A 72,089-nucleotide genomic window follows, 5' to 3' on the forward strand; every position below is an offset into this window, starting at 1 on the left:
TTTCAGGTTTTGTTCTAGCACATAAAGTAGTAAAAGTGGAAATCAGTAAAAACCCCATGTTTGATTGAAAAGGTGTTTAAGTATCCTAAAAATAGGTGGTTGCTGACAAGTGGCTATATGAGACGACAGAACTTGTCTGGGACATCAGACATCATCTACTCACTATCCGTCTTTAAAGGGGGACTTCAGTTGCAAATAAATATTCTAAAGTGCCTTTCACACTGCACTTAGCCCCAGCCTCGGGGAGCTGTTAGCCCCAGGCTAAGACATTTTGAAGTTGGCTATCATCAACTTGTGTTTGCCACAGAGCTTATTTTTGGCAATAAAACAAAATTCACTTTAAAAAATACAATTAGCTCAAGGACATTCCATTAAAACCTGGACACAGCCTTGAAGACGGACCATGGTTCATTCATATGAAAGCTGCTCAGTGGCCCATGAAGCCAAAATGGTTCAGCTTCCAACTTCAGAGAGTCTTACGCCGACCGAGCCAGCTAACATCCAGTTGAGCGCCTGGCTAAATTGAATATAGATAAAATGATTTAATCCTGCAGCTCTTTTAGACTTTCCAGATGTTATTGGACCTGACAGCTCTTGGTGTATTTTGTAGTCCTAAATCCCAGAAAGTGTCTCCAATAGAAGTCTATGAGGCTTGTTTTGCTTTGGTGTTTGGTTAAATATCTGAAATAAGATCTGTGGTTACCACAGGCATAGATATTTACACGTTTTCCCCTTCCTCATAAAATACATAATAAAATGCCAATTTTAAAGTGCTTATTTGGCTAAAAAATGGTGGTTGCTAACAAGGGGCTAAATGAGACTACATTGATACAGACATTAAACATCATCACACCGAACACGGGGACTCACCTACTCACTAGTCCATCTTAACAGTCTTTACTCTATGAATCAATTCTCAGAAAGTATATAGTAACTGTGCAGTAAGATGCTAAGTTGTGGCGACATCTAAATCATGCGACTGTAATGTCGTCTGATCATTGCATAACAATAGCTTTTTACTGCTAGCAATTTAATATATGCTTCAAAACTCATACAAGTAGTGTAAAGTTCGTCTTGCTGAAAATAACGTGGAACTATCATAAACTGCCAAAGAGATTATTTTTTTATACAAAATCCACTTTAAAAATCTCAAAGGCCTTTTGTTGAGGTAACCTGTGCTGTGTTCCGATATCCATACTTCCATGAGTACACTTAAACGTAGTACACTATCCACACTTACTAAGTACGCAGATTTCAGCAGGTGAGTATTGTTCCAAATCTAATACTCCGTGGTGCACTTACCGGAAATTACGATCGCGACAGCCGCCGTGGCGGCAAAAACATCCCGCTTTGAACGGTGAACATAAGACATCTACGGCTTTACTTTTTAACAATTACAATCCTACAATCCTGCAATATGGCTCCGCTGCAGGCACTGTTATCTCAGAAGCTATTTAAAAAAAAAAAATCCGAGCGGAGCGCCTCTGCATGGCTCCGCTTCTTCCGCTACGTAGACAAGATGGCGGCCGTTGAGTGCGCAAAGTGTACATCGTTGCACACTCAACGATTTTGCCGTTATGAGTGCAACATCCGGGTCCTTTAAGTACACTTCTTTTCACCGCGATAGATATCGGAACACCCTACGTACTCAAACTAAGTATAGTAAGTACGAAAAGTATGGATATTGGAACACGGCACAGGGCGATGCTAACTTCCGGGTTAGCCTAGCAACAACACCGACTTCCGGTTAGAAACCTGTCGGTTAATTGACGTTAGTTTGGAGACCTAACCTCCCTATTCGGTCAAAGTGTCCTCATTAATGACATATACATGCATCTAACATGTATTTAACATGAATTAGATGTGTATAGTTTGAAATAACATTGTGGGAAATAAATAAAAACAATTTGCAGTAAGCTAATCTGCTCTTACCGGAAGTTAATGTAAACAAACGTCTTTAAACGTTCCCGCCAACTCATGCGGCAAAAACAATCCTGTTTATGATGAAATTATTTCATTGAAATGTTTTTTTAAGCAGCCAGAAAGATTACGTTGATGGGGCACCAGTTCCTCTCTCGCGTCGGAGAGGACAATCCTCCCTCCCCTGTACGCCTGCCCGTTTAAATCTCCCTCTCCTGGCGATGCAACTTCCGCTTTCAGCACCATGTACAGCGCCGTCACTCTCATTTTTTCATCGAGAGCTTATACGGCAGCTTGAGGCGGGGAGGTAAACTTTTGGCAATATCGGAGTGAAGGCTTATAGCCCGCGTTATAACGACGGTGTGTCTCCATCAGCCTCGATGTTCGGCTCAGTCCGTCGCAGCGAGAAATAAAAAAACAAAGTGCGGCCACGGAGGCAGACCGACGGGGAGAGGCACCGAAGATAAGGCTCCCCGATATGAACTGAATAATGCTCAGAGACGAGACCGTGGTGAAGCAGAGCTCGCTGCCGCTGGGTTACTGAGAGGGGATCACATCGTAGTAGTATTCTTTTTTTTTTTTTTTTTTTTCCCCTCTTATTTTTTAATTTTTTAAAACAAAAGCCAAGAGGTGAAATCGAGTTGCAACGCTGACAAAAAGAGAGAACCCGGGAGGAAAAAGGAAAAGGACTGCTGTGCGGGGGGAAACGCAACAAAAAAAAACAAAAAACACACCAGGGGGACTCGATCTGCATGTGAGACCGCTGGTCCACACACACCGGAGGCAAGAGATGCAGCCTGCGAGCAAGCTCCTCACTCTGATTCTCCTCATCTTCATGGGCACAGAACTCACCCAAGTAGGTCTCCTATTTTAAACGCCATTTTCCACCACCACCTCCTCCTCCTGTGTTATTATTAATACTACAACTATTATTATTATTAATAGGAATAATATAATTGGCTTGAGAGATGTCGCTGAGAGATTACCTCGGTTACCTCGCATTAAAGAGCCCCGGTGAATTAGCCCCCTCTACCCCTGCTTAAACAGATTACCGGGTGGGATTACATGATGTGAATACATTGTGCTGCTTTGGACGGGCGCGGATAGATCCAGCAGAGAGAACAGACCGGGCCAGATATATAGAGGTGGTGCTGGTGCTGGTGGTGATGGAGGTGATGGAGAGGAGGGAGGGAGGGGATGTATTGCATGATCTGTCAATTTCCTCATTAGCAAATGGTCAGATTAATCAGACGCGCTGCTGTGTGTGTGTGTGTGTGTGTGTTTCTTGTCTTAATGCACTGTGATGCCCTGCAGCTCTCTGTAGGGAGAAAAAAAAAAAAGGCCATTGATGAATTCTGCTTTTAAATCACGGCTCTCCCACCATCAAAACGCAGTGTGTCAAGGAAAAAAAAGAAAAAAAAAGGGGGGTTGTTTTGAGCATGCTCAATGACCACAGTGTGACTTGCTTGTTGCCTCCCGCGTGTGTGTGTGTGTGTGTGTGTGTGTGTGAGAGAGAGAGGAGAGGGTGGTGGTGGTGTTGTTGGGGGGGGGTAAAGAACATTCAGTCCAACAGTGCCAAAGCCATCCAGCCTCACGAGTGGTAAACAAAAAAAAAACAAAAAAACAAAAAAAATCCCCGGTCAATAAAATGCTTGTGTGTGATTCTTTTTTACTGGAACTAGTAATTACTTCCCTGCTCTCCGAGGGGGCCGTTTGCAGCAATACGTATAATAGTTACTGTTGCATTAAACTGTTGACATTATAAATTCCCACCAACACTGAAGAGAGACGGAGAGAAAGAGGGAGAGAGAGAGAGAGAGGAAGTGAAAGGAAGGGGAGAGTGTATTTATTTCCCAGGCCCTCCCTCCCTCCCTCTCCCTCCCCGCCGCCACCACTGGAATGAAGAATCTGGTGATTTAATTGGCCGTCCTTGAGTCATATTTCGTCGTGTGAATCCAATTGTGGTTGATAATTGGAGACTGAAAAGAGAAGGAGAAAAAAAAAATCAAACATGCCACCGAGGCACCATCAATAAATTAATCTCTGCTCACAGTGTATCTGCAATACACTCCACCACTCCGAGTGACAAACCCAATAAAACGTGCTGGAAGTAGGTTGCTGCTGCTGCTGCTGCTGCTGGCCCTGATAACCAACGTGTTAGAACAATATTGATGTAATATTGCTTTGGCAGAAATGTGCCGGCGATTGATTTCCGCAAAAATTTACGAGGAACGTCAGCGAGCGGGGAGGGGGAACGCTTTTTATTCATGGAGCAACAGCTCGGTTTGGACGTTCACGTCGGAATTTGATTATTTTTTTGGACGCAAAGTTATTACGATGCTGATCTAATGAATGAATGAGAGACGGAGAGAAATGCTGACGCTGTCGCTGTTTGCTGCTGATTGATGGAAGCCATCAGTCAGAGAGGAGGGGGGGGAAAAAAAAAAAGGGGAGCGTGTGTTTCGTTTTGGGTGCTCATGACAGCGGGTTCAGGTCCTGGCGTGGTGGCGGGGTCAGGGCCCGGTGTTACAGTGACAGTCTGTGTGTGTCTCTCTCTCTGATGCCCCGAGAGTGCGTGTGTCATCGGTTTGAAGGTAAGTCGATATTAGTCCACGCGCGGCGCTGCCTGTCTGCGCCCTTCCTGGAGAACAGAAGCAGAAGACTCACTGACAAGCCTCCGTTTTATTCGGCCCCTGCTAACAGAAACCTACATGCCGACGTAGGATGGTAGAAGGCCTCTGCGCAGCTCGTCTTGTTTGAAGCCAGGTATAAAAAAAATAAAAAAAAGTGAGAGGTGTATCTATCTAAAGGTGCTTCTTATTGCCAGATAACTCGCGAGAGAGTTGGGGAAAAAAAAAGGGAAAAAGCCATCCGCGCAGCGCGGCCGGCCTTGATCTCTGATGCTCCACAAAACGAGTTGCTCTCTTAATGACCGCATTAAGCACCTTGCTTCTGAAGTGTCGCGCGGCCCCCAGACGGCGCGGGGCAGCTTTTCTTAACATCTGGCCGAGGGAGCGGGGCGACACCTGATTAGTGGCGCGCTCTCCTCTTCAATTCCGCCCGCGTTCCTTCACCCCTGTCCCTCCTCCCCCACCACCACCACCACCACCACCACCTCCCTCTCCGCTGAAGGATTTGGCTCCTGCCTGGCGTTAACACGGAGAAGAATAGCAAAGCAGGCGGCTGAGGCAGCATCTGGTCCTCACCTAGCGGCTCCCCCATGGCTCCAGGCCCACATCCTCAAGCATCCCAGACACCTGACAGAGCAGATGGCGCCGCTATTCGCCTCCCCCCTTTGACACCAGGCAACCTACATACCAAAGCTCAATAATTACTGTAAAACACCTGCACGTGGGTCGGTGTTTTCAGTTCTAAGAACGTAGAGTTTTACATTTAAATCATCTAATTCACATGCAGCAACTACAATCTCCCTCCGCAGAGGCTTCAGCAGGGGAACATTGTGAAACACTTAGGTTTTTTTTTTCTTTTACCTAACTGTTTTTAGGTCTTTTGTCCCCGAAAAGAAGAGAAAAAAAAAAAAAATCAATTCGGTTTCATGTGAGAAACTGAGGACGGAGTGGAGCTGAATTGCAATATGCGTGGTGTGATTGGCAGCCGCGGGTTGAGGCTATTTATTATTCAGTATGGCTGGTTGAGTGACGAAGCAAGAGGAGAGAGAGAGAGAGAAAGTGAGCAGAAGAGGAGTAGGTGGAGATACGGAGCATTATGTAGTTCACCCGCATGTTGGAAATGTGATTTTCTTCTCTCTCTTTTTTTTTTTTTTTTTTTGCCACTTTATGAGCAGTTACTACACTGGATACTGAGGGTGTCAGCGTGGTTCTGCTACGCTATGAACACCTGTTTGCTTTAATGCAGTGTACAGCAACAGCCCAGTCAGAAATACGACTTTCACGGAGCGTAAAAATGCTACATTTTGTTGGTATTTCGGTCATTTTTCCGGCCATTTGTCACGCTGTCGTTACAGGAGAGGAAGTCCAAACTGAGAATTGTAATATTTACAATATAAATGAAGTCATGGTACAAACTCGGAGATATTTATCTTTTCCACAACTAATAAACAAGCTGCTCTCAGAGGAAAAAAAGGTCCCAGAACACTGTTTTGTAGCTAGAAAGGTGGCAGGGTCCGCCACATGTAAACAAAGTAAAACAGTACGAGGCTGTGCTTGTTTATTTAGTTTGTTTAGGCCTAAAAAATAAGCCAACGAAGGTCTACAAGACACAATTTCTTCCCCATAACTACACATCGCAGCTCTAAGGTGGCTCTTCTGTTATTATCATCGTTATTGTTATTGCCGTTACTCTGTTGTGTCCCCTGCAGGCAAATTTACACCTTTCAACTTCCCTAAATCATCATTTGTGTCCTATATAATAACTTCAATCACACCCCACAGTTTAAAACACATCACCGCAGGCAACCGCCACGTAATCTGATCAAAACCTCTCTCACACAGTCTCATTTATACACAGTTATTACATCAGACTGGATAACGGATCATTATACAACTGCTGCACTTGTTGTATTTGCAGATTTGAGCGCTCGTCAATCTCTCCGCGACAGAGTCCTGTGCTTTTAATTCACAAATGGATCCTTAAGAAAGTGATGAATTGCAATGTGATGTTTTAAACTGCTCGAAGTTGTGACTGCATGACTATAATTGAGAATCACTGCCTGACAGAATAGTTACATTTTCAGGTGAAGGCGTAAAAAACGCAGGTAAAAGCAACCAGCAGACGGACCCGACCTCACGCTGCCCTCCATTCCTGTAACGGCTAGTGATAGAGAACTGATCAGAACTGAGCCAGATGTCTATTTCAGATACAGGATACTTTACTTTGTCCTTAAAAATGCATTGTTTTGTGTCCTAAGGTGCTGGAAAAGCTTGAAAATACACCTTGAAATGCTTGAAAGTGGTTAAATTTGACCGTGGACAGTCTGAAGCACCCTATAAGAAGTCTCACAAGACTGATTTCTCAGTTAGGATCAACACACCTGTGGATTTCCTCCTGATGCCGGCCTCTTTTATATCAGACCGACTTCAAGTCACCTGTTTCACCTCTCTTGACACTAAATTGGATCGAAACCCACCTGAGGCAGCTTGGAAAAACTAACCGCGGCCATTAGAAAGCCATAAGAGACCGCTGTGTCGAACGCCGAGCCGCACCACATCACATCACACGAGACCGCGGGCCGGACTCCGGGCCGCAGTGCACAGCAGGGGGGCGGCCGACCCCCTGCAGATGCTTTGGCAGCAATCTGTGGAGCCATCACTCCTGCGAGCTCTCACCTCAAAGGTCACAGGGAAGAGATGGAGAGAGACAAGAGAAGAGCTGTATAGCAGGAGGGGAGGGGAGACATGTGGAGGGTGAGTAAGTGCAGGCCTCCCTCCCCTCCCATCTTTCAGTTTACCAGAAAAATGCATTATGGAGCACACAGGAATAGCTGTGGACACTCGTGCTATTCTGGGGGCCCTCATGTATGATGCAGTGCTGCCATTCAGCCCGTAGGCTGCAGCATTAGCCTACACAAGCCCGCTGACGACCGGGAAACGACAAATAATTCATCCGTCCTGAGCTCTGCAGAGGCTCTAAACAACAATATGCACCATTTAACTGCACTTATCTAATGTGCACGCAGTGTTTTGAGCCTCAGCAGCCGCATTTTCTGTGCGTAAAGATGAGACTTTGCAATGTAGAGCCAATGAAAATCAGTTTTATTTTTCTAAGATACGTTAAGTTTTCTGTGCATTCGTTATATAAATGTTTTGGGATGCTTTCTGGTGCATCTTTTGCCTGTTTACAGCCCTTCCCATCTCTGATTGTAGCAACGCCGACATCGGCTACACGATGGCGCCAGAGTCACGCGAATCAAACGCGCTCCTCCTCACTGCGAGCGCGCACAGCGATCCGGCAACCTCTCCAACCTCCCCGAGTCCCGGAGCCCTGCTCTCCCCACTGAAATGCGACATTCTTTCCTGCAGGAGTGTGTTCGTTCACCGTGACATGTTGTGGGGCTGTGCGGTCGCACATCACACCGGTTTGGTAAAGTTTAAAACAAAACCAAAACAAACAAAAAAAAAGCAATGAAAGGCCAGTTTTACCATGCGGGATCCCCTCTGACTGAGAGTCTTCCGGAGGAATAATCAGAATTGTCACTGTCCTCTATAAATAATCCCTCAGCAGCGTCAGTGTCGGCCGACCTCAGCCGCACTGCTCATTGTCATTCCCCCCCGGGGGGGACGCAGCCCGTGTCGGGGCAGCTTTGGGCGAATCAGGCGCGATCCCAGATCTCACCATGAACGGACCCAAACCTGGCTGACATCATTGCGTCTGGCGATATAGATAGATCCGTAGTACCTCCTCCTTCCCTCCTCTCATCCATTTGGAGCAGCCTTTATGTGCGTGCGTGTGCGTGCGTGCGCGTGTGTGTGTGTGTGCAGTCAGTGGCACTTAATCACAGAGCGCACCAAGGCAGGAGGCGGACCGTCGGGCGTGAACGAAATAGTAACGGTGAACCGGAGAGGCAGCAGTGTGCGGGACAAGGAGCTATCCAGAGGACGCATCCAGCAGCCGCTCTCGGTCGTCGCTCCCATCCTTTTTTTAAAAAGAAACCGGATCAAGTGTTGCAGTTGTTGTTGTCTTTTTTACCTCCTCGGTCGTCTCTCTCCTGCTTTTCTTCTCGCGTCCGACTCGTTCGCCTGCCGCCGCACACTTCGATTTGGAGATGTCCAAAAAAAGAGCATCCGATCCGGAGTCCCGGGTGAAGCAGCAAGCAGCCGCGCTGGGCACCACGACTCGCCTGCCTTGTTTCTCCCCGGAGTCTGTAGAATGAAGACGGCTTTTTGAGTGAAAGAGTCCCCCCCTCCCCTAAAAAAGCAAAGCGCTTGAAAAGATGTCGGTGCCTTTGCTGAAGATCGGCGTCGTGCTCAGCACCATGGCGATGATCACCAACTGGATGTCGCAGACCCTCCCCTCTCTGGTCGGGCTCAATACCACCAAGCTCACGGCGGCACAGGGAGGGTATCCAGATCGGAGCACCGGAGTAAGTGCGCAAGTTTCGCAAAAAAAAAAAAATCCTGCGCCTTTTTTCTTCCTCTCCCCTCCCTCCATCCCTCCATCCCGAATGAGTGAATGAATCAACCGCTGCAATTAGATGACAGTCCATCACAGGCAGTGTGCGCGCTTTTTGAGTTGGTGAATTAGAGGAGAAATCCCGCGATGCGCTTTGCAGGGCGCGTGAAAAAGTGAGGGAAAAAAGACTTGGAGAGGCTTCGTAGGCATCTTCCCCCATCTTTCCACCCCCCCTCTCTGCGTTTTGATGTCGCTCCAGCTGCCACTGGGGCTGCTGGCTCTGTCGATACCAGTCTCCTGCACTAAGTGGAAAGTTATTGGTCGCCTCTTTTCTCCTGGTATCGACATGCACGAGAGATCCGTGGTGCCAAAAAAATTAGCCGATCGACACCAACAAATATCAAGGCAGTGTTGTTTTTTAATTTCCCCCCACTTCTCTGAATCAGCGGGACTCCCTCATTCTTCTTTTCACCTGTGTGTGTGTGTGTGTGTGTGTGTGTGTGAATGAGCAAGAGGCGCTCAAAGCCAAGATGCTGTTATAGAGTCAAGATGAAGCGTTTCTTTGTTTCCCCCGGCAGGCTGCTGGCACATTCAGGAGCTGTCTCGGTGCCAGGATCACATTGCGAGGCGCCCTTGTCAAGTGGATGTTTGCTCTGGAATTTTAGAACGATGGATGTTGAAGGCAGAATAGTAAAAAAGAAAAAGGGAAAAAGGATTGACTGTGCTTATTCCTTGATTGTGGGGGGGAGTGTGCAGGCGTTGTTTCTGCAGGTCCTCTGAGGTTCTATCTGATCGTTCCTGTCAGTGATGTGTGGCGGTAATGAGGAAAAGGCGCGGAGGAAACGCTGAGGTGTCAAGGCTGGTGCTCAATAGTGATTTCTCTTTGTCCCGCTGTCAGCACATCCTTTTGGTGGAGAGCAGCTGACTGACAGGAGCTGTGATTTCACCTTTTTTTTTCGTCAGGGCGTTTTGGGAAAGTCACTCCTCGCTAATTGAATAAATCAGCGGTGATTTATTTTTTTATTTCTTTTTAGAAAACTGGAGTTCTCTCTCTCCCTTATATCCCTCTCTCTCTCTCTCCTCCACGTCTGTCTTACGTCACACACGTCACCGCTCTACACGCCCAACCCGCTGAATAATGGGAGTAGCTCCAGCTGCCCTCATTGGCTGCTTCCTCTCTTTGTGCGGCCGTGAAGTACTCTGTGTGATGGTGCAAAACGGGTGGAGCTTGGCGGTGTGTAGCGGTAGAACATGCACAAGCACACGTCATCAGCGTCCTCCTGTTTTTTTTTTTTTTTCTGTCTGGGCTGTTTTTCCTCCTCCTCCTCCTCCTCCAGCATCGCCTGCTCACCTGCCTCTCCCCCCCCCCCCCCCTCCCTTGTTTTCTCTCTCCCCCTCTCCACTCCCCCTTTTTCGTCCTCAGGTGTTGCCAGCAAACCCAGAGGAATCGTGGCAGGTGTACAGTTCAGCCCAGGATAGTGAGGGGAGGTGTGTCTGCACCGTGGTGGCGCCCCAGCAGTCCATGTGTTCACGGGACGCCCGCACCAAACAACTGAGGCAGCTGTTAGAGAAGGTAAACGCTGCTTAGCTCGGCCAATCGATTGCCGTGTCACAGCCTCCCTCGCTCCTTTCACTTAGAAAGGCGAGGGCACACATGTAGGCTCGCCCACATTTGTGGTCGTCCAATCACCTCTTTGCCTGTTGGACAAGAATAGGAATCATGCTCTAATGAGCTCCCTGGAAACCGAAAAAAAGGCATCCTGGGAGGCCGCTGTACACTCCCTCTCTGCTTGTGTTGTACAGCAGCATACACAGAGAAACACATTTAATGATGCAACCCGGCTCAATAACCAGAGACTGGCCCCGAAAGGATTATTAAAACAATTGTGTGTTGTAATATTTGTAATCTAAAGACGGAGAAAGTAGCTCGCTGATTCACGAATACGGGAAAAGACAACACAGACATCAAGAGAGCTCTAATGAATACGTAGAAAACGTGCCAGGTTTGTGGCGTTACAGAGCACAACGGTCTCGTAGAAAACAAATGTCTTAACAGTATGCATTCTACACTTCCACCATGTGTCTCAGGCCCCTGACTAGTTGGCCTGATGTCAGAGTTAGTGAGTCACTGCGAGAAGTAAGCCAAAGCAACATATTGAAAATCTGTTGCGTTTTTTTTTTCCATCTCACACTCGTCGCTCCATTTAGACCGTTAGAGATACGAGATGTGGTTCGTTCCCTCAAATCACAGTGTTGTCCCCATGTGTCCCCCCACGTGTTCAGGTCCAGAACATGACCCAGTCCATCCAGGTGCTGGACCAGCGAACCCAGAGGGACCTGCAGTACGTGGAGAAGATGGAGGTGCAGCTCCGTGGCCTGGAGACCAAGTTCAGGCAGGTGGAGGAGAACCACAAGCAGAACATCGCCAAGCAATACAAGGTATGGAGCCACCGACTCGACCGCCATTCTGTCACAGCTGCTCTGTAGCCCATCCCGTGCAGCCTTGCCCATTTTGTGTTTGTGTGTTCCCACAGTTGAGATGTGTTCGCCTAAAAACCATGCCACGTAGCCAGAAACCCATAATGCATGCAGAATCAGAGCGTTTAAATGATTGGATCCATAAACTGCAAGAATTCATATCCTTATTTCACACCAACTCAGTTCTAATAAACCTTTGATGGTCTCCTAAATCAACTTTACGAGATTTAATAAAACGCTGTTGTTCATCAGAATAAACACGTTATGATGAAATGTTTCTGTTTAGTCACACACTAATATATTTGCACAGGGGACCCACATCTTTGATCCATCCTGATGGAAGAGACAGAGAATGATAAAAGCTCTTTTGAAATCAAAACTTTGCAGGTAGAGGAGGGTAGCATTTGAAATGTTCAGAAAAAAGTGCTAATATACCAGATTTCCCAACTACTTTCTCTACTTTCTTACTCTATACATCTTTTTTTCCCCATCTAACAAGGCCTGTAAATAACAAATTAACCAGTTAATATGCAGGTTAATGTCTCAGTAAATAGTAAAAGACCATAAAAAACATATAAAGTTGTGAAAGGATCTATTTTAATCCACACCATGTTTCCCAAAACCTATTCAAGTATTATAGTTCCCTAAACCGAAGAATTTTAGTCCCCCGCATGTGTTTTTGTTGCTTTAACCTAAGTATTTAGTTCCCTTAACTGAAGTGTTTTAGTTCCCTAAACCCGAGTATTTCAGTTCCCTACATTTGTGTTTTTGTTGCTTAAACCGTCATATTATAGTTCCCTAAAACTTTGTAATTTGTTCCCTAAACCTTTGTATTTCAGTGTTCTATACCAAACAGTATTTGTTGCTTAACCTAAGTATTATAAGTCCTTTAACCTTCATATTTTAGTTCCCTAAAACTTAGTATTTTGTTCCCTAAACCTAACCCAACAGCAACAGAAAACCCACAATAAAAGAGAAATAAGAAGAGATCTCATTTTAACCCAAACCATTTTCCTAAACCTAATCAAGTCTTTTTGTTCTCTGAACCCAAGTCTTTTAGTTCCCTAAATCTAAGTTTTTTAGTTCCCTAAACCTAGCTGAACAGCAACAGAATCTGAAAATAAACAGGAAATAATAGGTGATGAGTAGGAGTCCTACACCTAGCCCACTCATGACAGCCCGCTCCAGAAGCAGCTCTTGTCGCTGTTTCGTAACATGAAATGATGCTGCAACATTTATCATGATGTTCCAGGACCACACCAACACAACCACATCACCACCAAGCATTTGATGCCCCCTTTTAGTAGCTGATGTAGCTCTGTGCTACTGACACAGATCGAATAGGACCAAAAAAGTATTTAGGTTTGTTGCTCTGCCCTGTTTTACAGTCACTCACACAGATCCAGTTCTTGCGTTCACCTGCATTCTTACCTGCAGCAGCTTCAGTGTTAGCATCACCTCACTCTCGCAACACATCTGTGTGATACTGTCTCCTGTGCATGCTCGCCAAAAACCCCCCCATGCATCCACCGCTGCATCCAGTGCATGTGTGCAAATCTTCTGGTCTTGTCATGTCTCAAGTGCATATATATATATATCTATACTAAGTGTGTGCGTGCGTTTGTTTGTGTGTCTGTTAGATAGGCTAGCAAGCTCCAGCCCCTGTCAACAGTCTGTCGTTTTCTTGCTTGCAGGGCTAACTTTAAGACATGTAAAGAGAGCCACAGGGAAGAAGAGGCAGGTCAATTCCAGATTCCCCTGAGCTGGGCCACAGTACTGAGAGCATTTGGGCGTCAAACAGTTAATTTTTACCTTTTAGCACCATTAAGACTAAGAAACCCCACCCCTCTCCCAGACCAACCCACCACTGATCTCTTCCTGCATGTTACTGCTGTCAAAGTTTTCCATCTAAAAGCTTTTTTCAGACGTAAATACATTTATTATTATTATTATTATTATTATTACTATTATTATCTTTATTATTATTACCTTTATTATTATTATATTAATTGCTGTTATTCATTTTATTTTCCTTTGGCTTTTGTCTATGCATATTTGGTTACTCAACAAATCTATACGTAAAACTATAGACGTAAAAATTCGAGACACTTTGTTGTGTGTGACATGTAAAAGCATGTAACCCTTAATACGATGTTGCATTTTAAACGATGATGACCAATAAAGAGCTTTCCCAATTGTTGTCGGTGTACCGAGGGCTTGCTTTTTAAACGGCTGGTCACTGCCGGGTGGACGGAGCCACCTGCTCTGCTCGTCCGGCGGGGTGGAGAGTATTGCTCCGGGTTTGTTTGCTCAGACACACACCTGCACGGACAAAAAGAAAAAAAAAAAACCAAAAAAAAAAACCACACAGCTGTTCACACACAAAACACTGAACATGGACACAAGCAGGGGGGGTCTTCGTGTCAGTGAAGAGGCAGGCTAGAGTCAGAGTAGCCAGGTTCAGACAGGTGTTTTATTTTTATTTTTATTTCTTTTTCTTTTATGGACAGTCTCCTTTTTTTGTCGCGCATGACACTCAACCGAGCTTATTCTAATCCTTTCAGGCCATAAAAGCGAAAATGGAGGAGCTTAGACCGTTGATACCAGTGTTGGAGGAGTACAAGGCCGATGCCAAATTGGTATTGCAGTTTAAGGAGGAGGTCCAGAATCTGACGTCAGTTCTAAGCGAACTTCAGGAGGAGATGGGGGCCTATGACTACGAGGAGCTCCACAACAGAGTGTCAAATCTTGAGGAGAGACTCCGAGCATGCATGCAAAAATTAGGTAGGCACAGAAAGTTGTTGGCACACACTTTTTTCTTTTACTGCAAACACGTTGCATGCACCAAACACCCAAGTATGTTTGTGACTGACCAGAGGAGAGACGTTCAGGCATATTCACATGACTCAGAACATCACAGGAACATCATGTGCGGCTGCGACGCTCGACCAGTCCAGAGCACGTCACACACGTCTGATAACACACCCCATGGTTTCTATTTTAAACATGCTCGCCTTCTGACAGTCATCTGTATTATGTTGTTAACTGACATCGAGGTTCTGTGCATGCATCCTGGTGATTTCTATATCTTCTGCACCTTTTCCCTGCAAAAAAAGTGAGGCGCAAGTCCAAAAACTTTTAAGTTGATAGACAGAAAAAGCGTAATTTATCAGTCAAAGCTGAACAATTTTCTGGTTCCCACGCCCTCGAATTTGAGGATGCGCCGCTTGAAAGTTGAGTAGAGTCGAGGTTTATTGGAAAAAACAATTTGGGGACTTTTTTCAAGATAAATCAATGATGGAATTAGTCATTAATGGCAGTCCTTCGATACCACCTTTTCAGCACAAGTGCTGAAAACATTGATCTAGCGACAGAAAATCAATTTTAGCAATCAATTAAAGTCATTTGTCTGCCTAAAAACCAAACACTTTGTGGGTCCCAGCCCGTCAAATTTGAGAATTTGCTGCTTCTCTCTGTTGAACTTAATAATTTGGGGGTTTGGACCGTCTATCAGACAAAACAAAGGTTTTAACGAAAAGAAGGATTTTTTTTTTTAAACAAAAACCAAGAGATTTTATCTGATAAATCTCCGCTCAAAACACGAATTGATCATGAAAGTAATCATTAGTGGCAGTCCTACACGGCCCATCATCTAACCAAGGCACTAACACCCAAACTGTTGGTGTTGGACAGAAAGTCAGTTTGCGTTTTGGCTGATAAATCACTTGAATAGATTTTGTAAATCAATTTCTGAGTTCCAGCCTCTCAAATTTAAAGATTTGCTACTTTTCTTCCCAGTTTTGCATCAGCATCTATTGAATACCTCTTGAGTTTGGGCTGTTAAACGGACGAGAAACAGTCATCCATCAATCCAGAAGCCGAACATTTTCTGGGTTCAAGCACAATCAAATTTAAAGGATGTGATTTTAAAAGGGTTCATCGAGATCAAGATCATTTCACAGAATGAATCATTAATCAAACTATGAGTTGATAATGATACCGTATAGCAGGGGACTAATGCTGAAACTGTTGGACGACTGACAGAAAAAGTCATTTACTGATCAACAAGACGAACGTTTTCTGTGTTCCAGCCCCTCAAATTTGAGGATCTGGTGCTTTTCTCTATTTTATATCCGTCTCAAATGAATATTTTGGGGTGTTTATCACACAAAACGGAACAATTTAATGACCCTTTTCAGTGTTTTATGAGATTTTAATGTACAAAAAACTACCAAGAGATTAATAGATACTAAAAATAATCCTTGGCAGCAGTCCTGAAGGCCCCGGCGATGACACAAATTTGTTTTTCTAATATGGAATTCTGAATGAGTCTACGGTAGCTTCCTGTGATGTAATGACTGGGATGTTTACGTACATAATGAGGTGATTAACAAGGTTTAAACTCACACTGATGGATGGCATACAGAGAGAGAGAGAGAGAGAGAGAGAGAGAGCTCACAGATAAGTTCCCACCACAGCCTTATCTTTGCGTTATGCCTCCGTCTCTTCACACCTCTGTCACAGCCCACAGCGCTAATAGATGCACACCCACACCACAGTGACTAAGATGCAAGAGCAAGAGACACTTACAGGCATCACGGGTATATTGTGTCCCTGTTTGAAATTATTCACAGTGCAAGATGACAAGAGGGGGGGAAAAAAAAGGCTTTTCGGTCACAATGGCCACTGTTCTTTTTGGAAAAAGTCGTCCGAGAGACACAGAGATCGGGGTTTAAATTGCTAAAAAAAAGAAAAAGATCAAGATGCGCACACAGCTTCATCTCAGCTCCCCCTCAGTTCCCTCTCCCGTCATTATTCCTCTTTGTTTGCGCGCACACGGTTCATTTGTTTACCGGACACCTCTGCTTGTCGCCACCGACCGGACCGGAGCGGGGAGGAGGCCTGCCTTGTGTTTTCACTCTCAGCTCAGCGCACACGGCCGCTCCTCACATCCGCCGTCTGATAGGAGAGCAGGGGGAACTGTGGGAGGCACTCCAGTGTGTGTGTGTGTGTGTGTGTGTGTGTGTGAGATCAGACGAGATAAAGCCCGAGGTCACCCAGCGAGGGACTGGCTCGGGCGGAACAGAGGGTGGCGACTCCTTTCATCTTCACACGATCGCCGAGGCACTCATGCGCGGTGCACACACCAACACACTCCAGAAAACACTCCCGATATTGAGATTAAACTCGCGAAGGTCACTTGCCAAATTTGCATCGGCAGATCAACAACGGGAGGAGGAGGAAGGGGGGAGGGGGGGTGGAGAGAAGAGAGAAAAATAGAGAGGGCAGGAGAAATGTGAGTATTGAGTAATAGACGGAGCGACGAGGGGAATTGATAGAAGGCGGCGAGAGGGAAGGAGAAGGAGTGATAAAGTGAAGGCGGGCAGGGAAAGTGAAAGAGAGTAACTAGGGTCCCCGCAGAGCTGTCCTTCAAGCTGTTTTGTGCCGGGGAGACTAACAGCCCGGCGGCTGCTGGGACACAATGGCCATCGATCAAGGGGACATGCCAGCTTGCTGGGCAATAATCAAATAAATAAATCACCCTGTGTCGTGCCCCAGCAATGTGCAGGCACAAGGAGCTGCAGGCAAATCCGGCCTCTACACGCCTCTACACTGATGAATGGAGCAGGAAAGTCATACCAGCACATAAAAACCCTCCTCTGCCGCCCGCTCTGCACACGTCGCTCTCACCTTGCATTTCGTCTGTAGAGTAGAGTTACAAGGCATGACGTTATAGTGAGGTTCACATACCGCAGGGCCAATATTTCCCTCTATACAAACAACCTAAACAGATCTCTGTTGCTCCCTCGCTCCCATCGTTATGAAAGAAGAAAATGCAGTCATTTTCTACTCACCCCAATGCCGATAAAAAAGGCCGGGTGAGGTCATCTACGCCCTCGACACACTTAAGTTTGGTAAAGTGACGATATCAACCTGAAAAAAGGATGTAAATAATGTCTTTTTAAATGAATTTGGGATGTCTGGGTCATCTATTAGCGACGATAATGACTGTATTTTCCGTTTTGGGTGAATTTATCCTTTAATAGCAAACTCTTCAGAGTAAGCTGAATATGTTTGGAGACAATTAGACATTTGAAGATGTCATAAATCTATCAATCCAGAAAACAATTAATAGCTCCACTTGTAAATCAATCGGAAAAAAGTTACTTAGAGTCCTACAATCAATAGATCAGATGTGCAAGTAATAATAATCCAATTTACGGGCCGTGACAACATTATTGCAGCAACCCTGGATCTCACTAATTACTTAAGTAAACCAATAAAAACTCACAGCCAAAACTACCAAAACAAGATCCATGATGAAATCACTTGAGTTCCCGAGGAAGACGAGGAGGAATATTTATTTTTAATGTTCATTCTACATCCAAATCCTCCCATCCCAGGGCAAAGGCTGATGGTATTTTTTTTTGTTATATCAGCTCCAGTTCCCATTAGGTTTTTCCATTTGCTTTGCCCTCTGCTTCGGCCTGGGCAAAAAAATTCAGGCCAGAAGGGGATTAGACCCCGTGTGCATCTCCAGAACGCAGACCCATCAGCGGGCTCCCCAGCAGCCTGCAGGAGTAGTGTCATCTAAAGATAGAGGCGTGATTAGAGAAAAGAAATAAATAACTGAATGGCCAGTGTATTACTGTGCTCTTTAATCCCACTGTGGGTTACATAAGGGACTCAACCCCCACTGGCGATAGTAGAAGCTGCTCATGTGACCATGTGTTTGTCTCTCAGCCGCCGCTGAGGTGTGATGCCCACACACACTCACAGGACGCGACATATGTCGCGCATAAACACAAACGCAAAGCCGCAGTTCTTATTATGTAAGTGGAGGAGATTCTGCCAGATGAGAAGACGGAGACTACAAAGAAATATGTATTTCACATAATGAAGGGCAAGAGGGGTTAATGGAAACATTATGCTCGTTTTCAGGTTCATAATTTTATTTTCGTTTACTGCTAGAGAAGGTTGAAAATGCTTGAATGCTCAAGAAACACATTCGTTTCTCATTCTGTCCACCGCTGCAGCTCTGTATTCCCTCTCTGTCTGAGGCGCTCATGTCTCTTTAAGGCCACGCCTCCTGAATACACAGTCACCTCTGATTGGTCAGCTCACACATGCCTGAGCCAGCAACGTTAACAACAACAGAGCAGATGTGGTAAATTTAGGCGTAAAATATGTGAATGTGTGACTTTGTGACGTAATGTGATGTCACAAAGTCACGGAATTCAATGCAGGACGACTGACGAGGCGTTTAAGGAGCAGCGTTTTCTGCGGTTCTATATCTTTTACGTTAAAACACTTAAAGGGTAACTCCACCAATTTAACACCTTAAAGTGTGTTTCAAGGTCTCGAGACTGAGTGATTTAGTAGCATTGTGGGTAATGTAGGCAATGGAGGAAGAATGAATAGATTAAATAAGGTGATATATCTGGTTCTGCTGTCCAACAGTGTTGCTGGAGTGCAACCTGCAAGTGAGTGACATCATTGGACGCAATTCATCAGATTACATGCAGCCTCCTCCTGAGCCAAAAAAGGCTTTATACTACCTTTTTCACATTTGGCAGTAGTGCTCCCCAAGACTTGTAAACACACTTAAAGAAAATGGTGGAGTGACCCTTTACGGAAAGGAAAAAAAAACCCAATAAAGCATTAGAGGTCTCCTTTATGAATAAAGAGGGATGCTGAGTGTTATAGTGAGGGGCTTAATGGATGCAACAATTCACAGAGAAAGATGCTAATGAAAACTTAAAATGAGCCATCGTCACAGTCACACACTTTAAATTAGCGTCTCAGAACGACTCATTAGATTCTCGGGGATAAAATTAACTCATCAAAATCATCTAACTAACCTTTGTGTCGCCGAAAACATCCCCGCTGAAAAACGGCCACTGTCCCAACAAATGGATGTGATGTTGAGTAAGTATCGTTACTGGGTGAAATCGCATCTCTCATCTCTGCCTCGTGCTCATTAGAAAGGATACATTACTCCGACCGGCACTCAGTCACGAGGGCCGCGGAGCCCGGCGATACTTTTGTCAAATCCGCAGCAACACCTCAATCAACACTAATTAACACTGCAGCAGCTTACAAGCGGCGCACACAAGAGCAGAATACACAGAGGCTGTCGCTCTCGCTCTCCTATTTCCCATCGCCCTCTCACTTTCTCACACACTTCTTCACACGGAGTAAAAACAGGCATTAGCATGTGTGAACGGAATAATAAGCGCCTCCTGCACAGAACATCCTGCGAAGAGAAAAGGGAGAGGTGGAGCAACAGAAAGCTGGCCATCAACTCCCATCGTCCTTCAGGCGTTTTGGATGTGAAGTTAAAATGGAAGTAATAGGTTTTGAGTTAGCTTGCTGGGCGTTGTTCTAGATGTTCCCCAATCTCGCTCCTTTCCTTCCAGCATGCGGCAAACTGACGGGCATCAGCGACCCCATCACCATCAAGACGTCCGGATCCAGGTTCGGCTCCTGGATGACTGACCCTCTGGCGCCTGAAGGAGATACAAGGGTATGTACACACAGTCAATGTGTTGTTGGGTTTTTTTACCTTTACCTTTGCAAGGGGGTTTATATCTTCATGCACGCCTGTTTTTGGTTGGTTGGTTTATGAGATGGAATACACAAAAACTACAGAACAGATTTTAACAAGACTTGGGTAGAGGATGGGTTAGACCACATTAACTTTTGTTGTTGTGTATCAGGATAAAGGGACGATTCTAGAAGCACAGACGTATTTAGATGGCTGATATCTGAGTGGGTACAAAAGGGGGGCGGTGGGTCGTAGCTGATGTATGAACTCTTCTTGGTTTATTCCTGCTTTTGTTTGGATGTTCTTTATAAACATATACCTGCATATGAATGCAGAATCTGTAGGCGAGAGGCAGATTGATCATCACATTACCTTCATGTGGTCCGTGCGGAGAGCAAAAGAGGAAGCCTTTCCCCGAGATATCCATTATGCGGATATCCGTTGGGCCAGCCGGTCCTCATCAGAAAAAACAATCATATAATTCAACTGTGAAAGCAGCTTATTACGACCCACATTGGCGGCGACCTCCAGGGGCTGGAGTAATTGTTGTGGCAGCAAGGCAGATGAAGTAGTATAAAGAGTATCAAGGTCTGCACAGTGAGGAGGTCGGGGATGGATGGTTGGCTTCGACAAGCACAGATCGGTGTTGTGATCGGTCAGATATGTTGTTTTTGGAGTCAATCACAATCGACCCGTTCAGGCTAAATCGTTGTCAGGTGATGGGCTCGGAGACAGGCAGCATTTACCCGTTTAGGTTTGGTTTCCTTTGCTGAACAAATTAAAGGTTTTGTAGGGAAATAAAGCACATAGCAGTCGAAAATGTTATAGTAGCTACCTTCCATGTCAGTGTTGCACCAAGTGGCCAAAAGATATCCACTGATTTAGGTTTGGATAGCAAATATTGCATTTTTGGGGTGATTTCTGAATCCTTTCTGTAAATTAGGCCAAAGAACAGTCAGTGTTCAGTTATGTTATTTATACGGTTTGTTTCCACGGAGCTTATTTCAGGCTTTTAATCAAATTTGTATTTGAAAATCCAAATCAGCAGCAGGCAGCGTCAGAATCTGTTGTACCGTCAATCATCCTCCATGTTTGCCGCCGCTTTCAGTCTCCTAGTTTGACTCTGCTGGTGCACGCGCGAATGAAGTGTCAGAGTGTTGCTTTACACACTTTGATCATTGTTCTGTTTGCGAAATAATACATTCAAAATTCTTACAAATGAATGAATAATTGATTAAAGGAAAAGTTGGAGCGAAAATGCCCCAGTTTCACCTTCTCCTTTCTTAATCTTCTCTGATTCTCTTCTACAGTTTCGTAACAAACTGAATATGATTGATTTTTAAACTGTTGATCAAGCAACAGGAGCAATTTTCGATCAACCGCCATCGTCATGGTGATGATTGGTAGATTAATCCTTAATGAAAATAATTGTCAGCTGCAGCCCGACAGTATTTGATATGCACACATTGGGCGATGAAAAACGAAGACAAGCGCGCTGGCTGTAAACTTCTGATGGAAGATATACAACGCAACTCTGAAGCAATAATCGTCCTTGATCATAGGTGGAGGTCAACTCCCGCCGTGAAATTTAATAACCGTCTGTGTTAATTGGTCCGTCCTTTTATCAGATGATTGCATCGGCTTTCCCTTTTGCGGAGAGGGGCTTCTGTTGGCTCAATAAATGGGTCTGCTTTCATTACTAAAACACATTAAAATGAAAGGACGGAGATAAATCTATACGGTTTGAAAAGAGGGAAGCTGCCCGGCGGATGAGTGAGACGGGGAGGCTGGAAATGAAGAAACTTTATTTGTCTGCTAAGCATGAAGATCGTCTGTGTAGGCCGGATTTAGAAGACACTTTTTACAAGAGGCAGAACTTTCAATGTCAGGAGGAAAAGGGATGAAAACTTGAGAGGAAGCAGTCGCTGTGCAAACTTGCAGTTTGCCTCCTGAAGGCTAATTGTCCTGACAACACGGGCGGTTTAATGTGTGTATTTTAAAAGATCCTCAGCAGCAAAGGTGAAGCGTACTGCTGACTAAGGCCACTTTTTTGGTAGAAACTAATACATTTTGAGCAGAACACATGAAAGATGTGCTGCGTTATCAAAGGGCAGAAAAGGAGAATGAGTGTAATTGACAGGAGCAGACAGCACCGCTCCGATGCTTTTCATCTTTCGGTTTCCTTACGTTGTGGTTTTTTCTGAAGTCCCGGAGACATGCTTCCTTGATCCGAATCACTTCTTAAGTCAATCACAGCAGCGCATGGAAGCAGGTAGGGGAAGGGCTTCAGGTGTCTCGGCCCCATCGAGAATAAGGGAGTGTTTGAGCCTCTCGCAGATCCGGAATAAGAGCTCTCTGTCCGGCTCCTCAGGGGCCAGCAGGAAGCAGGGCTGAAGTAGCGGAGACGAGGCTTTTATCTGGAATGATGGGCATCATCCCCGCGGGGCCCGGCTCATGCCACCCCGCGGCTGTCATCCTGACTGTTTGTATTCAGAAGCTGCCGGATCTCGGCTTCGTCTGGTCCTGGAGGAAGTCTCAGTGCGAACTTAATTGGGATGCCTGTTGATGTTGTGATGTGATTTATTCTGTGTGTGATCTGCATAGAATATTCTGTTACTTCAGTCTACTGACAAATGATAATGATTGGGGGTTTTTTTTTTCTGGGTATAGAGTCGTTATGTTTTCGAGTTTTCCGTCCGTCTGTCCCTTTCTTGTAAACGCGATATCTTTAACGTTTTTTTAAATTGGGCACAAATATCCACTAAACATCAGGACAAACTGACTAGATTTTGGTGGTCAAAGGTTAAGGTCACTGTGACTTCATGTCATCCCATTTTCGTCTTGAGGGATTATTTTCAAAATTGGCACAAACGTCCACTTAAACTCAAGGTTGGACTGATTAGAATTTGGCGGTCAACGGTCAAGGTCACTTTCCCGTTTTATCCCCCAAGTGCCTTTAAGGCCTGATTTGTTTTTCCAGGGGCATGAGGGCCAACGCAGAGTCACATCATTCAGTCACGGTCTATGTCTCTAATATCCCGTTGTTACTAGAAACAGCTATGGTGGAAATCATTGAGTGTTGCTCCTGGCTTTGCTTGCCTACGTCGGCATCCAAACACAACTAGTCCTCGGATCACTGTTGCTTTGATTTGGCGTCCATATTGAAAAACTTTTTTTAACCTGTGAGCAGAGACGGACAACCTAGAGGCAGTACTTCTCGTCCTGCTGCGGTGTTTGATCCTAATTCTTCTTTCTCCCTCTTGTCATGGTCTTCAGGTTTGGTACATGGATGGCTACCACAACAATCGCTTCGTGCGGGAGTACAGGTCGATGCAGGACTTCATGACGTCGGACAACTTCACGTCCCACCGGCTGCCCCACCCATGGTCAGGAACTGGTCAGGTTGTCTACAACGGCTCGATCTACTTCAACAAGTTCCAGAGCCACGTCATCATCAAGTTCGACTTCCGCACCTCTTCAATCAGCAAGTCCCGGCAGCTCGACTACGCCGGCTTCAACAACGCGTATCACTACGCCTGGGGCGGCCACTCCGACATTGACCTGATGGTGGACGAGGGAGGCCTGTGGGCCGTCTACGCCACCAACCAGAACGCCGGGAATATTGTCCTCAGCAAGCTGAACCCCAACACGCTGCAGATCATCAAGAGCTGGACCACCAACCACCCTAAAAGGAGTGCCGGCGAGTCTTTTATGATCTGCGGCACGCTCTACGTCACCAACGGCTACTCAGGAGGCACCAAGGTCTACTACGCCTACTCCACCAACTCCTCTACTTACGAGTACATCGACATTGCCTTCCAGAATAAGTACTCGCATATCTCCATGCTGGACTACAACCCGCGTGACCGAGCTCTGTATGCCTGGAACAATGGCCACCAGGTCCTCTACAATGTCACGCTGTTCCACGTGATCCGCTCCGAAGAACTGTAACTGCTGGAAAATGGATTACATACATAAATACATATTGTCTGTGTAGAGATCTCCCTATATACAAAAATATATCTGCGAAAGAAAAAGACCATTCTATTTATAATATGAAATAACTTCTACGGAGAGACTGACTGCATCAACCGCGAATGCAAAGTGGATTGAATGTGCATAAACATGAGACTGAGAAAAAAAAATATACCAAAATTGAAGGGTTTCATTCCAAAATGTGATGTATTTGTTACAGGAAAAAAAAAAAGCTTTATTTAAAAAGTTCATATCAAAAAATCACAGATGATTGTTAGACGATCTGAACTGTTTTGTAAATAAAAAGTCTAACCAAGACTTCTGACTTTAATAGTTACCCATAGTAGACTTTATTTTGATAGCTGCCATCGTTTTTTGTTGGGTTTTTTTGTTCGAGGGTATTTTATTTTGGAATGAAACTCTTTAATTGTTTGCCGCATAGAAAAATGATTGTAAAAGTAGACTAATATATAAGATTTAAAAGAATAAGAACAGATGCCAAAAAAAAAAAAAAAAGAAAAAGAAAAAGTCACGCCTTTTTTTTTTTTATATAATGGAATATCAACCTAAGCTCATCCCCGTGGCTCCTGGTTCTTCTGCAGAAATCCTCCCAGCTGAACTTTTCTTTTGGTCGATGGGGGTCCTGGGAAATAAAAAAAAACAAAAAACGAAAAAGACTGTTGGTAATAAACTGCCGGGACCCCCAGGTCCCATGGACAGACAGGAAGGTGGGAGGTCAGTCTGGTCGGAAGACTTGATAGCCTAATGGGGTTGCAGTGAAAGTCTGTCATTTTTATCAAGTACAGTAGCAAATCAAAAGTCTGTAGAGAAACAGCAAACAACAATAAGAACATCCACTAAAAGACCTGAAGGCACTGACTGTTGACAGCGCTGTTGTTTGAGATGATTTTCCTGTGTTAGTGACTATGTGTGAAAAAGGCTTTCTTTGCATGAGTGTTTTCTATCACTCCGGTCTGCTCTTCTGAATGTCTTTTTGCTGTATGATACTATTAAAAAAAAAAAAAATAGAATGGAGGGAGGGAGGGAGGGAGGAGGGTGTATGGTGGAAAATTTGGGATTCGAGGATTTACAAATTCTACTTTCTTTCCTGCTTCTTCGTATTTAGTTTTCTTCGTTTTTGTTTTATTTGTACTTCTTTGCGATCATTTTTCTTTTTTTTTTCAAAATGTTCTTGTATCACTGTAACTCGTTGGCACCGGTTTTGCCTATCTGTATTTGTTTATTTGGACTGTGTGGGAGGAATCTATCGAGCTCACATCTCTCTCTGAAGAAAAAGAAAAAAAAAAATTAATAATAACAGAATGTACCGAGTATTGTATCCTGGGAACCTGGTCCTCTTATCTGCGATTCACATCATGCGCCTGTAGTAGGGAGAGTTTTCTTTTAGAGGATAATCCTGTCTCATGTTTCCCCCCACTGCTAGTGAAGGATAATGCTGTTTAAATGTATACCCTCGCCGAGGACAAAAGCTTTTCACTCTTTTTGCGCTTTGCTGGACATGTGTTGTATCTGAGATGAGATAGTTAATGATTCGTGTCAATAAAACAGAGAAATCTGAGGCTTCGGATTGTTGCCTTGAAACAAAAGCTGCGAGCTGCCGTGCGACGGCACACTTTAGCGCGCCGCTGTTGGAACTAATGCTCTTATTTCCTGCCTTTTGGGTCATCCTTTATTAAGATTGCGCGGAGGGGACACTCTGTTCTTGTGCAGAGTTGTGGGAGAGTATTTAGCATGCACAGACCCTGTCGCCTCTCGGCTTAAAGCGAGGCTGTGTACCTTTTTTAATGAGGAAAATTATCTTACGGATGAAAAGTTAAACTCATGCGGGGGTTCCCATGGGTAGGGATGCGAGAATTATAGATTCTGATTGTAATCCAAGGGAAAATCCCAGTTTCGTGATTTATTTCGCAACACTGTGAATGTATAAAATCACATTTAGATAGAGGTTTTATTGTATTTAATCCCCAAAATAATGACTTTATTGGTGTTTATTGTCTTTCAAAACAGAAATAATACAAAATAATAAATAGAATAAGAGTAAATTCAAAGTGTTGGACCTTTTAAAAGCAATTTTTGATCTTCTTGTGTCCAAAATCCTCCCATATCGATGACTAAAGGCTTTGTCTTTTGCTGGAAACAAAGCTCAGGTCCCTCTGCCATTGTTTAGCTCATGTAGCCCGTCACAGTTGAGGGGAGCTGCTCTCGTGACGGCATTTCAATCAGAAGAGACATCGACCGGAACGAATAAATATCTTTACTGAAGTGTGCACATCAGATGAGAAAGGTGGGTTGCAGCAGCAGGGAGGGGAGCAGATTTAAAGTTTTGACGGCATGATTGGTTGATTGGCAGAATCTGGTTGGTTCGGCTGAGCTGAAGGAGTAAACGCCCGCAGTCAGCTGATTGAGAAGTGGGGGAGAGAGAGAGAGAATTGTGAATGAACGATGACGACAGTGTTTCTGGTTGAACTCGCGCTGAACTTGTTGTGTAAATCTCTCCTACCTGATCTTTGCATTTTGAGCTGATGCACCAGGTTTGTTTATTCTGCCTGCAGTCTGCCCGTTGTGCCGGTAACTTCCCTCACTGTTTAACAGATGCTTATTGAACAATAGCTTTGCATAATGAACCTGACCAGAGAGTGAGAACAGAAACACCTAATTGGTAACGAAACCACGGCGCTGAAAACAGTTCAACCCACAAGTCAAGAAATTCTTTTAATATTTATCAACTGTTGTCCGTGTCTCAAACTATTTAGGTGCGTGAATTTGGGACAGTTTGGCCTGGAAAGTCCTTTATCAGTCCTTGGAGTTTATGTTTATGTTTGAAGAAAGTGTGGGAACCCTCTTCATAAGCAATAAAATGCACTGTTGCTCAGCTAACTACCCTCGGGAGGTTTGCTGCTCCAGCCCGCTGTGACCCGTGTTATAGTGGCTATATTTAGAAAGCTACACCGGCTCCCTTTGAGCTTTTTAAGAAGTAAATAAAACTTCTGACTCGCCGGCTTCTGCCGCTGTGACTAGATGATGACTCGATCAAAAGGTTTTCATCGGTTGCGAGGCATTTCTTTTCAAATTACACCCGTCGCCGTCTGACGGCGTTAGAACTGGAATAACCCCTCTCTGCTCCTTCCCCATCGCTCGGCTGTCTCTTATTTGTCTGTTGTGATGTCGTCTTATGAAGGCAAACTGTCCCCTTTTTGTTCGCTCAACAGTCGTCTCCCCGTCTTTGTTCCGCACTCAATTTCACTCCCATTCCCTCCACCACCGCCACTCTTCTCCCCCCCCTCTCCCTCCCTCTCCTCCCTCCCTTATCCCCCCAGCAAGTCTATCTTTCCCGCTCTTTGTTGCTGCCGCTCCCTCACTGCCTCTTAGTCTTCTGATGTTTCAATCGATGAATAAATGATTGCTTCTATTTTCACTCCGAGTGCTTGGCCAACACAAGCTGCTTTGCTCCCCAGAAAGAGTTCGAGACAGACAGATATAAAAAAAAAAAAAAAACACAGAGAGAGAAACATGTTTGGCGGAAGGTCTCGCTGCGTACGACGCGGTGAGCTGTCAGTCAGCGGCTGAATATATTTGCATCTTTAAGCAGCGATTGGCGCATCGAGAGACAGAGCAGCGCTCCCTCTGGTCCCCGGTTCCCCCCCAAACCACCACCACCACCAACCCCCCAACACACACCAACACTCACGCGTCCGTGAACCTGACAGTTGCATTTCATTTCATCATTTTGCAAGTCGGCTCCCTTCCTTTTCATATCTGCGCCGATGTCTTGTTTACTCCAGACTAAAATAGGTGCTGGAGGCTAATTGCCTTGTGCATACCTTGCCCTCTAAATGCCACGGCTACTGCAGCAGCACTTCTGGGAGTAGAGGACGGACGCGGGGAGAGGTTTGACCTTGCTCCGGCCAGCTGTAAGGTGCATCATTCCCCCCCAAGGACGGAACCACTTATCAGTGATAGAAAGCTAGTGCGTATGTGCCAACGAGAGGCTTGCAGAAATGTTGCACCGCACTGCAGTTTGCATTGCTGCACAAAATTTGATGCCACAAAGTCAGGATTGTCAATTTTTCCACCCCCCTCGCGCTACATTGCATAATTTACCTCTTGCAACTGGCAATCAGGCTGCCTCTCTACGGCCTCTTTGTACGTTACGTAGCCTTGAAAACTGTCACTGCCACACTATTAAAACTGACACAAACCACCTAATTGATATTCAAGTCGATGTGACTCATTTGTGTGGCTGTCTTGGCGCCTAAGAAGTGAGAGAAGTTGCCTACAAATCCATGAAAAGTTATGTAATGTGTCAGGGGGAAGCGTCGCAAAAATCACAACTACATACACTCGAAAACAGCGAGAGCGATCAGAAATAAACCCAATAGGATGTTTGCCTGGCGACATGAAGCAGAGCGCTGAAGTTGCTTTAAAGGTCCAGTGTGTAGGAGCAGAAATGAAATGTGATATTCATTATTTTATTATTCATAATTATCTTTTAACAGGCGTGTAATCTCCTCAAACCAAGAAAGGTTTGGAACAAGACTTTCTTTCTACAAATATATCTTCCACAAAGTCTGCCATGTTTCTACAGTGGCTCAGAGTGGACAAAACAAACACTGGATCCAGAGAGGGACTTTCTGGGATGTTAGTGGCCTACTGTAGTAGAGGAGGGTGAGAAAAGGGGGTGTTCAATTGGTTGCATGTTGCAGTCTAACCGCTCAATTCTTCGCACTGGACCTTTAATACAGCAATAGTCTTTATAATTATGCATTTTCACAGTGTTAGATTTAATTAGTTTTATGACAAACTGTGACTTTATTGACTTGGAAAAATTATGTTTTAAATTGACAAACAGCAAATGTGTGATTCATGACGCAAATTTAAGCGGGATCAAGCAATTGTTTGTCTCTCTCCGTTCACCAACATACATATTTTTTATGAAATAAGGTCCCATGTAGTGAACTGTGTTTGCGTCAGAGTCAGTGTTTGGTTCTTCATGATATAGTATACGAGAATGGACGAACCAAACACTGACTCTCGAGGGTGCCCTTTTGCATTCTGCACATTTTTCATGGCCACAATAGGGAAGGATGAGATGAGGAGTATTCAGTTGGTTGCAATCTGCAATCCTTCACACTGGACCTTTAACCGGCCGATCATTATCAGCTGCTTCATTCATGCTTCACAATTAGTGGCTTGTTCGTCAGCTGCTTGACTACCAGACTGGTTGACTTAGGGGCTGTCCACACGGACGAAAACGATCTTTTTTTCCTTCGTCTTCCTCGGCATCGTTTCAAGAATATTTGCGTCCATACTGATCCACTGAAAACGACCGAAAACGCTGTAGTTCATATTCCAGGCCTATAGGTGGCGCTTTACATTCACCAAAAACGGAGAAGAAGAGACGGAGCATGCGCATTAAGCTCGCACGCTGTAAACAAACAGACAGTAGACGGAGAAACCGAACACAACAAGTCGAAGATGAAAATGGCGAGTGCAAGGAAACCAGAATCGTTTGTGTGGGCCGTTAATGAGGTCGAACTGCTGCTGCGACTCACACTCAACTACAAGGCGAGTAAGTTGCAAGAAAGGCTCAATATGTTCTGCGGCACGAACACGAGCATGTAGTCCGCCATTGTTGTTGTTGTTGTTATGAGACGTCGCTGGGTTCAGAGGTCAGAGGCAAGAGGTCGAGGGGTGGGGCGATGGCGTCATCGTTTTGGAAAGTATGCGGATTCGCTGTCCAAACGAGAACGGGACGGCTGCGTTTTCGGATTTTTACACTCTTACCGGGCGCTCACACCAAAAGCGACTTGAGCGACCGAGGCAACCAACTGCCATTCATTTTCAATGTACGCTGGCGACGAGGAGCGACCGGAGCGACCGGCGGCGTGAGCGACGCGATTTCAGCGACGCGAGCGACGCGATGCGAGCGACAAAAGTTGACAGACGCTCAACTTTATGCAAATGAGCAGCGGCGCGACCGCGGCAACAGCCAATTGGGGGCTGATCTGGATTCCGAAGGCGGAAAAAGGCGGAAATGCCTGCTGCTTGAAAGACCCGTCCTTCGGTCGCTTTGGTCGCTTCAGTTGCTGCCACACAGACGACTGCAGCGACGCGATGTGAGCGACCAGAGCGACCACAGGCGATTTTATCGCCTTTTGTGTGAGCGCCCAGTTAGACCCGTTTTCAAAAAAGTGCGTTTTCAGGATCCGTGTGGACGGTCGGCCAAAACGACGCAATACATGTTCGTTTTCGCAAAAGAGCATTCTCGTCTGGACGGCCCCTTAACCTGACGGTTGCAACACCTTCCGATATAAACACACATATATAGTTTTGTAGATTTGCATGTATTTATCTGTGTTTATGTTCGTTAAGGGGTAATTGCTTCCACTAATTCTCAGAGTCTGTCTTGTTGAATCTGTCTCAATGCCCAAAAAGTGACCGCTGCGTTTAATTAATTATTCCGATCTGATTGGTTACTTCTTCACTCTAATGAGAGACACACACGTGTGTGCAAACAGCAGCATGTTTTCATGAAGACTCAGACTTTAAACCAGGTGTCTGTGATTTGAATTTAAATGTAGTTTTTCAAGTGCTCAATGGAAACCGAGGTGCAGTTTAATTTCAGTGATTCTCCTGCGACTTCAAAACGTTCCACAGCTTTTGGGTTTCGATTATTCTGAAGAAAAGTACAGTTCTGTTTCTTTTCTGTCGTTTGGAACCAGAAGTTTCAGTCGCGCTCTGTTTAGGTTCCTCTTTTGATTCCTTGCAATCCACCAAATGGTTAAAGTTTCATTGGAGATATAAAAACCTGATTAATCCCTAACTGTCAAGAGAACCAAAGCAGTAATAACATTTCCACAGCCTAGGACCTGCCCCACACTCGAGCAATTACTGTGAGCGCTTTCAAATTTAATGCAAGATGACACATACCGACAGTTTCTCCACCGCTCTCCCGGTTTTTTATTCTGTTCCTTTTACGAAAATGTTCCATTCAGATTCATCACGCTGGCGAAGGAGAGGAGGGAAGGCAAAACAGAAATACAGCCCGAGGTTCGAGGTTTCATTGTAGCTCAGAGCCATCGCTGTGCTAAAACCGTTACAAGCCCAGTGTGGGTTGGAATAACAGCCAATAATAAATCAATAGAATCATAAAGAATAGGACCGAGAGAGAAAAACAACAGCAATAAGGACAATTCATTTTAATTATGCTGCAATAAAAAGGCGAAGTAAAAAGAAGTCAGACGTCCCCTTTGTGATCCTCAGTGCACTGGCTTCATTTACAATTGTGTCCTTGTCAGCAATTCAAACACCTGCTCCGTAACAAAATGTCTCCGCAATTAGCATTTTTTTTTATTTTTTTTTATATGCTGATCTCACAAGAGTGCCGGCAAGAAAACACACACAGCTGTGTGTACCACTTGCAGACATTGCTCCGGATCCAAGCTCAATCTTATTGTGCACGGAATAAATCACAGTTTTGGTTTCCTGCATTATAAATGTACTAGTTTGTTTTGGCAGAAGAAGAAGAAGAAGGAGGAAGATTACTTTATTAAGCATCTTATTTTACACGTGGTCGGGCAGGTTAGAGGCGACTCCAATGGTTTAAAAAAAGAAAAAAAGTTGGATTCTATAGAAGGCTATGAGAAAATGACCCAATTTCTCACTTGATATTCATACATCAGTAAACAGTTTCCTAATGAGTTTATGTTCTCAAACTCTAGTTTCAAGTCTTCTTCAACTCAGCGTGATGTTCATTATGTAAATTATGTTCCTGGTGCACTTGGGGGCGTGGCTACGCTGTGATTGACACCTTCCTGCCACAGTAACCTGTCAGCAAGCTCGGCCTTCCAAATATGGTCTCTGGCTCCGAAACCAAAGACGGCAACGGCCATGAAACTAAAGTCGAGGCTTTAACACTTCAGTCAACAAACCGATGGGTAACTTCACAGTTGGTCTACACTTATATTGTTAAGTTTAGACCACTAGAGCTCTTGGTGAGGATACAGGGAAAGAGATTGTGGTTTGGTTAAAGATTAGAAATGTCAGCATCTTATCTTTAAAGTCAGTGTTAACAACCTTTTGAATATCAAACAAGCCATTAACTGACTTTTTGTCCACATGCAGACACAGTTCAGACAAACTGTTATCAAATACAGACACTTTGGGATCGTAGGTCAGGTCGGACGTCATCCCGAAGCGTCAGTATTTGACGAGTTGGGAAACGAGACTCAAAATTCAAGACGAATTCAACCTTTAATGTTAATTTGGAGCAGTGTTTTGGGCCACATGACAGATATAAATTCAGTATTCAGTCTGCTTTTAGCTCTGTTTTGGTCTCCACCACCTCCTGAGGGAGATTTCTGGATCTTTGGCTGCTAAATGTTGATGTGACTCACCCGTCATTGGCTGTCTATCAGGAAGCATTCTCTTCCCTCCACTATCTGCGTGTCATTATATCCAAAGACAAGTTACTCTAATACTAATCCGGTACAAACAGACACAAGCTTGCAGCTATAATTTGTTCTTTCGCTAGGATTTAATTTAATAGATTGTAATGCCAGTTCTTCCTTCCTACCTGCAAAAACCCGACACTATTTTGCACCGACACCATCGCTGTGTTGTTGCTTTAGCGCTGCCCAAGGCGATTGTGATTGGTTTAAAGAAAAGTCTGCTGTGGAGATACAAAACTAGCTAGTTGCTAACATTTGTTTGCTGTTTGATGCAGGGCAGGTAGTGTACAAATGAGTCATGGGTATGCTTTTTTTTGTTATAATCGCTAAAACAGATGCCTGCTGCAACTGAAAATGACAGACGAGCGCGGCGAGACTAAACCAAAACAGAAAAGGTTGCAGAAAAACCAAAATAATGAGCTGAAAACTACAATTGAGCCGAGGGGAACTGCAGAGCCAAGTGCGAAAATTTGTTCATCATTTGTTCCCCTGTTATTATGAAATATTAATCCTAGCAGTGTTTTCTTTTTACCTTTTGATAGCCATGAAAATGCTAATCCTGCCATAGTTGCCAGGAGCCAAAAATGTGAACTTTTTTACAAATATGTTGAGAATATTTTCCTCATTACGTCTGTAAAATAATAATAAGCAACGCAGCCAAACAGATCTGCTGATGCTGGTTAGTGAATTGAACTTTTCATCATTTTCCAGGAAGGCGATGTTGACAGCGCTCACTTCGGAAAAGTTCTTTTTCAAGCGCAACTAGTCAAAAAGTGCACTCGCCAAGCTCTAAGGTCTGACCTGTGTAAAATTACACTCTGCCAATAAAACTCGACACATGAACAGACGCTCCACATTTACACATCCGGCTTTATGGATCTAATACCTCCAGACGTGGAACAGAGTTTGCTTTGAACCTTTAAACCTCCAACTGCCTGTGGGCTTACTGAGGACTAATGAGCAAAGCCCCTGTTCATATTTTCCACCTTTTACCATACCGCGGTCAGAAAGCCTGTGCGTTCGTGTGTTTACGGGTGCATAATTTGTGTATACGATGTGTTGTGCTCATGTATTCTGCTGTGCAAGTAGCCATAACTGTGCTCCGTCAAGCGTACAGTACACTTACTTTCACACTTAAGTGGCCGCACGCAGCGACGACAGTTGTGCCGCATAGAGCTTTCGCAGCCTCGGACAATACGGGAGGTCTTTTGCCAAGGGTCAGAACCTTATTTGCGCGCGCGCGTGATCGTGTGTGCTTGCACATGCGTGTCTATTAGCGTGTGGGTACGTATTTCTAACAAGCTGTGGTGACAAAATGGATGCCATCTGTGCACACGGGAGATTTCACACTCTTGTTCGTGTTTGAGTCGTGCCAGTATTCTCATCAGGGACACTGGCCAATCATCACAGGGAAGCAAAGAGCAACAAGCTCCAGCCTGTTAGCCAGTCACATGTCCCACACTGATTTTGAATAATATATGGTCCCCCACATGGGGAGAAGTGTTGTTTGTGCTAAGTGCTTGTTGTGGTTAGATTTTTTTACATCCAGCCTGGAGATGTTGTATCGGCTTAACAAAAGGTGTTTTTTCTTCTTTCTTCTGAGGAACTGTCGTGCAAGTGTCAGCGTCTCGTCTAAGTAGATAAGGTGAGTCGTTCAGGCGAGCTCCTCTATGACAAAATCTGTGAGCAGTGACTGAAAGTTTGAGATTAGGATCTTCAGTGACTTTAAATTAGTCTCCGGCGAGGTGTGATCCGGTGGAGTAGCCTGCGAGTGGTGACTCATGGGCTCTGATTCAGTATAGGCATTTCTAATCCCTGCTTCCAGATGATTTGAGGACAGGCTGCGACGGAGCGATGAATTATTCAGCGTCGGCTGTTCACCTGGAACCGAACCAAGGGACGAAATCAAAATGATGTGGGTGACTGAAATTAAAGAGCGAGCGTTGACAAAGAACAATCTCCAATCCTCGCTTGTTGCAGAGGACAACATATTTTTTTAAATCACCACCTGCCTCTGATGGAAGACCTGGAATGGAGACTCCTCACCTGCGGGGAGACCCGTTAGCAGCGCAGTGTTTCGGGTCTGATTTGTGACTGTCCTGCGACACAAGATGTCAATATCACAATTACTTTAATACCGTTAGGGCCCCGCTCACAAGGAGTGCCTAGCTATTGTGAAACACCAGCAATTTGGAAACTAATTCAACGCCGTGTCCGTCCATTTCACTCAGCCGCCGTTGTGCAGGAGTCCTGTCAGTGCAGCCTGATTACTCTGTTACACCTGACACCTCAAGTCTCAGCAGGAGCAGTGAGAACTGCATTAGATGTAACCGGATCAATACCTCCAGGCAATTTTCCCCTTCTGCACCATCAATGGATAATTATGTGCTCAACCTCTCCACCTCAATCACATGTACAGTCTAAAGGTTGCACCACGCACACAAACACCTCACGTTGCACTTTCTCATCCCCCAGTTGGATCTTAATCGCGCTGCTCGCCTCCGTCGCCGACTCCCCGCCGCATTTTTTATCTCCCGCCGCCTCAGCCTCAGTCATCAAGAATGCAAATTGGGAGTGACAGAGCAATCGTGAATTCCATCACCGAGAGACAGAGCGAGGCGGCTCGGCCAAGATCTATGGGAGGGAGTCGGCCGGGTGCGAGCGAGTGAACTCTCTGGCATTCGTTTGTGTGCATGTTTCATGACGGCTGTCATCTATAAATCACTAAAAAGTCAGGGAATAAATCTGAGATTAGCCTCCGAATCACGGCAAGAATCAATCCTTATTCCGACACGACAACCCACAATGCACCATACATCAAGCTGAAATTACATAGATCAGTCGAGGCCGATACTTATCTACTGATGCCTGCACACCAATCGGCATTGACCGATGGATTAATCCTAAACCAATTTCACATTCCAGACTAAATCCCACTGATCCCCATGCATACATCTGTGCAAATGCACATGCATAAATTGGGACGTCCACATGTACTTATGTCTGTGTACATGTGTGCGTGAGTGTGTGTGTGTGTGTGTGTGTGTGTGTGTTTGTGTGTGTGCGTGCTGCCATGCACTCTCCGAACCTCCGAACATCCACATGCTGCTTAACGCAGCCCTATAGAGCAGCTCTCCCCTCCCCCATCTCTGCCCCCAGGTGCACTGAGGCAGAGAGCAGAATGGAGCAGAGCCGTGTGCGGTGACAGTGACATCCATCGCATGCAATGAATAATCAATGAACACCATCTGGTGCATACAACAGGGGAGCACAGCTCCAATCGTTTACTCCAGGATGTCTCTCTCTCTCTCTCTCTCTCTCTCTCTCTCTCTCTCTCTGTCCCACACACTGTCTCTCACTTTCTCTCCCTCCTCGCTCACCTGTTCTCTCGCCCTCCCTTTCCTACTTTTTTTCCCACACATATTACCACTACACAGCCGCCGTCTCGCTTTTTCTCTCATCATCTAGTCTTTTTCTCCATTTACATCTCTGTGCCCTGTACTGCCCCCCCGGCGCACCACCACCACCACCACCACCACCACCACTCCTCAGTGGCCCCTCTGACAGGCTAGTCATGGTATCCCTCATTCTTATTCAGCGGTACAATTCCCAGGCAGCTAATAAGGCGACCTGTTGCCCTTTAAAGGACATCTACTTTTATGATTTATAGTAACTGGATAGCTTATTAGAGAGGATGTAAAAGTGCTCCAATTATTTAATCTAAAGGACACCTGGTTTAGGAAAACTATTTTTTTTTTTACACAGGACTTACAAAGGTCTGACTGCATCGGTTACCTTTTTATCCTCCAACACCCTTTTCTTAATTCTGCTGTTTCTGTTTTACAGCTTTGGATATTAAGCAATTACACTGCTACTACCAGCCCTCAGTGACTGGGCAGATTTGCATATTACATTTGCATCAGATGCTGTCCGACCTCAGACTTATATGCAGCTACTGTGTCTGGAGCAGCTGCCTGCGAGTCTATAACTCCTCTCTGGCTTGGCATTCTATTTAGCCCCCTGTATATCATCCATAACTGCCGGCTTGACTTGCCTTCAGCTCCCACAAACCCTCCAAAGTCATCCATCCCTTCCATTTGGGAGCCTCTATCAAGCTCATAGCTGGGCATGTGCATCCCATAGCTTTAATGCAACGACATGGAGCTTTCCGGGGAAACATATCGTTGAGTTTCATCCCCACGTTGTCAAAAACTGACACAAATCAGCAGTATTTGATGACCCAGGGGATGAGACTTGTACATTTCTCTCCAGAAAATTACATCTTGTTGGTTTTGCACGCACAAATGTGTCTTTAAGAGACTTTAAGCATAAAAGCTCAGAATTTGTCCGCTAAAACTACAGCAACGGCCGAAGAAGTTGGTGTGTTTACTGGGGAAACTACAGGTCACAATCCCCTGTAGCAGCACCACAAATACACAAATAAACAACACATAATCCAGCCTGTAAGCCTGATTCTAACTGTTAACTCAAAAGCCTACTCTGACCAACCAAACAAGGATGTAACAATCAATACCAGAATCCCAGCAGAGAGCATGCAAGTGTCAACCCTTCACGAGTTCGGAGGGCGGTGTCTCTGTTTCTTAAGTTTTCAAAACCAAACAATACAAGCAGTCTTAAGGATCGATTGAACAGTTAACCTACTGTAATGTCAACTACAATAATTAGCATGTTCAGCTAACTAGCTCACTACCTACAGTAGTTAGAGTGTTATTTAAAAGGCAAAGGAGCACAAGTATGGATAGCAGTAGCAGCGAGTATTTTATCTTAGCAGTGGTTTCAAGAAATTCAGTGAGCTAATGTTAGCCACATTTTCTCGTTAGTTGCAGCTGATCAAATCTGTCAGCACAATCAACAACTTGGACCTAGAAGTGACAAACCTGCTTCAATCATCCTCGGTCTGTAATAGAGTTCCATCAGCTTCATAAATTGCGTTAAGACGGCAGTTTGTGAGATATGGCTTCCCGTAATCCGAGGTTGTGGTGAAGCTCAGACCCACTCTTGCATGTAAATGGACTTAAATTGTAAAAATATAGTAAGCTTTGAACAGCAGTTATATGTCCATATTTAGTGCTGCACAGAAGCTATTGCATGGCCTGGCTCAACAGTTTTGATTGGTAAATCTGCCACTGTTATAATTGTGAACCTCATATGAACGCAGAGAGAAAACCTGAAAGCTGTCGAGCAAAGCAGCAGTAATGAAAGGCTGCAGAGGGCACAGTGAGCGGTCAGTTTATTATGTGTTGCCAAACCTCAAATCGCGGCTCGTCCTCACGCTGTGAATGGAGGGTTTTCCACTAAAGTCGGCTGCACACGGTAGAAGAAAAAAAAACTGTGGAGTCTCGGTCAGCTCGCTGGAGTGTGACCGGACTGTCAAGGCCATGCTCCAGAAAATAAAGCATCAAATGTCATTTCTCTCAATTCTATTTAATTCAATATTGTCTCTGAAATGCTGAGTGAGGCCCACAACCGTCTGGAAAGCATCATTTGATCATCCCCCTTTGGTATAAATTCAATAAAGTGTTTCATCATCATTGTGATCATTTTGACCAGCAATGTAAAGTGTGTTATTAATGTGAGATTGACATGATTTTTTATTGGTATTGATTTATTTTCCTCAGTCGTATTTCATCACTTTGTCTTGTGCTGTGAACATACAGCAGCGGGAGCGTTCTAATTAAAGCCTTGAGTGTTCTCTTAGCAAGAGATGCTGGTGAGTGTTTTTTTTTTATTGTCAGGTAGAAGCCCACGATAAACACTCATGTTCATCCTTCGGAAGGTGATAAATCCCCCTTTTTTTGGCTCAAGATTTCATTTCTAGCTCTGACTTTGTTACACAAGGCGTCGTGCCGCAAGGAGGTGCCTAAATTTGTTAAGCCTCTATTCATCCAAGAAAGCAAGAGATAGAAGACCACTTAGGAAAGGAACATATGCATACAAATAAGAAAAAGAGAATTAGGGTTGGCCGGAGGTATCAGACCGGTTGGAATGATCACTCGCCCCAAATTGAAAGATATGCAAAATGTGGGGAGGCAAGTAAAGGCTTCATTAGCCCCGGGGCTGCAGGCGGACCTCTGCCAGCTACAGGAGGGTGCACTGCACTTCTGCAGCAAAAGGCTCAGCGAGTCAGCATGCTCAGGAAAAGGCTTCGCTTTCATCCTGCTGCAGAACAGGTGTAAATTTAATTTTACTTTATGAAAAATATGTTTCTGGCTTGTGAATAAAGAGAGGGGGAGACTCGGGCCAGGCTGAACAACAGCGATCCGTCTTGTAGGCAGTTAAATGTAAATGCATGTAAATTGCCAAGCCTTTTATTTTGAAGTTGAAATAAAACTGCGTTCAGATGCAGCTCCGTCTCCGCCTCAACGTTTCTCACTCGTGAAGGGAAAACCTGTGCGACAGTAGATGCAACAATAAAACTGCGTCGGCACTGACAGAAAGATGGATCTGCTCGTATGTGTTTAAGGTCTGGGAAAGTCTGCGAGCGGCGGATATAAATTCTCGTCGAAGAAGCGGACATTTCCACAGGAACTGTCGCGATAAAAGTGACGTAATTGTCCGGTGTGCAAGTCCGATCACATTTGCTTTCTGGCGAAACATTTTCTTCAGCGCATCTCGGCTGAGACAACAAAACAAGCAACTTTTAATGGAAGCATAACGACCTCAGCCCTCCGCTCCTTCGGAATGAAATTGCTGTTTTCCATACATCCTATTAATTTACACTTTAATGATCCCTCTCTGCATTGTGGTTTAACCCAAATCCCATTTCGGCGGTAAAACGGATTGCGAAATTCTATCAGAAAGTTATTTTTATGCCATTATCCAGGAAATGTTTTCTTCTTCTGCTCTCTTTTCTTTCATGACCCAGGAACGGATGTACCGCGGTGCTGGAAACAACAACAACAACAGCGCTGTTATCTCCCTCGTAGCAGCTTCACGGAAAACATTTTGTTATCCTGTTAGGATGTTTCCTCATGTCATGTCAGCCTGCGACGCTCAAGTCAGTGTCAGCGTGGCTCATTTGCCAAAAAAAGGGAAGACAAGCGTTCACGGTAAATGGTCGGCACAGGCTGTTGAACGGTTAACTTTTCTTTAGGATTTGAAGTTTGGCCTCCAAATTTGGTCTGTAATTTATGCAGTCGATGATGAAGATGTCTAATTTGTTCTATTGAGAGGTGATAAAAAAATAGAGGCGTCTGCGCGATCATCGTTCATTAGTCCCGAAACTAGATGACGCAACAATCATAAATAAAGCGGACGCGCAATTAAAATATGGTACACAGACAATATATTTAATGTTTCGCCTCATCAACTTTATTGATTTTTTCTAAATATCTGCTCGTTCTGATTCTGAAACCAGCAGCAGAGGAAACAACAAGACTGGAGAAGTTGTGGAGGGATCCGGTTAATAGGTTATGTGTTACCTGTTGATTACCTTCTAAGATTCAGCCTTTGACATGTTTTAATTTGTCTATATTTGTGATTATTTTCTGCCTAGAAGTAGTTTTCCAAAGTTGCAACTGATTTCAGTGACTGGAATCACTGTTGGCTTGTGTAAAAGAGGTCAAAATACACAGAAAAAGACTTGTTTTGACAAATACCCCCGTATGTTCGGTCAGGCCCAAAACTCCCTCGCCCACATGCTCACCTGCTTTGCATTCTTTTAATCAGCCCAGCAGTGTATAAATAATATACCGCCCATCTCCACACTCACTGCTGGATCGCCTTTGTTTGTGCTTAGCTTCCAGCGTTTGTTTTCTACCTACCTGACCTTTGCTTGTTCCACAGATTAATGATTCTGCGCCTGAACCGTTACCCGGATCTGTTTGGACTGATTCCCTGGTTGATGCTTGTTTGCCTTTTGAGAAATGTTGAAGGAGGATTTTTTTTTTATCTCAAACCCGATTGTCCGCGCTTGCATTTCATCTGAGCCATTACAGAAAAAGCCTGCGTAATTCGGCGTGTGACTTACAACAAATGAATGGGCTCGCAGCCGCGTTTGAGTGAGCACTACACACGGCAAAGCTGTTCCTTTGTATTTCTGAACAGCAGCTCCGGCGTGCTGGTCTTCTGAGTGCCAGGTACACTCCCTCAGAGACGAGGCTTTGCCTTTAATTAATTTCCTGAACGACTGAGCGCAGTTTAATAGTCATTTCCGAGCTGTCCAGTGGCGATAACGATTAAAGCAGCCGAACGGAAGCGAAAGGCCATTTCTATAAAAACCGTCCTGCGAATTAACCTTGACTCTATCGCTTCTGTGAGCGTTTTGTAAACACCACTACATAAAAAGAGGAGATGCATCGAGGTGACAAGCTCCCGATGAGGTAAGTAACACAAGTGATCAGTTGTTAAAGCGGTAAACAGGATATAAACGTTCACAGCAGAGTGTCGGCGGATGTAAATGTGCGACATTGCTGCAGATGTGGCCGGCTGTAAAAGACGGAGCGTCTCTTTATTGCCGCCGCGGAGCCGTGAACGCCACCCCGTGACCCACTGGGAACCCGCCGTTTGTCAGGCAGAAATCCCAGAAATCACCAGGAGGGACTCGCGTTGCCCCACAATTCACTGGGGCGAGCGACTGAGCTGTGGCTCGGTTGGCCTGCGCCGACCGATCTGGCAGTCGGGCTCCTCGATGGCTGGCTCGTACAAAGCCAGAATATGGCTGGAAGACAGCAGAAGAAAAAAACAGTCCTTTGTGTTCAGTTAATCCCAAACGTCCCATTGGTCTGAAATGATTTTCAGCTTGTGGTTTTTGGCTTGAGATTATGAGGGGAGGATTTCCAGCTCCCTCGCCATCTGATTGCTTACGGTCTTTATGGGATGAAGCGACGCAGACGCCACCAGCTAAACAAACGCTACGTCACAGAGGGGCCTCCAATTACATCCAATATGTCGACTCCGTAACGACATTGTGCTTTTTGTTAGGAACCTTACACAGCTCGAAGAAAACAAAACAAAACCAAAAAAACAGACCTTTTCTTTCCATTCACCCTCAAATGAAGACACATCCGAGCTGCTTTTTCCTCCCTCCCTCTCTGTTGGTGCACTTTTATCCTTGTTTAATTAAGGCGAGTTAAGGGACACCCCCCGCTGCTCGCTGCCACCGCTCTCGACCTCCCTGTATGAAAAGGAGGGGAAGGACAGCAACAGGGTGGTGGGATGCTTTTAATTAGCTGGGTGGCACGGAGAATCAATTATTTTTCTGCCGAAAAAAAAACAAAAAAACTCAAGGTTGAAGCCCCTCTGTCTTTCTGTACCTGGGGCTCTTCTTTGAAAGCGACAATGTTAAGTGAAGCGAAGCAGCTAGTGCCACCAACTGCGGTGCCGTGGCGAACAAGCCGGATCCACAGACGTGTTTGTAATTTCAAAAAGAAAAAAAAGGACAGACATGCACCTCAAAGCAACCATAAAACTTGCTACTTGTTTGACTTGATGTCCTCCATGTTTGTCCCCGGTGAGTGCATTCTCTTTTCCTAGTCTCGGAGAGGAAACAAGACCGTATCACCCATGCAATTCTAACTCTGCATGCTAGTGGTGATGGCCATTGGCTCGTAGACGTCTTCTTGTCTTTGTTCAGTCCACTCCTCTTTGGATAAAGACAGTTGGTGGCACAGTTTCAACTTGTCACAGAGTCCTGAACAGCACAATTCCATGGTGGCTCTCCTGCCATCTACCAGGTGTGTCGCATCAGCGGCTGAGGCAAGACCAAGACTTTCAGGGTTTTATGACCAAAGTCCAGACCAACCTCAGGCAGGGGCGGTTCTAGAGGGGGGGCCAACAGGGGCCAGTGCCCCCGTAACTCTGAGTCTGGACCCCCCTGTGGCCCCCCTGACAGGGAGTCTGCATTAATAATACAATGACAGATTTCTTGCAATGATTTTGTTCTGAAGGGAAAGGCAGAAATAAAGTGTCTCAGCAGTTTATTACCCAATCAAAATTGTTGAAATTGTAAACACTGCTTTGTCTGAATGAGGGATTTATCCTTTTTTTCCGGGTTGTTTGTGCCCCCTAACAAAAAAGCCGGCCCCAACCTGGCCCCCCTATTAAAACTGGTCTAGAACCGCCACTGACCTCAGGTGCTCCTAAAATTGGTCTGAAGGATCCACATCCATATAAAAACACCCGCGGTTGACAAATATTCCTCTCCACTCAATTCTTTCATTGCCAAGTGTACCATGATAAATGTCTCGATCAATTTATCATGGAAATGCGTTGCAGGGATGAATTTTACTTTGTTTTTTTCTATGAGCAGTTGAAAATAACTGTCTTAATTCAACACTTGGTCAACAAAAGTTTATTTGTGCAAGCATCAGGTTTTCTGGGTTTTTCTGGCCAATAGAAGTCATTATTAAGTTTGAATCAGACGATTCAGTGATATCTCCAAAGTTGTTTTTTGATGTTGAAATAAATTCCTCTTTGTCCGAGGCTGAGAAAAAATGTGTTCGACTCCGTGGCCTTGAGAAGAAGGCCGATGAAGAGCACACCGACTCCACCTCCTTCGCGCTGGACTAAATCCTTTGTGCCACGCTCGCGTCACGCAGGACAACAAGTCCTTCAGATAAAATAAAAGATGCATTGTTTACGCCACGTAGAAGACTTTTCAGATCTCCCGTCTGTGTCAGCAGGATAGAGTCACATTTCAAAATATGCCTTTCAAAGCCGTTACAGAGCTTTGCTGCAAAAATAAAACCATTTTCTGATCTCGCACAGCTACTGTTGAGGTTTACAAGAATGACTTGTTTCAAATCGTGGAGCAGTCACAGTCATGGTTAATAGAACACAAGGTTAACTGAAGAAAGTTAAGAGACCACTGTACAGATGAATAGTTTTTTTTTTTTTTTACTTTTACTTGAGCACATTTATTTGGAATGGCTTTAAGATTTGAGATAAAGAGGATGAGGGTCGTGTTTGAGGGGGTTTTGAAAGGGGGTTGAGTGGAACTGAGACGCAGGGTGGGGAGCAGATCTTGAAGAAGGCAAGGCTTCATCATTACCCTGTGGTTCCCTTTCACAGAGCGGGAGGAACATTTCCGAGACAGAAGCACACACAGACATCTTTAATGGTGGGAGGAAACAGGAGCATGAAAGAACATGTGAACTCTGTGGATTTGGGTTCAAATCTGGGATTTTCTCAGCTGTGAGGCAGCGCTCTTCCCCCCCCCCCCCCGAACAGGGTTCAGAGGGGGGGGAGAACTTGAGAATCCCTCCGGATTGATTGCAGTGGATTCAGATCACCTGTGTGGAGACCGGCTCCCTAATTAATGAGTGACAGCAGCTCGGGACATTCCCCTCCCAGCCAATCAGGGTGTGACGACGCCCTTTTGTGAAAGGCTTAAGAGAGGTGGGGGGGACGGCACCCCAGGTCGGACTGATCCTCATTCTGATTCCGTCCTCGGCACTCTGCAGCCCTCATCCACACGGACTGTCAGCCAGGAACTCTGCTCCGTTCAGGCCCTGTTGAGATTTCTCTCCTTGTTATTTTTAGTTGAGGGGAGTTCTGAGCATCAAAAGTCACCATTCTACTGGGTCACCTGCAGCAGGGCAGTGCTGGTTGCAGTGTTGAATAGCCTGGCGCCTGCAGGTTTGCTTCTGTTGTTTATACCTTCAGCTCTTCCTATTTCATTTCATTGGGGAGTTGAGAGGTGGTCAAATAAGTATATTTCAGTTTTGTTATTTCCTAAAGATGCATTTTCTCACTATTTTTGAAGTATTACGACACTGGCATTCCTCTAAATATATGTATTTCTTGTTTATATTTTTGTGGCTTGGGGCTGTTTTTGTGGTATTATCCTTCCAGTACCGCCACATGTGTCAGTGATTGGATCAGTGAGGCACATATTTACCCACTATTCTGTCCCAAACCCCAGTATAGTCCAAAAAATGTTCCATTGGAACCAGAGTGCATTTGCCTTTTCTTTCCCCTTCAGCGACTGCTGGCTCTGTCCATGGTGCTGAATCTTGCCGTTACACCAGAAAACATACCCTAACCCAACTTGACACATGAGATGAAGATCAGAAAAAGAAATCCAGTGAGAAACAGTATTTTTGGCCCTCTCAGCAGTCGGCTTTTGTTTTGGGGATAACAGGCTGTCGGACAAATGGCCTTTCAGTCCAATTGGATTAATGGGCCTTTCTGAACAAGGGGCAGCGAGGTTCCCCCCCACCGCACTTGTTTTGTTTGCTTCTTCGGGCAGTCACATACAGTATGTTGTACAGCGGAGGAATGTTGTGACATTAAGAAAACACCAAGCGCCCTTTAGGTACAGTTTGGTGCCACTGAAGATGATGCACAGATACTCACAGGTACTGTGGTGGAAATACTGAAAACTCACAACCTGCAGTGCTTAAAAGGAATCGGATTATCTAGCACAGAGGTTCCTAACCACCGAGCCGTGGTACAGGGTCTCGGGCCAGGAAAGCCCAACAGGAACTAGAGGGGCTGATGTAATTGTGTCTTATTTACTTTCCTGGAAATGCCAGCTGATTTATTACATATTAGAAGGCAAGTTATTTCCATTAAACAGTAAAATGTTCTGGAAACTGAGCCCATTTCTGTAAATGTCTAAGTATGAGAATGAATACTTTTTATCTGTTACGCCATGTGAGGGTCAAAGACAAGTTGTTTTGGGTTTTTTTGTTGTCTTTTGGTCTTTTTTGTAGTGGGACTGTGGGGAAAAAGGCCCACAGACAGTGAAGATAGAAGCTAAAGTGAACTTTAAAATGTGACGAAAGCGACAAAACAAAAAAACATTTTCATGGTAACTGGGGATGCAAATGCTCCAACGCGGCCCGTCAGGAAAATGTAGGCACGTATCTGCTCCGTGTTGGGAACCCCCCCTAATCTAACCAAATCAACAACACTCCCATACATTCATGCATGTAATGATGAATGAAATATCAACAGTTTTATGTACAAGTACGTTTTGTATCCTCTTCTACAGATGTCAGTCAAAACAACATAGTTCCTCAGAATATAAAATCTAAGGATTCAGCTGTACAGAAGCCTCAAATTCAAACTGTGCGATTATTTTGAAGATCAGATTTTTGCCCTTTTTTTTTATTTCCAAATCCTTCTCCACAACAGTCGAAAGATGAGCACGAGTGAGCGTGAAGATCTGCAGACTGAGGTGTGAAAACCGAGACAACTCACAGGAGGACTCGCACAGGAAATGAGCTGACTGGGATGTGCTCGAACGTTTGGCTGCTTCTCGATTAGCTCCCACTTTCCACAAATGCTATGCTGCAAATTTAATTCCAGAAGAGCGATGGGTTTAGATTTTCATGGGCATCAGACCGCGGGTAGATTTTTTATTTTTTTTTTTAGCTCTGTATTTTCCCTTCTTTCATCCCAGCACCTGGAATCAGTGATCTACAGTACATTTTCCCTTCCTTTTACGCTCTATTCGAGACCCGGGGAACTGGCCTTATCTCAAAGAAAAAAAGCACATTAATGTGCAACATAGCTTGAAGGCAGTGTTTCCACCGAAACCTCAGACGACCCTGGGCAGGAAATTGGCAGCACCTTTTTATGGCCTCATCTAGATCAGGCTCTAATCCAAATGCAACACACTCAGAGGAGTCTCAACAGCACGTCAGAAAGCAGCCGCCGCGTTTAATTGAAACAGGTTTCTTCCACAAGTCAAGATAAAGCAACTCACGTCCACTTTACCTGCAGAAACTGTTTTAAAAAAGACAACTTTTACTAAACACAGGTGCTCGCTGTGCGACTTTGTTGGCTCCTCAGACCCTCATGCATTATTCTTGTAGTATCTGTTTTTCCTCTTGGCTCCAGTCAAAGGCTAACAAAGCAGAATGAGCACGAAAGCTGTTTTTTTTTTTTCCCACTACAATCGGGCTTATGCAAAGCAGAACGATCATAAATTCTTCTTTTTGCCTCATTTCTTGTTCATTTCGTCCTCCCTTTTTATCAGCAACAAGGAAATCCTGGATTCTACATTTCATCTTCCCATTAATAGACGCCAGCGCTTCTATAGTATGCAAATCCACAACAAAGAGCTTTGGATAATCTAAATTGCCCATTTATTATGAGATTTCTCACACGATAGCAATGGGATGAAATGTTCCAGTTGTGAAGCAGAGCAGCAGATGCAAAAAAAAAAAAAAAAAGTTTAATTTTCCGGGCCGTGTCTGCCCTTCTTATTAAAGCAAGTGTTTCTTTTTCAGCAACAAATGATCTTCAGACAGACAGAAATCAAGCCTCTCTGGTATTTTTGACTCTCTGCGGAGTGATATCGCTGTCAGCTGCGGCAACCGGGAGTATGTGGATCTCTGAATCAGGGGCCTGGAACGACATGATGATGTATACACAAAGCAGCTGACAAACAAAGAGCGATGGCGAGACAAGGTCATGTTTTCTGTCCGGAAATAGGACATCTCTGTCTCTTTGCACAGAGAGAGAAAAAAACCCAATCCTGGAAATGGTTTCGGGTTGTACTGATTGTCTGTCTCATCTGGGAGACCGCGGCTCGGAGCAGAGCGGCGCTGTGCACTCTATTTTACTGTGATATTAATCAAAGATGGGGGGTGGGGGTAATAAATGTCAGATTTGTTGCAGTTAGAAGGGTGAAGCGGATCAAAGTGGGTGGTCACGGCGAAGCACAAATCCCCACTGAAACAGATTGTGAATCCATAAAGCAACAACCTGAACGACTTTTATCTCCGTAGGAAACCCGCCGCTGATCTCATTCAGTCCCTGTTGTCTGGACTTAAAGCCCCTGAAAAACTTGGCTTCACATCTAAAGAATTTAATACAATCTATTAAATATACAATGTGTTAAATAAGCAATTAAGGTTAAAAGAAAAAAAACATCTTGAAGTTTAATTTATTAAATCTAACTGAAAATTCATTTTGAAGTTAATACGCAATAAATATGCAACAATGTTTTTGGGGGAAAGAAATCCTTTTGGTATTATTAAGAGTGAAAAAATTAACAGTGGTCATGGAAACATGCGCCAACAACTCCACAACTCTCGAGAGTTTTACCAAATTGTAATCCGTGCACGGAAGATTGACTTTTTCCCTCAAGAGACCCGCCGTCGTCGAAACGGTGAGAACAGTACAGATAAATAAAAAAAAAGAAGAAAAGAAAAGGAAAACAGACTTCTTGAAGGACAAATACCAAAATCTTTGCAACAAAATAGTGTTTTTATGTAGGCTTGCGTCACATTTATAGTAAGAAACTGATCCAAAAATGGATTTTCAAGATACTTTTAAAAGATTTATTAACCCAGATATCAACACAATCTATTAAGAGTTAGTTTCTGAGTCGTCTTCCCATTCTCAACCTATAGTATTGCAGACTTAACATGGTGATTTTATTGCTGAAGATATCAGTGCACTGTAGCAACGTGCCAGCCTGTTGGAAAACCAAACGAGAGCTGCGTCATCGGCTCAGATCACCGCGCAACGCAGAGACGTTGATTCAAACACGTGAGCTACGTGGTTTCAGCGACGGAGTCCATAGCAACCGCCATAGCAACAAAAGAAAATGATGCATCTTAACGATTATTTCTGGCAAAAACTGGATACGTCTTAAGCTGACGATAACGAGCCGCAGATCATACACATCGACTTGAGCAAGGATCATGAAATACACACTTTTCTTGCTTAAAATATATAATTTAATGCAGAAGCTGTGACATAGATGCATGACAAAAAAAAATGCAGGAGGACGTATCTCTGAAACTAATACTGCTAACAGTGAAGCTATTGCACAGTGATTTACAGAAACCAGCAAAACCTTTATTATCATAGTGTTTTATGTTTCTTGAATGAGGTTGTGGGACGTTTCTGGGGCGAACATCGATGCACAACACTCTGATCCGACACTGATGTACATGCAAAACGAAGGGATTGCACCGACAATCCTTTCGCCTTCTGCACACATCCACAGATCATCTGTCGTCTTCGTCGGCTCCCTCCCTCCCACCTCTCCGTCTTCGTCTCCTCCCCTCTGTGCTCTCGCCATATCCACTAATTAATCAGGTCGTACATTTTCATCCCAGGAAAAAAAATGAATTATGAAGTTCTTTTCCTTCCTCTCTCTCTCTCTCTCGAAACAAAACATGCCCCCTTTTTTTTCTTCCTGCCCCCCCCCCCCCCAACAAACCAAACACACCAGCAGCAGACACACTATTCTGTGTGAGTGTATCTACTTGAACGCGCCGTGCCCCGCATCGGTAGTCGTGTTTTATGGGGTATTACAAAGTGAGGTCAACACACCCAATCTCATTTGTTTGTTCTGTTTCATTTTTCAAGGAGGCACATTTCCTCCCCACATCAGCTGGGAAATAGGAGAGAAGCAGCGGGAGGGAGGGAGACGAGGTGGGGGAAGGGAATCTGATCAAAAGCACGGTGTCTTATACAGCACATGAAGCTGTTTCATCATCTCTTGATCCTCTTCTGACACCTCATATGATGGAGTGTTGGATCCGGGGGAGGTGTGTGTGTAGATATATCTGTGTGTGTAGATATATCTGTGTGTGTGTGTGTGTGTGTGTGTGTGTGTGTGTGTGTGTGTGTGTGTGTGTGTGTGTACATTCACGGTGGATGCTTGAGATGATAATGCTGAGCCCATACAAATGTCAATTCCCCTGGTGATTCTTTAATACCGTGGTTTCCGGCAGGCATTTCTGTCTCACAGCAGAGCGGTGATTCTATTTATTTTTTTTTTTATTTTTTTTTCATATCACAAGATTTTCTAATAGACAAGACTACGTTACAATAAAACAAAATAAAAGTTACAGGTAAAGGGAGCGGTGTGCAATATTAACTTGTTTTTATTTGTCTAAGAATTGTCGTGTATTTTGTTGTCTTACAATGAGTCTCTTGTTTTCAGAGGTGTTGAGACCTCTTCTGTGCAGTCCGCCATGTTGCAGCACCATGTTTCTACAGTAGCCCAGAAGAGACAATTAACCAAACACCTGCTCAAGAAAGAAGCATTTGCGTTATTGTGTTACTCCTACATGGTGGTGGTGGTGAGGGAACGGGTATTCATTCGGTTATAATCTCAACGTTATTCTAACTCAGATTTATGATAATTTCATGAATTCAAACACTGTTCTGACATAATTTAATCAGCATTTTGTTTGCTAATGCCACTTTAACAATAAACAATGTATTGTAATTGGGAGTGGGCGGAGCCTCTGCACAAAATAAGCCTTTTGAGGGGATTCATATACGTACGTAATCCAGCATTATGGATTACAATAAACTGTACTACCAGCCTCACTGCTGACTTGTCCCACCCTCTCCTATAGTGGTGACTACAAACATATAAGGCCCTCTCTAGAGCCTGTGTTTTGATGTGTCGGGTTTGGGTTACTGTCGAAATGTGGCGCTGAAACACTCCATGTAGGAAGTCCTGATCCCTCTGTGGATATATACGGCTTCTTCTTAAGTGTAGAAAACAACAGTTCTTGGTTTGAGGTGATTTATACACCAATAAAAAATCAATTTCTGCACCTATTTGTTAGAAAAAGTTGATATTTGAGTCTCATTCCAAACTCATCAAAAAGTGACACTTTGGGCTTGTAGGACGGGTCGGTCGACACCCCAGACGCAGCACTTTGTGACGAGTTGAGAATGAGACTGAAAAATGAACCTTTCTTACAAATAGCACCTTTTTTTTTCTTCTTAAATCTCCATCTTTAAGTTACTGCTCACGCAAACCAAACATTTCTGGCTGCTGCAGCTTCACATTTAGTTGACTGTTATTCTGAGATGGTGACAGGAATGTTGCGTGTTCGTCAGTGACATCATGCGGCATTCAAGTGCTCCTCGGATGATCCCACTTCCCACGTTTGGAAGTTGTTCTTCCGACTTTTGGTGCGTTCAAGTTCATCAGGTCGAAATGTGGTTCCAACATGGATGCCAAAATGTTGCTTTGCATATTATCACTTGGAGCTTTTAAATGAAGGAAACAGATGATGCAAGTCATGAAATATATTTAACAAATATGCATGTTACCCTCCATCCAGCGTTTACTCTCATCCGCCATGCTTCAGCTTCATATTATGTCAACTCACAACTCCCGTACCAAAACTTTCTCCAACTTTCTGAGCTGTCTCTCCGACTTGAGGGCACGTTCACGTCAAATTTTCCCAGTTGGAAACGTGTTTTTCGGATTATTCCGACACCACATGAACGCACTGTTAGAGCCGCTATAGTTCTCCCAAATCAAATCTTAAGGATTATCAGTTTTTAATACCTGTGGTTTTAAAATGCAGCCATTAAGTAAATGACCACCTGAAACCAACAGAAGTATTCACTGAAGCAAACACAGGAGACTTATAGTATTATCAGAATCATTTTAAACTCACTGAGAAACGTCACATCTCCAATTTATGGCTTTACGATGAATTACGTATAATTTGAGCTATGAACGTGAACCCACTACTGTCTAACTGAGCATGAAATTGAAAATAAAAATATGATCAAATATGTTGTGGCCGTGGAATTGTGTAGAGAAACGAAAAGATAATAGGATTTGCCGGTCCGGAGTGGAGTGATGGATGAATATAGATGGAAACAAGACAAGCTTCAGGTAGAATCCCAATTAGCAGACCTGGACAGCCACAAAATAATTCAGACTTTGTTATGTGAATGCAATTTAAAGCACAACGAGACGGGAACCCTCCAAAGAGTCCAATTATCCGTGCCCAAATTGCGAGTGGACCTGGACTGGTGGACTATGCCGCACCGTTGAGGATTAGGCCTTCGGGTTTCACCTTTATTACCTTCACCGGACAGCGGCTGCAGTGTTTACATGTAAATGTAATTCACCCTGTTTGTTTAAATCTGTTTTATCTGCTGAAAGCTGTCAGTGAATCGAGTTCACGGATAAGTGTCATGAGTTGGAAACAATGTTTTTTCAAGAGCTATGCGTCATTTTCTTCAGCCAAAAGTCTTTAAAATCAAAATAAACTACTCTCCGTCCTTCTTTCCTCCTCAAGAGGCGTTCAAGTGTAGTTTTGCACGATGGTCTGATACAGTTTCATGCATCTTTGAACGTTTTTAAATTGAGCAACAGTTAATTAGCCGATGCGATGGTGCATAAATAAAGTCCAGGTGTTTATTGCTGCAGGGTTCTTACTATAAACGGTGTATTTTTAATATTAAAACACGCAATTATCGACATGGAACATGCACATTAGAGGGTGGAAAAGTCTGTCACATGTTTGTTGCATCCTCTGGTGATTATTTTTGCCTCCATGATTAGACGGCGAGGCTCGTCGCAACTTTCTGCAGCAGCAGCGGCTTTTATCTATAACTAAATGAAGGGATCGGATCTCTCCCACGTTTCTCTGCCTCACTCTGGCTTCCCATCGGGTTTAAAGCGTTTTTATTGATTACCTTCAGAGTAATAAATAGATTCAGCCCGGCTTATATTACAGAGCTTTTAAGAGAGCTTGTAACTCATTATGTAGGGAGACATACATCTTGCATCTCCAGGAAATATGTATCCTGCACCAACATGTCAAACAATGATGATCCAGGGAAAAAATACATTTTGAAATATGACTATTAAACCAGTTAAGACAGGTTTATTTCTTGTTGTTAAGTTGAATTAAAGAATCATATTGCAATAAGGCACAATCAAGTGAATCTGGGGAAACGCATCCTGATTTAATTAAGAACCCGAGGTGGTAACGACTTGTAAATTGCAAGTAAGCTACATCCTAATGCGTACACTGTTTCCTCGGCTATTTCACTCTAAATGGGACCATTACTGGACCCATGGACATCATATTGGACATCATATTGTATTAAAGAAGATATCAAACTAGCATTTGAGACCATAAACTCATTGGGAAACTGTTAAATGAGGTTGCAAATCAAGTGGGAAGTAGGGTCATTTTTTCATAAGCTTACATACAATCAGACTCCTGTTTGAAACCAGTAAAGTAGCCCCCCCCCCACACCCCTGCTGGCCATTTGAGCGAATGCAGGTTTAAGGCACTTTCACATTGTCTTTCTGTCTGTACTTTCCTCATTTCCAAAAATAGAGGGTTTGGTTTAAATCGATGTGGCGGAGGACAAAATGTCCTGACACTGTTTTCCTTGAGTCGAACGCCAAAACCCTTGATGTCTTACATTTCCCATGATGCAACTCGACACCGTCTTGCACCAGAATCTTCTTGCCGGGCTGGCTTTCTGTTTTAAACAAGACTTAAAGAGTCTACAGTCCTGCTAGCAGCTCTGTGAGCCTCTACTTAAGCAAACATGGGCACATTAAGGATATGCCGTATACATCCTATTGATTTTGTGACAATTACACAAGTATACAGTTATTGATGCACCTTGAACTGCCTGCCTGACTTTTATTACAGCTGCTATGTAAGAGCTTGGAACGTTGTTTATTTGATGTGCTTTTAATGCGTGCTGTTGCTGTACCACAAATAACCTCTCATTATAGGACATTAAACTTTAAAAGTCTAAGGCCCAATATCCAATTTTAAACCCTCCACCCTGGTCTCAGGTGCCCCCTTCACAACAGAGCGACGAGGGTTAGCAGTGAAAAACAAAACAAAACAAAACAGTCAAAAACAACCAGGCATTTCCAATATTTTGTCCTCAGTTGTGTGGATTTGTCTTGCGTTACTGGCAAATCCCATATTATAACAAAGACATTTTAGTCAATTTCACACAATTTCAGTCAATCAAGTCATCAAGCCGGTGCTCTAGTTCATTACCTGGTAACTAGTGGTGCTTTTTAGGCTAACGTTAGCAGTCCAGGCTCCTATACCCTGCTGGCCTGCACTGATATTCAAAAAGCAGCGTCATCTACAAAGAAAAGTTGATTGATTCTGACGCTTTGGGAGTAAAGGACGGGTCGGCCGCCACCCCAAAGCATCAGTTCTTGACGAGTTGGGAATACGACTTAAAAACAACTTTTCCTTGCGTGCCTCTAAAATCCCTCCATTTAAAAGGGCCCTAAAACTAATTGTATTACCCAAAACAGAGGGGCAGGGCGAAGTGATGGGGGACCTTCAGCCTTCAGTGCTGTTAGGCTTACATTTGATGATTAATTTGGCTAATTAGCTAAAGTGTTTTTTTGTTCTTTCAATACTCCGTCAGGGGATCACCAGAGTCATTATGCGTCTTCCTCTGGACACCATCTGCACCAGGTGTTGTGATAGTTGTTGAGACATTTCAATGAAAAACAAAATGTCAGTGTGCTGGCCGTGCTACAGGAAGGAGTAAGGTGACTACCAAAGTTAATGGGATTCATCCTCTGGGGACCATGAACGTCCGTGAAAAATGTGATTACAATCCGTTTAATGATTGTTGAGATATGAGTCCGGAATGACGGCTTTGACTGACACTGCCGTGCCAGAAGCTGAAAATATGATCCGGATCGATGCTGCCAGAGGACAAGAACTGCATTAAAAGTACCGCAGAAGGTCGGACTGGAAAGCGTTTTGTGTAAATCATTAGTTGTGGGGCGCTTTTGAGCCACGTAAATTGTGTTGAGGGACGTGAAAACTGACTTTCAACACTGATCAGGCAATCCCGATGTTAAGATTTTGGTACTGAAGACATATACAGTCGTCATTTCATGGTTTCCTGTGTGACAGTATTTTCGGGGTTTATTGGCACAGCGCATTGTCACATTGCACAGGAGTGTCAGCAAATGGAAAGTAATGGGATCATAATTATCCCAATATTTCACATTGCTGTGTCAAATCTGCTGCGCACCTCTGGATCAGGGTGGAACAATGAGCATCTCTATTTCTAATAGCTGTGAATGATTCACTCCCAACATAAGAGTCTATTTTTGGAATAACAGGGGGGGGAGGGGAGGGTGGGGAGAATCAGAGATTCTTCTCCCAGTTATTGAATAATTTACAGACCTTGCCAGTGTACTCATTAAAGCTCTACAGTAGGCAGACAACGAGGTGGGGGGGAGGCGGAGGGAGAGGGAGAGGGAGGGGAAGGGAGAGTGCTGTCAAACAGAGAGGGAGAGGAGAAGAAGAATCGGCTATTTGGTGAGACTGCCGTGAGGAGAGGGGAGGAAGAGAGAGCGAGGGAGAGGAGGGGGGGGATGTTAAATACATGAGAAGAAAGAGAAGGAGAACAGAAAATACTGGCATATCAAGGGAGATAGAAGAGAAAAAAAAAATCTGTCAGTGTCGTGATTAAAAGATTTATGGGAGTTGAGGGGGAGGGGGGGCCCGACTCTTCCCACAGCCACTCTTCCTTTTGTCTTCTTTGAACTTGGGATGTGTCGACAGGGCTAAGGGAGTTTGGTTAAACCCGACTGATCGCAGATATGAGGTGCCGCTTGGTCTTTTGAATTAGCGGGTCGGAGGAGAAGGATAGAACGATGGGAGCGGAAGGCATGAACGGAGGAAAACAGGTGAATAGAAACAGAAGGGTGGAGTCTGGGGATAGTAATCATACCTTCATTACAACCGTCCTGCTCTGAATGTACCGACTGAGCGTAGGCTGGGAGGAGAACCTCCACCAGCTGTCTCTATTCAACGTTGCAACGATGACCGAGCAAAACCCACAACATTAGGCAGCTTCCCAGCAGCCATCCGCGGCCAAATCTTCAGTCTTATCAATCATTTTTATACCTCGCTACATTTGCCATTAATACCTTCCTTACAACTATCTTCTGACCACAATATGCGATAATGACCCAGAATAAAAGGCAGCTTCCTGCGACCGCCCTTGGCCAAATCCGGGCACCCTTTTTCAGTCAGATAACGTTAGCTATGTTAGCTAACGACATGAGCTAGTAGTCTGTAGGGCTTTTAAACTGGTGTGCTTTACATAGAAGTTAAATAAGCAAGTAACTGAAATAAATCAAGAATTAAAAACTACTGAAACGTAAAGTTTTGGGGGTTTTTTTGTACTTTCAATACATTTTAAACCAGGTCGTTTTTAATTTCTAATTACTTGAGCAGGTTTCTCAGATGATAGTTTTCACTCTAACTTGAGGACAGATTTTTCATGTTTGATGCCACGACTGGCCGGATAACTGGGAACAGTAGAAACATTAAATTTGCTTTAAAAAGTCTTCTGCATTAGACACACTGCATCGATCGAGGAGGCGGTACAGATCGGTGACAAAGTTACAGGGAGTGAAAGATATAAAAAAAAGTATCTTTGGCTTCAGTCTCTCATCACACTTGATGCTGACTGAATGATATTTGAGTGCCACTCCCCTGAGACGGACGGAAGAAGTATTCACGCGCCAATGTCCAGTTGGCATCTGGGGATCATGTTTGTACCGCTGCCAGTCGGCACCAGAGTCGGTAAACAGCCGCGACCACTGCAGAGACATTTAAACCCTGAAATGAACGTCAGCTGCACCTTTTTTCCCCCACTGAAGACAGGCAGGACGGGTGGATTTTAAAATCTCATCATTCAATAATATGTAATTTAGCTTTTGGCATTATCTTAGCTGAAACACTTGTGCCAATAAATGCTCATTTGAATCAGATGAGGAGCTGTTGTTCTCGTTGGGGGGGTGGGTGGGTGGGTGAGAAAAGCTTTCAGTGGAAGTGCTATCCCATGATCCTCTCTTCTCTCTTGTAGCACCACCATTTAGCAGGCTTTTTTGGCAGACTGTAAAACAACAGAAATATCTGGGGATTGTTCCGTGTACTGGCCTTCGCTGTTATCGCGCTGTCATTAGCCAAGTCCACATAAAAAGTGCAGATGAAATGCCACCACTCTTGGCCTAAATTACCCCTGAGAGTTCACTGTTAATGCGTCTGTGGCTGCTCCTCTCTCACACCAGACATTTAGAAGAGGATTTTTTTTTTCCTCCCACCTCCCTCCACCTTTTTTTCTTCGCTTCCTCCGACTCCAGTGGCTCTGCGTTCATGCTCGGGCTCCACAGCTCAGCACATATACTGTAAAACACGGAGCTGCCGGATCATGACAAAGCACCGTGTGTCCCCCCTATCTCTGCGTGTATCCCTCAATATTTCATAAATGGCGCACAGCAGATGTTGTTGTAAAGCGCATCAATATTTGATGCGCTCTCTGTCTCCCCTTTTCTGATATTTTGTATTCCGGTGACATCGGCGACGGCGTTCATGTTGGCCTAACAGCCACTGTGGTTTCGTCTATTATGAAGCATTAGGTTTGAGCCGTGTTCCGCTCGCCGGCTAATGGAGAAAACAAGTCACAACATTGTGCAAGCGTTTCGCGGGTTGTGCGCCTGTTTGCAGGTGGCTAATTAGCAAGGCATGCTCTCTCTCTCTCTCTTATTTTTTTTCCTCCTCCTCCTCCGCCGCCCGATCCCTCATTCCAGCGTGTCATAATTCTCAATGAGCTCCCCTTTTTTCCTAACTACACCCTAACAGTGTTGATTAATTTCATCAGAAATTACAGTGGAGGTTGCGCGGAAAGGCATTTGCATAATACACAAATTGTAGAGCGCTTTTTGAGTCACCCAGATGAATGGATTCGAGTTGGCAGAGCGACCGGCTATGAATGAACATGAGGTACGATTGAAACATATTTCCAAATGTCAAACTATTCAGATTTTTTCATCTCCCTCAGCCTGTCTGGGCATGATGCGTAAAACTATATTTGTCAACACTGTCACATATGCCCTGGAATGTTCTTTACGCCACACGCCGCTTGTTTTGGATTAATACAGATTAGGGGAGGAAAAAAAGAAGGGGGGGGGAGAGTTGGAAGGGGACCCAATATAATCTGGATTACCAGCAGCCTCATCCCCTCTGGGCCACGGCAATTCCCTGGAGAGTCAAAAAGCCCGTGTGCAATGGCATTTTCCTTTTGACCCATTTGCAGCAGTGGTGGTATTGCAGGATGAAATATGGAATATGAATGAGTGCCTCCTCCCATAAGAGCTTCCATTAGAGATCACTTAAGGGGCCCTGGTCCATTATTGAGAGGCTGCAGGGGGTGTGAAGCGCCTCTCTTTGAAGTGGTGGTGAAGTACACGCATTAGTTGGAGTACGGCATCTCTGTATCATCATGATCAATGTCTATCTAAAGACGGGGGAACGACTTACAATAACTATCATTTGGTAATTAGATTTTTTTGCATGTTGCAGGGAATTGGATAGCGTGAGTGTGAGTGTGGCGCAAAGAGAAAGACAGACGGATACCTTGGATGGATGCCGTGGAATGTATACATTAATAAAGTAAATCCAGTGGAAAAAAAGAGACTGTACTGTTATGTGCATCTCTGCTCTAAACACATTCCCTGGCCTTTCCCCTCACACACACACACACACACACACACACACACACACACACACACACACGGCCTGTCGGACTGGCAGCCATTTCTCAGGGGAGGAGCTGTTACATAGCATCTAAGAGGTTATTAAGGCTACCGTGTCTGGGGGAGGATGAGCTGAAACTGCAAAGACGACCAGAAGGCAGCAGCAAAATGGCCTCTTTTGACAGGGCGCTGTTCCTCTTACAGTGCAGCACATCTCGCTTCAGGTGCATTGGGGGCCGTAGTAGTTGCAGCCTGTAGTGTGTGTGTGTGTGTGTGTGTGTGTGTGTGTGTGTGTGTGTGTGTGTGTGTGTGTGTGTGTGTGTGTGTGTGTGTGTGTGATCTGCCTCAGGGAAAAAGCAGGGATTTTCTGATCTGTATTTGATTTTCATGCCTGTGATCATTACATTTTCTTGTTGGTGGGGATCAGCTTAATCCCTCCTCCTGGTGCGCATTTCATTCCGTCACAGTGAATCAAATGCATTATATATTTTTTTTTATTGTGTTGTAATCATTTCATTTCTTTATCTGACAATAGATGGCGCAAGCCGAGTTTGCCTCCCATGTCTGCAAAGTCAGCCGCAACAATAAAATCAGTAAATAAACTACTTCTGCAGAGTTTAAACATCAACCCCCGAAATGTATTTTCCATCGAAGCAGATGCCACGTTCTTCTGCATTAACAGGTGTTATTCATCGCTGTGACATTGACAGAGGGGAAATTACTGTGCGTACAAATGGCACTCATTACAATCTGCTCCGCCGTAATATATGCAAAAATAAATATGTTCGTCAATCCCCGATGAGTTTGAAAATCGTCCAGAAAACATTTGGTTTTTAAGTGGAAAATGTCAAGCTTGACCCCGACGCCCTCTCAGCTCTTGTTTCATCGTCGTCCCCTCCAGCTGCAGATATTCTTGCCCTGTAATAAAGTTCACTCCAACAGAAGTGGCACCCTCGCCTATCATAGCCTTCAGCAAACTGCCTCAATAACACTGTGAACTAGTTTTGATATAATTGGTTTTCATGTCTCCAGTGCCAATATGTCTGAATGGCACTACACAATCTCAAGACTCCTGCTAACTTTAAAAGTGTCTTGTTCTTTTTCTTCTCCCTTTCTGTCTCACGTCTTTTGTGAAATATGTTTTATAAATTAGGTTTCTTGCTGAGGGTTGCATAGAGAAATCAATATCACTCTTGTGTCTGTGAGTTAAATGTGAAGTTGGAGCCAGAGGACGGTTACCTCGGCTTAGCTTGTCCTAGCTAGTGTAGGTTAGCAGGGATCTGCTGGACTCCTGCCGTCACCACGAGACCTCCAGGAAGAATCCAACACATAACTTCCATTTGTTTCTTTGTTGATTAAACAAGTGGGAATATAGGTTGAAGACATGCTGCAGGGTGAGATAGCTATTTCTGCATATGTATGCTAAGCTAAGCTAACATCCTACTTGCTATTTACCATACAGACCATTGAGTGTATAACATACGGACGGAGTGTAGCCACGTAAAAGTGCCTGTATCCTTTTTTACAATCTAATCTACAATCAATCTAATTGTATGTAAGCTTATGAGAATATTACACCACTTTCCATTGGATTTATAACCTCAGTAATCAGTTTCCTAATGAGTTTATGGACTCATTTTATAGTATCAAGTCTTTTACAACGCAGCCTGATGTTTATTTGTAAATTATAGTCACACAGTTAAAGTAAAATAGACGATAAAACAGACACAAGCTTCCTTGTGACTGACAAATTGCAACCACAGTGTGCCTTCGTGTTCTCAAGCAGATACAATCAGGATATCTACCCTGGCTCCACTGTTTTTGTCCAAATATAATCTCTTCAGCCTTGAAAATCCAAGATGGTGAAGGACGCAATGCCAAAACCCAACTGGTGACGTCACAGAGGGTTTTACGGTTGTTACAGATATTCGAGCGGAGGTGATCCTCTAATCTAACTCCTGGAAACAAAGTGAATAATATAATAAACCACTTAATCCAGTCATTTTTCTGCATATTAGCTTTGCACAACATCTGGAAGTGATTCAGTCTTTTCCTAATGGAGGCCATGTAGCCAACAAGCTAACAAAGCTAACAAAATTTTTTCCCTTTTCATCGTCATTAAAAATGATTTCATAGTCACTAAATCATTCTTGCATATTCAACACTTGAACTTTATCGCCTTTAAAGCAAATGAGGGGGCGATCTCACTGATTTATGCACAACGCTCAGTAAGTCAGTGTCATCTGCAAGCACATTTCATGCACAGCGTCTACAGCGCGTCCGATATATTGTATTCTCTCTAAACTCTGCATAGCTGATTTCATTTGGCATCTACAAGTCTTCTACACGAGCACTCACAGGGGATACATACATCAGAGCTCGTGTTCTGATGTCGGATTCACCAAGATGGATATAAGCGGCTGGTTCAATGTGGTCGGATGAAAGATGTTGTCAATTTCCACTCCATGTTTACACCCCGGTAATTTTCAAATTTACAAATAATGAACGGGGCTTATATGGGAAAAAAAAAAAAAAAACATTTTGAAAAACTAAATTCCATCTTGAGCAGCCGGGAGATAATTACTTTCGGCAATATTTATGGTAATGAACTTGTGGTAATGTATAATTCAGTGTCGTTTAGTTTTTAAATAGAGGTCCAAGGGTTTCCCTGAGTGACTCTGCTGACATAAAGTAATTGCTTTATTAAACGAGAAAAGAGCTTCTAATGATGATTGCTCGGTAGATATATTTATTATTCATCACAAGGTTGTTATCTATATACAAATATGTAATTTCGTTTCTGAAGTGTAACCAGTATTAATGCAGAATGAGGACAGATCGTGAAAATCAGACGCGCTGAAATTGTACAAGATGTTTTCTCTTGACTGTAAGTCATCACAAGTGTTAATGTTTGAAATCAATACACCGTCTGCTTACATGCTGCAGTTTGGCAGGACTGCTGCTGCTGCACAGGCAGAAGTAGTTGTTCAACTTTTTATTATTTGTCCAAAAAAAAAAAAAACAGGTGAAACTAACAGTGAGGTAATGTTCCTCAGGCATCTTGACCTTAAATCTTGAAAAGTTCAAAACTGTTCTCACAGCTAAACTTTGAGTAGCTGCAGAAGTTTTTATAAGGTTTTCAGAATGAATGAGCAGCACTGAGGGTCTGCAGCCACACTACGGCTCTGTGAGGCTGCACTTTAACTCATAACTATGATGCTAGCGTGCTGTTGTTAAGCAGGTAAACTATTAACAACATTCACCTTCTGCGTGTTAAATTTAGCTAATTAGCACGATAAAAGCTGAGGCTGTCCTACTGACTTGTCTGTATTATTCATTATCTGGAGAATATGAAGCATTGTTCAGTTCATCATTTTGCATAGAGATATTTAAAACCTGGACCGACGTGGTGGATGGACAGATGGACCAACATTGTCATTTTAGGAGCCATGGTTAGAAAAAAACATCTGACGGTTTATTAACTGATTTTGGCAAGAATGCTGTCAGTTTTACAGACATTTGTTCATAAATAAAGTTATTACAATTCATTACATCTGACAGGGATGTGAGTTTATGTTAAAATCTCATAGTTGAAACAGTAAATGTGAACCTCAGGGTGGCACCTGCTGGTAGAGTTTCACATAAGCCAGTTTGGTTGATCCTCTGGGGACCATGATGTGTAGCACAACAGTTCATGGCAATCTATTTAATCATTGTTGAGATACTTCACTCAGAACAATACATGTGAATCTTGTGCGGGCACCAGATAAAAATTTACAGACTCACCTGTCTGTAGGATTTATCATCTGGGAACCATGAATACATAATTTTGCATCAGTGCATCTTCTGGATGTTGCTAGAGGAAAACTCAGGAGGTCATCAGAGCCGGCACATCCTACACTTTAAAACACAAATGTGAACCTCATGGTGGCGCTGGAGCACACATCCGAGGATCTGTATGGTTCGTCCTCTGGGGACCACGATTCCTTTAGCCTCGCATGAGAACGCTGCTCTGTCAGCCTGTCTACCACTTCGATCCAGCCTGGAATATCTCAAAAGTTATATGATGGATTGCTATGAAGATTTGTAGTAAACGTCATGCTCCCCAGAGGATGAATCATACTGACTTTGAAAGCAGATGTCTCACTGAGGAAATGTATGAAAACCACATTACAAATCAAAAAGTTTGGAGGTACGAATGAGATAATTGACAAAAAGATGAAACACAAAGTAACAGAAGGGCACCGTTCCGTTTTCAGCTTTGCTCCACTCTCACCGAATATTGAAGAAATAAACTTTTCTCAGGCAAGACGACAGCTGGAAAGCAGTTTAATTAATGGGACCACTCACAGTTTCAGTTTGTCTCTTCTCATATCACAAAGTGTACAGGACAAATTAACTATCACAGCCTGTGGACAAATCTGTGTGACATCTCCAGAAGGCTCGGCATAATTGGAACAAAAACAACGCCGCATTGATTCCAGTAGTGTCTTTGGGTTTTGCAACCTTTCATCAGTCCTCCGCCAATAGCCCCAGAGAAACCTGGTTATAATTGATTCATTGTTCTGTGATGGCGTCTGTGGATGCGTGATCTTTGTGAGTTTCAGCGAATTTGTTTTTCCCGAACACTTCTCTAAAATACTGCAACCAAGATTATCAATACAGTAGATCCAAAAAAAAAAACACAAACACATACTAGCTACACCTTTTTAAAGATTTTCTCACAGGCTTGTTGTTGTGCTGCTGCAACAAATACCCCCACTGCCTTCTCCTTCTTGTATGTAGTGAGACTTTAAATATGTAGTTTGTTTAAAATCATTCCCATTGTCTGAAATCATACATCTCTGACATAACAAAACAAAACCAATCAGTACATGTTTACAGCCACACTCGCGGCTCTGTGGCACAGCGTGTCACGACCTCGGGCAGTTCTTTAATATTCATTCTGTCGACTGCTGTGTTCGCTGCTCTGGCTCGCACCCCGCCTGGTTGAGCTCGCCTTTATTGGCTGATTAACGGGGTTTTGACCCTTGGCTGCTGATTAAAACGTATTGATTTTACTATTTGGACAGAAGCTTGAGATGCCGTATGAATACTTTCGAGTATAACAAAGTCTTTAGCTGTTCTTGTTAATGTTTCAGGAATACAGAAACAAAACATATTATCAGTTTCAGCCCCTTGAAAGATTAAGAAAACTGTCAAAACTGTGTGGTGTTTTCTTTCCTTTAGCTCAGTGCAGAGTGGAATAAGTGCCACCCCTTCCCCCCCAAAACCCCCAGAATATGAATAGGTAAGGCATACATAATGGATGTCTGCACACAGTTAGCTCTCGACTAGTGTCAATATTGCGGCTTGACTCTGAAATGCCCTCCAGCTCGTTCTGTTGTCTGCCTGCACTGTTCGACACTGTTTGCCCCTCAAATCTCTCTGAACCCGGTCAAACTTTAGTTCTGCACAGTTTCCACAAGGAGGAAAAAAAAACACCATGAAACCCGAGTTTACTACGCTACTTGGCACTTTAGCGGTCGACAACACATACTGATGTAGCATTATGCTGAACCGCAGTATGAACTTGCCCTTTTTTTTTTATCATGTTCTGTGTAATACTTTGTTGTTTTGCTTTTTAACATCTTAACAAATTGCGTTTTTGGACCTCTGAGGCAAACTATTGTCATATCTCACAAGTGTTTTATTCTATCATCCAATATTTTCTGCCTCTGACAATCGATTTGTTCTTAATAACTTCACATCATTTTTTCTGATCCGTGCTTTCTTTTCCTTTTTTTTTTAAAACAGCAGTGTATCGAGCTCCTGGGGTACCCTGTCAGTCAATTTGAGGAAGACAGACACAGATTTCCTTATCTGCTCTCTCAGTGACCCTAACTGCTCGCGTGTCTTGCAGCGAGCAGCAACGAGCATCATGGGAGTGAGGAAAACTGGCCAATGCTGGAAAATCGACTTGGAAAAATATGTCCTTCGCCCACGAAACACAGACAGGAAACACAGTTTTGCTCCTCCTGTCACATGCCATTAAGCCCAGTGTGAGCCAAGTTATATTATTTAACTCTGAGGCGCGTGGCGTTCACATCTCTATGTAAACACCATTCATTTTAAATTATGTACAAATTTCAGTTACACATATTCAGGGGATCACACTGAGAACAGGGTCTCTGTCTTCTTTTTTTGTAATGAAAGACCAAATTAAAAAGTGTTGAATGACCCCAATATGAGAATAATTGATATAAACTCACCATCAACCTCAAACCTACTGAAAACTACCAGAATGAGGCAATGAAATGGCAGTAAATAAACTTTTGGCCCAATTCCATTTCCAAGTTTTACCCCTGACTCCACTTGCCTCTCAGAACAGAGTTACAAGGGAGTGAATTGGGACCTTCAACCCTCGTACCTTATCACATGACGTCGGTGGCGTTTGTTACGACCCATTTCCAACATGGTGTCCTCAGCTGTGGTGATGTCTCTTTGCCTTACTTACACAATGCCATTTGCTATATCTGATTGAGATGGAGAAGCAAGATCGTCCACAACTTCGGCCTATCAGTCGGGACACGAAATAATAAAGAACGCTGCTAACGTTAGTTGAGCTCGGCGGCTAACGTCAGCTGAGCTCGGCGGCTAACATCAGTCGAGGTCGGTAGCTAACGTCAGCTGAGCTCAGCGGCTAACGTCAGTCGAGGTCGGTGGCTAACTTTAGCTGAGCTCGGCGGCTGACGTCAGTCGAGGTCTGTGGCTAACGTTAGCTGAGCTCGGCGGCTGACGTCAGTCGAGGTCTGTGGCTAACGTTAGCTGAGCTCGGCGGCTGACGTCAGTCGAGGTCTGTGGCTAACGTTAGCTGAGCTCGACGGCTGACGTCAGTCGAGGTCTGTGGCTAACGTTGGTGCTCCTAACCTGCAAGGCTGCACTGATATTAGAGGAACTACTTTTGACTTTGGTTTGATTTGGCCGTCATACGTCATCAGAGGAGGGATGCAACACCGAAATCCTTCTAAATGTGGGATATTTTACAAAACCATGCATATATACTATAACTTGCATGCATAGAATAATTATAACGGCCTGTTTTTACAGGTCAATAGTCAGTAGTCCACATATTTTAACATGTTGGGACGAGGAGGGTTAACTGTGACGGGTCGGTTTGGTTGCATATGAGTCACTCGCTTGGTGTGTTGTTGAGTTTTGGATAAAAAGCAGACGTGTTGGTTTTTGGATCGATGATTTCTTGGCACACTTTCCTCGGCTGGGTCCACACTGGTAGCTAAGTATACGACATAGTAAAAAGCTGAGTTATTACCCTTTTGCTTTTATTACTGGTATAATCCGGTGTGTGACACTCATCCATCCTTTTAACGGGTTAAGACAGATTCAAATGCACCGTGCGGGAGTGGAGTTTTATTGTAAACAAAGAAAGTTTTGATTACACTTGTTTCTCAGTTAAAACACATTTACATCACCCTGAAGGTGTAATAAAACATTACCAGAGCCTTCTCCTGAATATTTTAAAACCCACGCTGTGTGCTCCCCCTCTCCGCTTTTATGGGTGTACTGCTGCCTTTTTTTTTTTTTACGGCACATAACCAACAACAGTTTACTGCAGAAGTGGGTTTTTACAGCGCATCACCACCGCTCTCGTGACGCGTTTGTGTGTGTGTGTGTGTGTGTGCGTCCTTGTGCGCACTGCAGACAATAACGGCGCTGGCTCATCTGAACATCACTGTGCAGCACAACTAGAGGTCAAAAACTCCACAGGGTGCCTTTAACGGAGCAAGGAAATTGAAAAAGGCTGTCAAAGCCGCAGTAATATGGGCCAGTAGATCAGAAGCGCAGCGCTTGTGTGTTTGTCTTGACTCTCGATGTTGTTGTTGTTGTTGTTAGTAGTGCTTTTTACTGAACGCTTAGAAGGAGGGAAAGCGGCAGCCATTCATCGCTGCAGGGCAATGGATTTGTTTAGGGGTGACGTCACGGGGTGCTCTCCCCCCACCCCGGCTCGGATGTATAGATGCAGCCTTTATTCATAAAATCACGGACGAGACCGAGCCTCCTGCTTCTGTTTGTATCAAGCCGAGCCGATGTTTTGTAGGACGCTCAGCTGAGCAGGAAGCCTCAGTCAGCAGGGTGCTCCTGGTGCTCCTCTCAGCCTTCCTCGCCTCCTCGTCTCTCCTGCCTACCAGACTGACACCTAAAGTGGCACTAATTGGCATGGGCTCTGACAGCCATCCACTGCGGCTGCGAAACTTTTAATGACACGCCTTGCACCCAGCAGCATCCAGACTGTCTTCGCTGTTACGGGAAGCCTGTAAAAATACACTCAAGCTGTGCACGCTCGCTGGCAGTATGCTCCCTGTTGCCTTCCCCTTTTTTCTTTTTTGCTCTTCCTTTCTTCCCCTCCTGCACAAATACAGCACAGACACTCCGGCCTACACTCGCTAGCGTTACCCGTCGAGGCACAGATGGGTGCTGTCTGGCATGAGATGACGCATGGACCTAATCATTTATTTCTCTAACTCATGGACAAATCTGAATAATGCATGCACAAAAGGGGGGGGGGGGGGCTTTTTTAGAGCACATGCTTATGAAATGCAATAAAACTCTTATTTTCTGGCGCGTGTCGGCGCAATATAATCTCCATTACCTCCCTTTTTCTTTTGTGTACGGGCCCATAAAGCCGTTTAAAGGCGTAATCCATGTTTTAAGGCTCCTTTTTTTTTCCTTTAACAGGATTCATGCACAGCGGGAGAGAGAGAACACCTCCTCTGTCTTCCGGGATATTATATTCTAAAAGAAGATGCTCCGTAAATGCAGATTGCTTTCATCATTAATCATGCGCAGGCTCACTTAGGCATGCGGGGACATTTACACACAGATGCAGACCCGAAGCGCTCAAATGTACGCCGCTGCATGCTCGAGCACGCACGTGCATGCACACGGCGTGGAAACGACGAGGAGGGCTCACACACAAAAAGACTCGGCCTAATTATTTCTTGCTCTTTCTTCCTCGGTCAGACTCCCGCTCTCGTACTCCCGTCGCCTTTTTCTTAATCTAGCTTTCATACTCCCACATTCTCAATATCACCCTCAGAGTGTGAGCACTCTGCAGCACTCTCCCTGTGTCAGTCACTTAAGCCTCTCACAGCCGCTCGCACTTTCCTCCTCCTCCTCTCTCGCGTCTGACACGCAGACGGTGAAGGCAGAAAGCAAAGTTTTGGGCTCCAGATTAAACCCAGTCAGCGAAAGGCTAAGGATGTTATCTCAAACATTTCCTATTCCCCTTCCTCCCCGCGGACGACGACGGCAGAAGATTTGTCTGGCGCACGCTCCGGCGCTTCCCCACATCGTGACCGAGTTTCTATTTACTTGTGCTCCACTGTATATGAGGGTACATATCATTTCAGCTCATGAGACTGTGGGGGGGATTGTTGCAGGAGAGGCAGGCAGGAATAACCGCTGCAGGGGAAAAGTGGAACGCAGAGAGAAAGAGAGCAATAAGACGAGAGGGTGATGGAGGAGAAACAAGAGGTCTTCAATCCACCACAGGTGCTTAAATTACCTCGTCCCTCTCGCAGCTGGCCTCGGTTCAATTCGCAACAAATAAGAGCTGCTGGAAATTTGTGAGGTAACACCATCTCTCTCTCTCAGGTCGTCACATCAAGCCTGCTCCGTGGCATTACGACCAACCAAGTCCCCCGAAGACAGAGAGATAAAGAGCTGTCTCGGCAGGGTCACCTTGTTGTCCGCTCCGCGTCAGCCGCTGATAAACAAGCTGTGTTACAGTGCGAAGAGTCCAGGTAGCAATTAGAGGGCTGGCACTGGTGGAAGAGGAAGCCGCCAGGAGGAAACGTTGGCAGCAACCACGAATACGTTCAATTCTGTGCACGTCGTAGGCTACTAACCGTATCGGCAAAATGCTTCATATCATATTAATGTCACATGTTTATTACCTGACTTTCATATTGTCAAAAATATGTGTTTTAGACGAGACCTGTTGTTGCAACCAGAACATGATCTTTTCCTAACACTAACCAGTTTGATTTTTGTGCCGACACCTAACCAAAAAGAAACTAGTAACTAGAAGAAATGAAATGTTACAACATCTGTGGTTTGCAGGAGCACACATTGGTATTTATTCTGGTGATTGGGTTGAAAGAAATGTTCAGTTCTTTTCTTAGAAGCAGCAATGTATTTCATCCTGCATGAAAAATTGTCCTTTAAGGCAGCGGTCCCCAACCACCGGGCCGCGGAGAAAGAATAAATAAGGTTGGTTTTTTTTCCGTTATATTGACGATGACACTCTGAAAGCTGTTTTATTTTGAAAAACAGATTCTCTTTTATTAACATCCGCTGGTTCCTCTTGGCGCGCCTGACACGTACCTGTTTCAGTCACGTCCTGCCCAAAAAAATAAGGTCAAGCTAGCTGAAATTAGTGGAAAACAAACGTCTTCAAATGATGGTCCACGATGCAAAAAAGGTTCAGGACCGCTGCTTCTCAAGTCGTGCTTTTTGTAGAAGGGTTGTTTGAGGTACTTGTCCATCGTCAGTGTATTACCCACAGTTCCCCAAGTTTGGAGAAGCAGCCGGGGCTCTGATGCCAGAAGCTAAGGACTTTTTAGAGAGCCAGCCAACCTCCATTTCGAGCGAGCGAAGGGGCAAATAAAACAGTTGCGCGCTGTGGCAAAGAGAATTCGTATCTTGGCTTCGTGCGGAGCTCAACATTGGTGAACTTCGACTGGCAGAGTTGCAGCCTCGTCCAAAAGCCGAGGGTGTAGTTGACTTCACATCCTGCGCTGCCCCTTCAGCACCGGCAGGTTTGGAGTAATGTGGACTGAGGTGCGATAATCACGCTGTTTAACCGGCGTCTCGTTGTACCTCGGCATGCTCAAAATCAGACAGACATAATTCTTGTCTGTGCTCAAAGCAGTTTTAAATCTTTTACCTCAGTGTTTTTACCGCAGCGGCGGACGATGTGTGTAGGATCGACTCAAAATCAAGTGTTCTTGTAATTTAATGTTCCCTGTTACAAAAGAACACGTCGCCCTTTGAGCCGCGCTGATGTGCTCTGGGAAAACAACAGAGGATTTATCCGGCTTTGGTAACACGGGCATGTACTTGTACGTGGAAGAATTGATTCCACTCTAGTTTTGACCTTTTCTTGAGATTTGTGTAGAAATAACACATAAAACTCAGAGCGTGCCCATTCTTATTTTTGAACTTCAACGTCTGTAATCTTTAATCAGCTCTCGCCGAGGATTCTTGTCGTCTCGTCGTTCCGGGTCGTATTTTCTTCAGAAGGAAAATGTCATGTATTATTCAATGCTTCCTTGTAATACTTTGTGTTTTTGTTGTGATACCATCATTACTATGGGAGTGAGTGTACTGGAACCCAGTGTTGTATTATTGAAGCTGTAATCCATGAACGCCTGTGGTGTAAACAGATTATGGGTATGTTGTACGTGGACGTACTTCATCATCATCGTGTGCACATCGACTCCGTCCGGTTCACCGCGAGGAGGAGGAGGAGGAGGAGGAGGAGGAGACTAACGCTGCAATCCACTGCGAAACGGAGGTCGATAGTTTCGAGTCGGTATTCCTGACTTTCACTTTCAGTGCATCTGTTGGAGAAAACATGGACGCCCGCAGCAAACGGATGCATGCGAGGCAAAGTCTGTGAACCTCACAAGCAGCAGCTGATTTAACAGATTAGCTCTTCTGGTTGGCAAAAAGGAGGCAAATGGAACAAGTAACAAAAAGCAAGCTTCAAAAACGGAAAAGGTCGGCAATAAAATCAAGAACTAAAAAGCAAAGAGTACAAACAGGTATGACAACAGAACCAGAGGGAACAACGAGACATGAGACGCAAAAGAGAGGAACTGAAAGATAGTGACGGGAACAAACATGGATTAGATACGTAAAGACGACTATAATGACGCTCAGCGTTCATTCACCGTTTAGTCGGCTTGATGTCAAAACTGAACATCGGCTGGTTGGAATTCTGAATCAGACATCCATGAAAACCCATTGTTGAGTTGACATAAACCTCCAATGTTGGAGAGATGTTGAATTTTGGTTGCTTACCACCATGATGTCAAACTACAAAATCAGATGTCAACGGTATTTTGACGTCAGGCCTCGTCCTGACATCGAATTCTGGTCACCAAATATCACAACTAGGGGTGTCAACGTTTACATTTTTTTCTACACGTGTAAACGGGGCTTCTAACCGACGTGTACACGGTTACACGTCGGAGATTTATGATCTCTTTCTATCGCAGTTGTGGTAGCACCGATGCCAGCAGCAGTCTCTCCCTCCAACTTGTTCGGGTGTTTCCATCGCAGGTGGTTTAGCATGGATCCCGTGCTGTTGTTGTAAGCCAACTTTGCCTGACATAGCCTTCACTCAACTTGATTTCCACTGACAGTTTGTTCAAAAAACACACAGTGCTCCGCTTGTTGACCGCCGCCATCGCGTCCACCGGTCAACTATAAGTGACGTGACGCGACACTGGCTGTGGCTGCGGGTTTTATTTATTTATTTATTTTTTGTATATCACCGTAACATTGTGCCCCATTCATCTATTATGTATGCGGATAACTGCACTAGTGGGAACATTTAAGTGTACAGTTAGTTAATGTTATTATCTGAAGCTTTCAGGTAACATTATCTTACTTTCACTTTTAAAAATTGCGTCCGTCCAATTTTCCTTCAGGCATCGGTATCAATTTATAGCGGGTCGGCTCTGTTACGGAATATAATCTGTGCTACTGTCGGAAAACGGGTCAGATGCGGTGACCCGTGCAGGACTCTGGTCTAAGTGAACATTTTAATCCTCTAGCCAATTATCAAGCTAAATATCCAACATGCTAGTTAACGTCAGAGACTGCGGTGGAAGACGACGGTAAAATATTTCCACTGGATTTATTTATGCCTGAATTTTTAAGGTGTGGCGGCTTTTATTTTTTGCCGTGGCGGTGCGCTACAGTCAATTACATGTAGGGGAAACCCTGAAATGAACGAGGAGGAGGAAAAAAAAGACGTGTAAATGGTTATTGATTTTTCTAAACGGTTATAATTTGTTATGCGTGTACCCGTTTACACGTGTAGACGTTGACACCCCTAATCACAACATTAGTTGTAAACTTGGTTGGATCTATCCCAAGTTCCCGACTTGGATGACTGTTACTGAACTTTTCCTCTTCCGAGGTCCTTTTTCTGAGTTCCAAGTACAGCTGAATGAAGCATTTGCAGCAATCCAGAAGTGTTTTTTTCCCCCCCAGCTCAGTCCTCTTCAGATTTCAGGATCTCTTTGTCTTTTCTAAGTCCGTCCCCTGACGCTACACAACTCCCCCCGTATCGCTTTTCCCATTTCTACTTTTGCTCCTTCAGCAAGGGCGAGAAATATTGATTGTCATGAAGGTTTCTGAGGAAATGGAACTTAATGCAAAAGTATTCAGATACAACTTGCTGCTGAACCCGCATGATTTATTCTCTGTCTGACTTGGCTGCTATCATCCAGCTCGCACTAGTCACGTACTGTATGCCAAAGCTAAAATCTAAAAGTTTCAATCAACGGCTCTGTGTAGAATCTGTTAGCAAGCAAGTGTGTGTGTGTGTGTGTGTGTCCATGAATTAAAGGGTTCGGGGCCATAAGAGACCTTCATCCTCATGGCCAACAGTGAGGCACACACACACACACACACACACAACCTTGGATCTAGATCAAAAGCTGCAGACTGTGGAAACAAGGCTGCAGCCCTCCAGCTCACAAACCCACCAAAACAACATTACACATGTGTCTGCAAACACACCGACGTCTCCAAGATCGCAAGCACAACACTCAATCTCTCTGATGAAAGTGAATTTTATATCTCCGAGATCACTCTAGGATATTCACCGAGCCGCCGAGCGCTCACATTCCTGCTGAGGGGGAGTACACAAAATATGGAATGCGCATAATACACACTATCACATTTCTGCATGCGTTCACGTATTTGGGAATGACTTAAAGCTGGCAAGCTGAGGCCATGTTTCCACCGTCTGCAACCAGTCGGCGTTTGATCTGACTCCAAGGTTCCAGCTGGCTTTGAGGATAGAGGTCTCCCTCTTCTTGGCCAACCTTTAAAGCCACATGCTCGGTAATTAACATGAAGCACCTTTTGCATCACGTCACCTTAGATGTGTGGGGACATTTTTTAAAGAAATAGACGAATTTTGGACAGGCAATCGACGTGAGCATCATTATTTCAGTGTGTTTTTTTTTTTTCGGCGCTCCGAGCAAAACACCAACTATGTTAACGGCTGTGCCTCGAATGTTAAACCTTTTTGTGGAGCGGGAGGGTGGGG

At 44.3% G+C, this 72,089-nt stretch overlaps 1 protein-coding gene across 3 annotated transcripts; it reads left to right on the plus strand.

Moving 5' to 3' along the window:
* The first annotated feature begins 2,084 nt into the window (after positions 1-2,084).
* Positions 2,085-25,589, plus strand: olfm1b (olfactomedin 1b). Of its 3 annotated transcripts, none has more exons than XM_030435203.1 (6): positions 2,085-2,776; positions 10,433-10,582; positions 11,293-11,448; positions 14,052-14,271; positions 19,908-20,014; positions 23,312-25,589. In XM_030435203.1, the coding sequence occupies exons 1-6, from the start codon at positions 2,711-2,713 to the stop codon at positions 23,984-23,986; spliced, it is 1,374 nt and encodes a 457-aa protein (XP_030291063.1). In that variant the 5' UTR covers positions 2,085-2,710; the 3' UTR covers positions 23,987-25,589. The 3 variants fall into 3 exon arrangements, with proteins under 3 accessions (XP_030291063.1, XP_030291064.1, XP_030291061.1); XM_030435201.1 differs by lacking the exon at positions 2,085-2,776 and adding an exon at positions 8,471-8,980; XM_030435204.1 differs by lacking the exons at positions 14,052-14,271; positions 19,908-20,014; positions 23,312-25,589 and adding an exon at positions 13,182-13,687 and having other exon boundaries at positions 2,115-2,776.
* Positions 25,590-72,089: the final 46,500 nt, after the last annotated feature.

This window comes from Sparus aurata, chromosome 12 (genome assembly GCF_900880675.1).
Source record: "Sparus aurata chromosome 12, fSpaAur1.1, whole genome shotgun sequence".
Taxonomy (NCBI): Eukaryota; Metazoa; Chordata; class Actinopteri; order Spariformes; family Sparidae; genus Sparus; species Sparus aurata.

What these genes read in the sequence shown, in the direction of transcription:
- olfm1b (XM_030435201.1), top strand. Translation starts at nt 8,831, where the DNA reads ATGTCGGTGCCTTTGCTGAAGATCGGCGTCGTGCTCAGCACCATGGCG. An exon ending in AGCATGCATGCAAAAATTAG is followed by an intron (nt 14,272 to 19,907) that starts GTAGGCACAGAA and finishes CTTTCCTTCCAG; the next exon opens with CATGCGGCAAACTGACGGGC. An exon ending in CGCCTGAAGGAGATACAAGG is followed by an intron (nt 20,015 to 23,311) that starts GTATGTACACAC and finishes CATGGTCTTCAG; the next exon opens with GTTTGGTACATGGATGGCTA.